Genomic DNA, 60,948 nt, shown 5'->3' on the forward strand with positions numbered 1-60,948 from the left:
AATTGACACATAAAGAGTATGAAAATATCTCTATTCTAAATGAGAGAAATAAGGTTTATATGACATTAATATTTATTAATAATTTATTTTTATTCAATCTGTTTCATCTCCCTTCGTCTTCTCATTATTATCTATCATTAATATGGTAGAAAGTTTCATGAATTTGACTGCAATGTATAAATTTAAGTAATTAAAAGTAAATTAAAATACTAATTAGTTTGATTGAGTTAAGTACACTATTAATGATCATTTTAAACTAACATGAAAAACGACATCATGAATGTGACGAATTGTAAAACAAAAAAATGGTAAAATAGTAAGCTCACAAATGAAAGTCATATATTTAATAGATAATACATTATTTAGATATATCTTTTTAGCATCATATATCTAAATTGACTAAATGCTTAAATATTTGCATTGAAATCACTTACATACAAACATTTTCTCTCAATCATGTATCTATGTTGATACATAAGTAGTCTAAAAATATCTATATTTTAAATGAGAAAAAGATGTTTTATATGAGCTTAATATTTATTAACAATTTAATTTTATTCAACCTTACTCATCTTCATTCGTCTTCTCATTATTACCTTAATATTCGGAATATTAACAATTTTTTAATTTATAACATTATTATAGTAATTTTCTATGAATTTGATCTCAATGTATAACTAAAATAATTAAATTTAAATTTAAAAGTTAAATTAAAATAATAAATACCTTAACTAAGTACTCTATTAATAATCCTATTAAACTAACGTAGAAAATAATTTAAAGAACCTCATGAACATAACAAATTGTAAAATAAATGAAATGATAAAATAAATGAAAGGATATAATAGTAAGCTCACAATTCAAACTCATATATTTATAATAGTATTAGACTAATGTAGAAAATAATATAAAGAACCTCATTAACACGACAAATTATAAAACAAATAAAAGGGTAAAATAGTAAATTTACAAATGAAAATAATATATATATATAATTATAATTATATAATAGTAAAAGTTTGTTAAATATGTAACATGTAATTAAAATTTAAAAGTAAAATAAAATTAATAACTATTTGATTTAATAAAGTACACTATTAATGATCATATTAAATACTAACATAGAAAATGACTTAAAGAACCTCATTAACATAACAAATTGTAAAATAAATGAAATGATAAAATAGTAAGCTCACAATTCAAACTTTTGTTAAATATGTAACATGTAATTAAAATTTAAAAGTAAAATAAAATTAATAACTATCTTGATTGAATTAAGTACACTATTAACGATCATATTAAATACTAACATAGAAAATGACTTAAAAAACCTCATGAACATAACAAATTGTAAAATAAATGAAATGATAAAATAAATGAAGCTCACAATTCAAACTCATATATTTATAATAGTATTAGATAATAGATTTCATTAAAGATATATATATTTTTTTTTAAAAAAATAGAGTGTAAATTTCATTCCAAAAAATAGTGACTAAATTATATTTTTTTCAATTTATTTTATAATACATTAATCGCTGATAACAAAAAAACAAAAAACATGTATATTTTAACAAACTCTAATTTTTAGTAGGTTTTAAATTCTATAGATTAATAGATGAAAAAAAACAGCAGGTTTCAAATTCCTGATTAATAGATGAAAAGCAAACAAAAAAATAAACATGTATATTTTAAATTCTATTAATAATAGATGAAAAGCAAACAAAAAAATAAAAATATATTAATGACTATTATTAAATGAATAAATGAAAAACAAACAAAAAATAAACATGTATTAATGAATATTATCGAATGAAGATAAGGACATTTATATAAATTCACAATTCAAATCCATATATTTATATTTGTATTAGTATAGAGTAGATAGATAGATAAAAAGTCATAATTAATAAATGTGTCAAAGTAAATTCATAATTGAATTGACATATTTATTGAAGTGACATATTTATATATAATAAAATTATAATTAATAAGAATGTCAAAGTAAATTCACAATTGAAGTGACATATTTGTATTTCAATTTATTTTAAAATATATAAAATAATAGATGGAAAAAACAAACAAGGGATGAGAAATATATTAATTATTATTATTTACGTATTCATATATATTAATTTATTTAAGTTAAAAATAAAATTGACACAGAAACTCCTATGAGATTGTTTCACGAGTGAATTTTGTGAAACATGTCTAATATCCGACTTGAATCATTAAAAAAATTATTTTTTTACTCCGAAAATGACTGGGTCAGCCCGTCTCAGGACTATATAAAATGAAACTGTTTCACATAAAACCTACTAAAAATTGGAAAACTATAAAATTTTGAACAATAGTGTAAATTTCATTTTTATTCGATATAATTTTTTTTAAAAATGATGTGTAAATTTCATTCCAAAAACTGAAGGCTTAATTTAAATTTCATTCTAAAACTGATGGCTAAATTTTATTTTTCTTCAATTTATTTTAAAATATATTAAATAATAGATGAAAAAAACAAACAAGCTAAGAGAAATATATTAATTATTATTATTTACGTTATTCATATATGTTAATTTATTTAATTTAAAAATAAAATTGACACAGAAATTCTTATGAGATTGTTTCATTCACTCCGAAAATGACTGGGTCAGCCCCTCTCATGACTATATAACAATGAAACCATTTCACTTAAAACCTACTAAATATTGGATAACTATAAAATTTTGAACAATAGTATAAACTTCATTTTTATTCAATATATTTTAAAATTCATTAATTAATAAAAAATAGAAATAAAAAAATGCAAATTTCATTATTTTTTTATTTAATTTAAATTTCATTAAAGATATATATATATTAAAAAAAATAGAGTGTAAATTTCATTACAAAAAATGATGACTAAATTATATTTTCTTCAATTTATTTTATAATACATTAATCGCTGATAGCAAACAAACAAAAAAACATGTATATTTTAACAAACTCCCATTTTTAGTAGGTTTTAAATTCTATCGATTAATATATGAAAGCAAACAGTAGGTTTTAAATTCTATATATTAATAAATAAAAAGCAAACAAAAAATAAACATGTATATTTTAAATTCCATTAATAATTAATAGATGAAAAGAAAACAAAAAATAAAAATGTATTAATGATTATTATTAAATGAATAGATGAAAAACAATTATTAAATTAATAGATGAAAAATAAAGAAAAAATAAACACGTATTAATGATTATTATTGAATAAAGATAATGAAATTTATATAATTCACAATTCAAATCCATATATTTATATTAGTAATGGTATAGAGTTGATAGATATATAAATAGATAAAAAGTCATAATTAATAAATGTGTCAAATTAAATTCACAATTAAAGTGACATATTTATTGATGTGACATAGTGACATATTTATATTTAATAAAGTCATAATTAATAAGGGTGTCAAAGTAAATTCACAATTGAAGTGACATATTTATATATAATAATAGATAATAGATATGTAGAATAATTATAAATAATAATCAGTTTCATTTCATTTTTTCTGATGTCAATAATGGAAATTGAATAGATATATCATTCTATTTCTATTTTCATTTCATTCTAAAATTCATTTTATTTATATTTTATTTCATTCAATCATACCAAACATAACTTAAAGTTACCAACGTTTCATTAACACAACCAACTTAATCTCACCAGCTTACCCACACCATTGTGTGTATCTCCCCATACAAACACGGTTTATTTCATCCTACCCATGTGGGTATTGCCCCATGATAGGATGAATGACCAAGATTTGCCCATGTATATATAGGACCCACTTTTTTTTTGAAATTGTATGTGTGACAAGATTTTACCCGTTGAAATTGAAGTGAGGGTAATGCCCACATAGGTAGGATCTCATTAACCTACAAACACTACCAAATAAATATTGAGTAGGTCTCTTGTGAGACAGTCTCACGAATCTTTATTTGTGAGACGGGTCAACTCTACCGATATTCACAATAAAAAGTAATACCCTTAACATAAAAAGTAATATTTTTTAATGGATGACCCAAATAAGATATCCGTCTCACAAAATACGAACCGTATAACCGTGTCACACAAGTTTTTACTATAAATATTAGTAAACCACTTTAATAGGAAAAAAATTTGATTCCTCCAACAAATAATTTTTCAAGTGAATATATTATACAGAGTTTCCCCAACGTATGACTAATGTGATTTGCATACTTTTGGAAAAGTTTGCTAAATATTTAGTGCATAATAAGAATCTGTCTGCACTGAATTTGAATAGATTAACCCTTAAAGCCATTTTAAGAAAATAGAAAGCAAAACTAGGATAATCTTTCTTATCACAGTGGAAAAACTAAAGCTATATAACGCAAAACTTGGACCAATCCCAATCTTGAAATGATTTGATTTGTAAAATATATTAATTATCCAAGAAATGGACCAGCACTAAAACCTGTAAACGTTTTGCATTGCATGGTTTACAATTCAAGATTTGGATGTATCCGACGCAGAAAGGGTGGAAAAGGTGAAAAGGCCAAAGTACATTTTCCAGCCGCTTTTCCACCCCAGTTGCTTCCCTTGCCCTCGTCTGTTTATTCGTTTTCCATCGCATCCTTTTTTCTCTCTCTCCCTGCTGGCTTGCACTATCTATATATGTGTCTACTAGAAAAATTTGTGATTCGGGTTTGAAAAGCCCACGTTGAAGGCTCGTTTCGTCATGGATCTCTCGCTTCTCGGTAAATGTGATCTTCCCTATTCTTCAGACATGTGGGTTTCTTGCCTGGAGTTTGTTTATGTGGGGTTGAAGAATTTGCTTTTCAGGTTCAGGAAAAATGGGCTTTTCTTATTGAAGCGACGCCAGTTATGGATGCGTTGTCTTTGGAGGGTAAAGATTTTAGTTTTTATATGACTTTTTATGCGTTTATTTTTCTGGGTTTGTTGTGTTCTTACTTTTTTTTTTTCCTTTTTTGATGTTTATGTGGTTTATTTCGACGATTCTGATGGGAAAAAGGTCTATTTTGTTTTTCAAGAGTTTGGGAAGAATCGGTTGTTAAGTTCAGTCGATCCGTTTGTAGGCTTCATTCTGCTCCTGATTTAGTGTGTGAGAATTGATTACTTTTTTGGCGCTCTTTTTTTTCCCTGTGAAAATTGATACTCACGCATGCTTATGGTGAAATTTTGCTTATAATATTGTATCGATTATGTGGTTGAGCAGTCCTCAACGTGGTGTTTTTGTGAAAGTCAAACATGAAGGCGAGTTACTTCAATGCATTTTCTAATGAATAGTTTAGGAAATTCTACTCTTTCTGTAATTGAATAATGCATCAGAGTCAATATCTTCAATCAAGTAATTCATCAGTCATATGTTAATTTCTTGAATTTGCGTATGAAACCATGTAAGTAGTCTACTGACTTCATATCGGTGTGGGTGCATTGATAGTGAGTTCATTATTTTTTTCATGAATTCATAATTTGGGTTAACTTGGTTTTCGTCTATGTGAATTCAAATACTCAACAATGCCGCAAAGAATACAACCAATTCGATCTAAAGATAGCAAAGCCAAAAAGTGTTTTGCACATGGTTCTTCATGAGACTGCAAGGATAAACACTTGCAACTTGATTAGATTGTTTTCGCGTTTCATTGAGTGGATTAATTTTGTGTTCCTTTGATTTTACAACTGTGTATATCGTAAAAGGTGTCCACTACATAAAAACTATAGTTAATAGTAAATGAACAGTTAAGTGCTTGCAGTTGGATTATGTTGCCACATATATCGCTACAGAGGACAAAAAAATAATTGGTGCTCCTCAGCAATTTCCCCATCTATTGTCGGACATCTCCGAGGCCCTTGTGAAACCGATTCCTTACAGGGTATTGTCTTCCCTCGGCTGCGGGTTGTCTGAAAGCCCTTGTCCCATACGTAATGATCGTAATGGCTATTTGGAAGATTTATTTATTTTTCTGCCGTCGACATCTCCGAGGCCCTTGTGAAACCGTTTCCTTACAGGGTATTGTCTTCCCTCGGCTGCGGGTTGTCTGAAAGCCCTTGTCCCATGCGTAATGATCGTAATGGCCATTTGGAAGATTTATTTATTTTTCTGCCATCATTGTAATTGTGTCTCATATGATACTTAATTGTTCAAGTCCCTTTTGTTTTTGTCCAGCATTGATGTATGACTCATCAAAGTGCCGTCAGTTGAGTATGGATCAAAAGAGAGAGCTTGTCTACGAGTTGTCAAAATGGTCTGAAGTGGCCCCGGAAATGCTGCAGGCTTGGAGTCGTCAAGAGATACTGCAGGTCCTTTGCGCTGAGCTTGGAAAGGAAAGGAAGTACACTGGCTTAACTAAATCGAAAATAATTGAACTTCTTCTGAAAATCGTACATGACAAAAAGGCTCTGGAGCTTGGAACTGCGAATGTTTTGGAAACAGATAAATCTGAAGAAAATGGTGAAAGAACTCTTAAAAGGCAAAGGAAATCCGACCGTCCTAATTGCCTTCTTGGTACGTCTGATACCTGTTTGGAAAGTACAATATACTGCAAAAACTCAGCTTGCAAGGCTAAACTGAATAGTCATGACGGGTTTTGCAAACGGTGTTCGTGCTGCATTTGTCTCCAGTATGATGATAATAAGGACCCAAGCCTTTGGTTGATTTGCAACTCAGATCCTCCATTTCTTGGTATGGCTTGTAGCATGTCGTGCCATCTTGAATGTGCCTTACGACATGAAAAATCAGGCATTTCAAAGGATAGGCAGGGTAAGGGACTTGATGGGAGCTTCCGTTGTGTATCTTGTGGTAAAGTGAACGACTTGCTCGGGTAAACGTCTAAACCTGCTTCCTATTTCTCTGTTCTCTTGTTCTTTCACTAGGAAACTGCACTTAAGTAGGACTCTTGACATCTATATTTTGGTTGGAATTTGTTTATAGAATTACATAATACCTATTTAAGGAGCACTATAAGATATACAATAGTTAAATGTGTAAGATATTACGCAGTTCTTGGAGAAAACAACTGGTAGTGGCGAGTGATACGAGGCGGGTGGACATATTGTGCTATAGGCTCTCCTTAGGCCAAAAAATGCTTGATGGTACTAAAATCTACCAGAACCTGTATGAAATTGTTGATGGAGTGGTGAAAAAGCTCGAAGATGATGTGGGTCCTCTAACTGGTTTACCCGTGAAGAAGGCTAGAGGGATTGTGAATAGGCTCTCGTCTGGCCCAGAAATTCAGCGACTGTGTGCTTTTGCTATTGAGTCTCTTGACTTAATCCTTTCTAACAGAGTGTCTTACACACCTGGTATGCCCTCTCTTCCTAAAAATGGAACAAAAGGGGGAAAAACTTAATCTTTGCTTTAACCATTGAGACTGTTCAGGGGATTCTATATAACTATGATGCCAATACTTTTTGCAGAAAAGCTAGTTAAATTTGAAGATTTACATGCATCATCAGTGACAGTGATTCTTGATTCTGATGATTCGAATCTCAGAAACGCCTCAAGTTACACCCTATGGCATCGGAAAGTTGATGATGCAGAGTACCCTTTGGAACCAACTTGCAGATTGTTTGAACCGAAGATCAAGTTTCTTATATCCGGTCTTACTCCCGCAACACATTATTTCCTCAAAGTTGTCCCCCTCGTCACAGGTAGAGAAACTGGATTCTGCGAACTCCTGTTTCAAACCAGAAATTCTCAAGACGAGGTTCTAAATTTGAACTCTACGAGCTCGGAAGTAGAAAGAAGCCAAAGTCCAGCAACCAACTGTAGCAGTCTCTCAAATCCTTCTTCAATCGAAGATGAGACTAATAATGAGAATAGAAGGGATAATTATCCTCAGTTTTGTAGTAATAATGATAAAACCGCTACTACAAACTTACTACACGAGGAGACCACAGAAGATGTTATCTCTTTCTTGGATGAAGGTCCTATGGGAAATGACGAGGCTTTGAACGTCAGAAACAAGGAGTTGCCCAGTGGCCAAATGGTTGAGGAAACAAGATGTTGTGATAATGGTTCCAAAACACCTCGTCGTACTAGCTTGGAATATGTTCCATACGTGGATAGTTCAGAAACTGGATTGCCTATCACTCCGTCCAAGATGGAGAGCATGAAAGATGTAAATGGTAGGAGCAATCGAACAAAAATTAATGAGAACGGTGTTGAAATAGTGTTCAAGAGAAGTGGAGAAATGGGAGATGAGCAAAATAACGGCATAGGAGACAAGGAGTTTGAGTACTATGTGAAAGTGATCCGATGGTTGGAGTGTGAGGGTCACATAGATACAGCGTTTAGACAGAAATTCTTGACGTGGTATAGCATGAGAGCGACATCTCGGGAGGTAAGGGTCGTGAAAGTTTTTATAGATACATTTATTGAGGATCCTTCATCTCTGGCTGGACAACTTGCGGACATCTTTAGTGAAGTTGCTTCTAACAAAAGATGCGCTGCAGTCCCCCCTGGATTTTGCATGAAGCTATGGCACTGAGATTCGGTATGGTACTTCGAAATTAAATGCTGTAATTTCTTAATCTTCATTGAACCCATTATATTTCGAATTGGATAGCTAAAAAGTTGCAGATTCTGATGTGTTGGACCGTTCCTTTCTGCTTTAGAAGTTCCTGGTTTATTTATAGTATTCTTTCAACTCCTGCTATTAGGATTTAAGTATTAGAGGGTGACTGAGGCTATAAGATGAGTTGAGTCGGCTTTTAAGTCTTCGTCTCAAGCTCGATTACAGGTGAAAATGAAAAGAAATTTTTACATGATCGTCTGGAAGCTCAACTCCCAGCTCAAGAGCTTGTTATCACTATGTTTACTTGTATGCATAATAGTTGGATATAGATAACTCTGCCTCCCATTTGATGCATTAATAGTTATCATGCAATCACCAAGAAAACAAGGGGTGGGGATTATTTGAGGAAAACAGTTGATTGGAAATAAATTTTTGGAGAAAATTGCTTTCCAAAAGGACTACACATTATCATGTGCAACTGCATTTTCTCACCCTCGGATCCGCCCCCGTTTTGACATGATTCTGACTCCGTGGATTGTTGTGGATAGTTCGACTCTAGGCTAACTCATGTTGGCTCACTTGAAAAAAACATATATTATCCCTTTACACTCGGAATTCGGGATATTACCTCAAAAGTAAAGTTGAATAAATCGATTGTTGTTAAGTGCTATTATTTGGTTAATCTACACTATTTGAACCATATTTATAGAATCAAATTAATGCTTGTTTGTAGTCGGATCTAATTTAATATTCATAATGAGTAAATATTATTTTTATTTTGCAAGGTCGAGAAATCTCATAGTGAAATTTTTCGTTATTTAGATCTATCATCCAAAAGATTGGAGACATTAGAGATGAGATAAACCATATGATTAAAGAAGAGTAGATGGAATAGAAGATGATATCAGGAGTCTTATACGGTGGAATGATGTCTACGAGATTGAAATGACACTGTTATAAGACTATTATTCGACCAACTATGCTTTATGACTCGAAGTGTGGGGCCACCACATGATTACATATACATAAGATTGCGGTAACAGATATGTGTATGTGAACATGGATGTGTGACAAAATGCGCAATGATAGAATTAAGAATGAAATGATTATGTGATATTTAGTTGTAACCCCAGAGATAATAAGATTAAGGAGAGACGTCTAATATGGTTTGATAACGTGAAAAGGAGACCAAACACGATTTCAGTCCGATATATCTTAGATTAATAGGCTAACGGAAGAAGTAAAGGAGAAGCATGTAATTGAAAACTTGGATAAAAGTGGTTAATGATGATATCTTATATTTTGTTTTAAGAGATGATATATAAGAAAATTGCTTAGTTTAGAAGACTAAAATCTATGTAACCGACCTCATAACTAATGAGAATGTATTCTAATGATGATTCTTGTCGAATTTGAGAGAAATATGAAGGAGTATTTTTGTAAGTAATATTATTATAATATATGCATATGGTCGTATTTGGTTTAGATTTCATGCTATGATTACACGAAGTAGTTGGTGATACCCCAGGGATGAACCCATCAAGATCCGGCCCAAACTCCCGGCCCATATCTAAGGCCCGCAGGTGAATGACCCATGACAAGCCCAGGTATTCTCCTATAAATATCAGGTTTGAGCGTATGATTATGCATTCAATATATTGTTTTCAGCAGCACCCTTAGCTGCTCCCCCATATATCCTCAGTCACTGACTTGAGTGTCGGAGGGGCTACGCCAGGACACTCATCCGGCCCAAACTCCCGGCCCATATCTAAGGCCCGCAGGTGAATGGCCCATGACAAGCCCAGGTATTCTCCTATAAGCCCCCTTCTAACGGTCTTCCTCGTGATTTCAGGCCCAGGACACTTTCAAAACCCTGCGTCTGTACTAGTGACGCTTGCAAGAATCCGACCCTAAATTTTTCGTGAGTATCACTTAGAAAAACAAAAAGTATATTAAAACACCTCAACGCTAATAAAATATTATAGAGAAGTGTTAATTCAGAAAGAATACATATATACTGGTGCTCGTTGAAATTTTTAGCATTTCATTCTGTTAGGCAAAATTATATAAAGGAAATATTTGTATTTGAGAAGATATCTCAATATTAATTGATTTGTATGCAAAAAAAAATATTAATTCTCAATTTTCATTTTATGTCCAAATAAATTTTTATTTTATGTCCAAATAAAAATTTCAAATTGTTTGTTTTGAGAGAAGGATCTAGAGAAAATATTTTGGGAAAATAAAATATGCATTTGAGCTTTAATTTCTTTGAGAAAGTAAAATGATTATTCGAGATGTAAAATTATTTTAAATTTTAAAAGTATATTTTTTTGGTTAGAATATGACATAATAACATAATATGTTTAGAAAAATGGATAAAAATTGAGTCAAAAGTAATAATACGTGGGCGAGAAAGATGGAAAAATATATTTTACAGGACGAAGATAAAAAAATAATACTACTTATTTTATAGAAAAAATAAAACAAGTAAGACCTTTATCTTTTTAATACGTGTAAAATAACATTTACAATTCCAAATCACTATAAATCATTGTTTGGAGATTCTATAAATAATTAATTTTTTTTGTAAAATGAGATATTTATATTATTAAATAAAATTAAACTCTTATAACCAAAAATGGATAAATTTAATTTGAATTTAAAAAAAAATAATTTTTTTTTACAGACCACACATATCGCTTATATGGTTGTACTCACAATTAATGGGTTCGTGTTGGATTTGACTCTTTTTGTGCGTTAATTCAACCACTCCAATCATTTCCTGCTGATTAATTAGGACACTATTTCCTCAATAATTATGCTCCCCGTTTTTCCTCAATAATTATGCTCCCTGTTTAATGAAACGCCAATCATTTCAATCAAGGGAGAGTATGGGTGAGAAAAAATACCGAAATATCGAAATATCGAAAAATCGTACCGAAAAAATATCGAACTTATCGAAAAAATCGGTATACCGAAAATTTGATACCGTACCGAAATTTTCGGTATCAATATCGGTACAGAATATTTATTTTTCGGTATTTCGGTATATAACGAAATACCGAAAATAATTTTTTATTATTATTAATTTAAATTTAAGTTCGGTATACCGACAAAATTTTCGGTGTCGGTACGGTATCGGTATGAACTTTTTTCATACCGAATGTGCGGTATACCGAATTTCCGATTTCGGTATCGATATAGAAAAATTTCATACCGATATTTTCGGTATGGTATACGATACCGTAGTTCGATACGGTATACCGTACTGTACCCACCCTAGGGGAGAGGCTTACAAACAACGGGTTAGTCCGAATTTTAATTCTACTCTGCCTCTCATTCTAATAATTTGAGCTGCACTCGTTGTATTTTTAAAATCGGACCACCACATCATTGACAAATTGCACTAAATTATATATATAATTGATCTCATGAGTATGTACTGTAAACTCCGTCGATGAAATATCTATTTATTGGATGTATAATATCATCACATTTAATCAGCGATGGTTACATATATGTCACAGTATGTCAGTGAGATCAAACACACAGATATAAAATTTTGATATTATGGACGTATGATGGTGTATATCTCATAGACATCTCAAAATATTCATGTGTTCATGTGAACATCTTATGATGCTCGTCAACTGATGCACATAATATAAAAATGTCAAATAATAGCCAATTATTAATATCTTTTTTCTATATATCAAAACAAATTTAGATAGATGGAATATTTTAGAACTCCAAAACAAAATTGTTATACTAAAACTAATCGAAATAACTTTAATTGATCAAGAGATTATATTAAAAAAATTGAATTTTCTACTGAAATAAGTCAAATACGTCGTTTTCTCTTATACCATGCGTCTAAAAAAAATAAAATAATTTAATATAACAAATTTCGTTTTTTTTTTTAATTTAAAAAGTCCTCTTATTTAGAATAAACGACTCCCTAAAAACAAAAAAACTTGCCAAAAAAGATATTAATATAATTAATTACAGAGCAGTACTGTATCACCTGCTTGCCACTCTGTCTCGTTTAAGTGTATCTCCAGTGTACTTTGATCTTGGAGTCCTCTGCACAGTCTCACACACCGCCTGTGATCCTCTCAAAGTACAAGTCATGAAATACATACGTACTGCCAACCTGAAGCGCCTCTTCTCCTACAAGGAATCGTCCAAAGATTCCACTTTTGCCGCTCAAGGAAACCAACCCACCGTCTCACAGCCATTTCAAAAACCCACTTGGAAATGCTTTTCCTATGAAGAAATCTTTGCTGCCACCGATGGGTTCTCCCCAGGTTCACTCTTGTCTTGCTGCTTCAGATTCTGATGTTTTTATTTTGAGTAAAGTAAGGATTATGAAGGTTGTAAGCTAATGAAACCATGTTTTTCATCCTTAAAATGTGTAAATGGATAGGAAGGAAGCTAAGAAAATAACCAAATCTTGTTTTTTGCAGATAATATGGCAGGGAGAGGGGGATATGCTGAGGTTTACAGGGGAGTTTTAGAAGATGGGGAAGCGATTGCAGTGAAAAGGTTGTCGAAAACGTCGAATGATGAGAGAAAAGAGAAGGAGTTCTTGAGTGAGATTGGGACATTGGGGCATGTCTCGCATCCCAATGTTACTTCGCTTCTTGGTTGCTGTCTTGATAATGGCCTCTACCTTGTTTTCCAGTTCTCTTCAAAGGGCTCTGTTTCTTCTCTTCTTCATGGTACGACAATCGGGTTGAGTAGAAACTCCATGGAGATCGTTTGTGGGTTTTTGGTCGAATTTATTTATTTTTGTTTTTTGTTTTTTTGTTTTTTGTTTTTTGGGTGAAATCATGCATAAATATCTGCAGTCAGGCCTTGAACAAGTGGATTTAAGCTGGGCTCGTGATTTGATGAAGAAAAAATTAAAATTTTCTCTATATAAATACTTTTTAAAAAATATTAAGTACAGTGTCATAAAATCATCAAGTCCATGATTGTGAAAATTTATTGGATTTTTTAAAATTATTTATTATTGGTTTCTGGTGCAGATGAGAAATTGCCAGTGATGGACTGGAAAACAAGGCATAAAATTGCAGCTGGAACAGCTAGGGGGCTACATTACTTGCATAAGAGGTGTCCCAGAAGAATAATCCATAGGGATATCAAGGCATCAAATGTTTTATTGACTGCAGATTTTGAACCGCAGGCAATTTTTCAATATTTACTTGTTTCAGGCTACTGATTTTCATGGAAGAGTTTTTAATCTGTGGTTTTGTATTTACATGTTTACAGATATCTGATTTTGGGTTGGCAAAATGGCTCCCTTCTCAATGGAGTCATCATTCGATAGTTCCGATAGAAGGAACATTTGGGTACACATTAATCTTTCTTCACTGAATTCATGTCTAAAAAACTCGGTTTTACATATCATGTTATTATACTGAGTGGATGTTTTGTCATGAGTTTCATCAATGTTGGGGAATAAGGATTGCCATTTTTTTTTAAACGATCAAAACATGACGATTCGACCATTGAATGGTTGATTTAAAAGATTTGATTTGCTAAACTACAAATGGTTATATATTATGACTTAGAGAAAATTGATCGGTCACGCAATGATGCAATGGCTTGAAAAATTCTGATATCAATGTGGCTTGTATCGTGAGAAACGTGATGCATATCCTATTCGTGTAGTTGAAAATCTAACTCCCAGTGTCGCAGAAGATGACATTTGGTCCTTGCATATGGCAGACACTTAGCGCCGGAGTATTTTATGCACGGGGTCGTAGATGAGAAGACCGATGTATTTGCATTTGGAGTGTTTGTACTAGAGCTTATTTCTGGAAAGAAACCTGTGGATAACTCTCACCAGAGTTTGCATAGTTGGGTAATTCCAAAATACGTAATCAAGCTTCCCCCCACCCCCCTCCTCCTCAAACTATGTTTCAATTATCACTTAATGTCCTGCTGCTAATCCGATAGGCTAAACCGATATTAAATCAAGGAAATACGAAAGACGTGATTGATCCGAGGCTTGTAGATGATTACAACGAAATGCAGCTTAATAGGCTGGCATATGCAGCATCTCTATGCATTCGAGCCTCTTCTGTCTGGCGCCCGACGATGAGTGAGGTGATCTCGTTCTTTCTGATTTTCCCTTTTTCTGTACTTAAATATCATGCATTATGCATAAAATCAATGCCTACTTATGCTAATGTTTATGGAATTCTTGTTGGCTTGTCGTTATGCCGAATATATATCTATACATTTTTCTTGCTTCGATTTGGGATTTGATTGAGAGGTTAACATGAGAGATCGATCTGTCATGATAGAAGAAGCTTTTCTTGAATGCCCGTTATTCTACATCATCCTCTTCTCAATAGTTATTCAATATAAGCATTCTTATTGACAGAGTGATACGATTTTTTTAAAGAATAATTACATATACTTGTTCGTTGAAATCTCGAGATTGTTGAAAATCCCACATGAAAAAAAAATCTATTAACTTCCCGTGTTTTCAAAACGTGTATCCTGATGAAAACACGTGCAAGAAACCGTAATATCAAACTTATACGTTTAATTTAATCTGATGGATAGCCTTGTTGTCTCCATATCATGTGATTTTTAAGCATATTTTATATGGGAGGTGTTTGATTTCTTTTCTTTTTTCTTCACCTAACCATTAACTTTATTCTTTTGGGATATTAGGCAATATATCTGGTTCATACATGTGATTAGGAAGATTTGAGTGATAATGACAGGCTAGGAGGCATATGGAGAAAAGTCTCCTAGCATTCGATTGGTTAAAAATTATAAACGTGTTGCTTAAGTTAATAGTCTGTTGGAAAAACTGCACATTTGGTACTATATGTTGAAATTGCCAAAAAATCGAAAGATACGTGATTTAAACTAAAGTTTGTCAATACAGATGACCAAAATCGAAAAAAAAACATACAAAATTAAAATTGTAACTTTCCTTAGTGTGTTTTCAGCTTTCGAATGATAGTTTAGTCATTCTAAAAATCTTGTACATGTTAGAGATTCTAAAAAGAAACGAAAGATGAAACATAAATTATGGATTATTTAAGTCCTCTCGAAGATTTGCTTAACGACGAACCTCGTGTAAATACTATGAAGGATTCCTCAAAAAATTAAGGATTAGTAATCTTATTTAAAAATCGAATGGATTCGGCCTAACCGAACCTGAAACATGCCATTGAGAAGTGATTCAGTAATTAAACCTTCATGAATCTATTTTTGTTGACCTTTGAGCTCGAACAAATTACAAATCGATGCTCATACAAGTAAAGGTTGATAAGAAATTAGACAAAAACTTGTGTGAGACGGTCTCACGGGTCATATTTTGTGAGACAGATTTCTTATTTGGATCACATATGAAAAAGTGTAACTTTTTATGCTAAGAGTATTACTCTTTATTGTTAATATCATTAGGGTTGACCCGTCTCACAGATAAAGATTCGTGAGACCGTCTCACAAAAAACCTACTCTAGAAATTAACTCCTAAAACTAAATTTGGGTAAATTACATTTAGCACCATATGAAATATCAAATAGGCTCAAAAACCCCATATGAAATTATCTTTTCAAATCCTGTTTTTTAAAAATAAGAGATTTTTTTTTAAAAAACCACAAAGTTTTAAATGACTAATTATTCCATATTAGTGGATTTATGTATATATTTTTAGATTTTCAAGGGTTGAAATTAGCAATGATGCTGCTAGTTCTCCAGCTGTGCACCTAAGTTCCTTGAACATAAATCTCTTCTAATTTTCACATGCTCATATTATTGTCTTATTTTTGCAAGTCTATTGATAAAATCTACAATTATATTAAATCCTATGGGAAATTTTTGATTAAATGGACAATTAAATATGATTATTTTTTTATATAATTTTTTTTTGATAGGTGTTGGAAATAATTATATCCGAGGAAGAAATCGAAAAGCAAAAATGGAGAATGTCCACGGAAGAGGAAGAACACGAAGAATTTTGGGGTTTTGAGGATCTTGAATGTGAATGCGATAGTTCATTCTCAACCTCACCACAAGACTCCGTCTCAATTGGAAGTTCCAATTACAATCAAAAAACAAATCCGACATGTAAATACAAAATATAAACATAAGGGTTAACTTTGAGGGTAAATATTATATCTATAAATAATGTGTGAGTTTTAATATGTTAAACACTCGTCATGTACACTTATGTGAGCACCAAAAATGTGTCATTCACATATTGGACGTACAATTTTGATATATTTCATTACATCCAATAGATGAGTGTCAGCTTATTGGTGCTCAATTAAGTGTGCACGATGAACGTTCAACATATCAAAACTATATATATATATATACATATATATATAGGTATAGTGATTGATATATGTGAATGTATAGTGATGCTATTTGTAGCTCTACGCCATTTTTGGTTAAATTCTATGTGATATTTTGTGGGGTTCATGTATATAGGTTAGTAGATAAAAGGCAAACTCCACTAAACAAGCGACTCTATGAAGTGTTTGCTAATTTTTTTTTAATAATTTTACTCTATGAAGTGTTTGCTAATTTTTTTACCTATGATATCATAATAAATATATGGGTCCGTTTTAATTATCATTAATGAAAGAATTTTGATAAATTTTCATTTAAGCGATTTTTTTTTCTCACCCAATGTTTTCATAACTGGACATGTGACTGAACTTATCTATCTTAAAATAACGGTTCAACCGATCGGAATGGAAAACTATTATATTAAATAAAATAATAATATAATATATCAGATAATTAATATAGTATATGATTATTTATGATTATTAATATAATATATGATTATTTAGATTTTAAACTATGTTAAAAATATTAGAGCTATATATGATTATTCAGATTTTAAACTATGTTAAAAATATTAGAGCTTATTTTATTAGTAATTTTTTGTTTGTATATATCTAATTACAATACACACACATATCAAAAAATAAAATATAAGATTTAAACATAAGAGAAAAATAAATTTTAATTTTTTTAAAAAAATAATGAACGTTGTAATGTCCCGAATATTTGAAGGTCCACATGAACCACATACATGCAAGATTATCAACTTTTTATGTATTTTAATTGCTTTAATTTTATAAATTAATTATGATGTACATATTTATATGTTTAAATATAATTTTCTGCATGAATGCATTAAAATGTATTTTAAAGATCATTCGAGTTGCGATCGAGGAACGAAGACCGATGACTGAAAAATGGAAAATGTTTTTATTTAATAATTGTTTTTAATTATTTAAAATAAGGTTGATGTTTTTTCTTATTTTTGAAAATAAGGAGTTTTGAGGTGATTTTATACCCCGGGACGTAATTTTTATCGTTATACGATTTTCAGCAAAAATTCAAATGTTTCGACAACCCGACTAATAAATTCACAAACTTTATTAAACAAAATAATTTTATAAAGCACTAATGGGCTTTTGGGCCTAACTAATCTTGTTAATGTGTCTTAGCTATGATTAGTGTTTTACTTGGTATTTAAAGTGCAAAACCTATCCCATAACCCCATTATACTCTTGCCTCCCCTACCCCAAAGCATCTCAAGAACTATTTTCTCTCAAAATCACACGGCACCCACAAACATTGAAGAAGAAAGCATCGAATTTTCTTAGGAAATTCAGCCAACTTCCCCTTGTCATCGTTCTTCGATTCGTCAACGATAATTCGTGTGTTATAATTGCAAAGGCATGTCATATTCTTTCTTTTACTCATCCATCACACCATAATATGTATTTGAATATGTTTTGTATGAAAAATAAGTTAACTTCTTATTATTTTCATAATTATGCATATACATGTGATAAACTCATGATTTTTGTTCCAAAGCATGCTTAATATGTTCACAAAGCGGCTGCCATGATTAGGGAAGGATCAAGGGTTGTTTTTTCACAGGTTAGGGAGAACTAGAACACAGGAAACACGCTGCACACGTTGAAGAACAAAAGCTGGAACCGGAAACCTATATTTGAGTCATGGGCGATCGGGTTCAAGGGAAAGCTTAGCATGGCTTGGCAAGGCTGGACCAGGGCTGGGCTAGGGTCGTGCTTGAGTCAGGGAAGGAGTCCTAGCCATGCTAGGACTCGAGAGTCACGGCTGGGGAGGAGTCCTAGCTTTCTAGGACTCCACACGAGAAGCATCACGCGTGTGCACAAGGTTGCAGCCGCACAGGGAAGGAAGGGCTCGGCCAGGGGGCTTAGGGCTGGGCTAGATTAGTTCTTTAGAGTCCTAAAAGGGTGCACAAGGGTCTGGTTCAGGGGTTGGTCCAGTGGTTAGGGTCTTAGCATCGCAAACAAAGAGTCCTAGTCTATGAGTGGTTCTCGACCGATGGCATGTTCTGAGTTGTAGCTTCGGTTTTAGGGCTAGGGTCAAGTCCTAAGGGTTCAGAGGGTCTAGGAGGGTTCCTATAGGGGCTTGTTAGGATCGGCTCAGGGTGGTTCGGGCTTGGCTCGGTGAAAATCGAACATGGCTCAAAGGGTCTTAGCTTGGTTCGAGAATTAGGGTTTCCTTTGGTTTAGAAGTTGAAACATGGCTCAAAGGGAGTCGAGTCGTGGTTCCCGGGGGCTAAATAATTATTGAAAGTCTAGGTTTTTAATTTGATCCGAGATTAAAACACATTAATATGTTATAATTCAAGAATAAATTAAAGCCATCTATTTAAGCTAAATTAAAATACGATAAAATTAATTTAAGTTTAAATAATTATTTGGGATGGTCTAGAGTCAACGGAATTAAGAAAATGTCAAAATGTGAAATTTTACGTCTAGGGGTAAAACAATAATTTTACACCTGAAAATTAGTAAATGTAATGGCAGTGTCCTGAATGTTGTTTTATATGTTAATATGATTAATTTGCATGTTTATGAAATTTTATGATGAAACGTTAACGTTAAAAGACATGTTGCATGATTGGTTTAAAAGAAAAACGTTAAATGCATGTTTAATTTTTATAAGTGGTGAAAATACGAAATGTTGAAGGAAGTGAAGTAATTGTGACTAATACACTGATATGATGATACAATGATATGTTAATACGTAGGAAAATGCTCAGTTGACGGATGAGAGTGCCGCTGATGTCCCCGCCGCCCAGTAATGTGGTTATATGTAGATGGATCAATCGCCCCAATACGAATACGAATACGAAAGTCACAATTAACGATCTGAATTCAACGAAAATGAATACGTATATGAATATGATGAATATGAATATGTTTATGATGAATATGCATAAGTTTACCGTGATATGAAAATGTTTATGAAAAATATTTATGCATCATTATGAAAATGTTATTTTACGTAAAAGTATTTTCACTGTTGCATGCGATCTGTATATGTATTAATTGTTATCAAGATTATGGTTTGTTGAGTCTTTAGACTCACTAGGTGTGATTGATGCAGGTGATTATGATAATAATAATAATGAAGGTCGTGATGGTTGACTTTGCTGGACTGAATGTGCACATAACCCGAAGACCAGCGCTAGTTTTCCGCACTAGTGATTTTATGATTATGTTAAAAGATTTTTTACGACTTTTATTTATGCTTTGAGAGGTTTTTGAGAGGATGATAAAATTGACTTTATTTTCAAATATTGTTTATTTAGGTATCGTTGGAAGATTTTATGTTTTGACTATTTCTTTTGATTTTTAAATATTAGTTGGTTGTTTTATTTTTAAAATGACCAAAAATAATTTATAAATAGCTATGAGTATTTCGACCGATTTATTAAGGAAGGAAAAAAAAATTTCTAGCATTTTTTAAGAAAACGAGTAGTGGACGTTTCAAACGGGTTCTTGACCGATTTGACGATTGAAAATAGCTTTAGTTATGGTCCAAACAAATAAATTCTAAACAAAAATTTCTAAAATAAATAGTGAACATGTTTTTGACTAGTTTGACCGTTAAAAATGGTTTTAATTATGTTCAGACCGGTTCTCGGTTGAACTATTCTAGTTTTGAAAACATGGATCCTATCATCTAATTAACTCAAACTATCAAAATTACTCATCTCATCTGTCATTATATTATTTCATATCAAGTATTATTTGAACTTTATATATTAAAATAAATTATTTACTAAATGATTTATAAAAGCATATTTATAATTTGCATTTATATTAAGCCAAATTGAAATAGCCACATTCATAGTTCTTGAAGTGAGAAGAAATATTTTCAAGAATTTTTTTATAAAAATTAGAATAAATAGAATAATAACAAAATCAAATGTAAAAGTTTTAAATAGTTATTACTAATACTAACTAAAAGTGTATTGTCCTACATTCGAGATGATGCAATATTATCTCAAATATTATATTATAAAAAATATTAAGTACTATCAAAAGATACGAATTAAAATATTATTTTTAAAAAAATTCAACGAATATTACAATATATTTTAATCATAAAATATTTAAACAAAGAAAATTAAATCAATAACATAAAAATAATATTTTTCAACTATCATTATCATTTAATTTTATTATATAAAATATAATTATCAAAGATGTAAATTAGGAATCATAATTTAATTTTAATATCAATCCTAATCATAATAAATCAATGTAAACATATTGTTATTTATATATCATTATTTCAAATCCTATTTAATTACTTTAATAATCACGGTATAATTTATCTACACAACCCATCATTTAAAGTAAACGCAGCCTTACAATATTCTTTAAAATGACTGAGTAATTGGATCTGGATACATGCGATGATCGCCTTACAAGCTAGAAATAAGCTTGAATTTATTGATGGAAGTTGTAAGAAACTGGATCCTGGATCTGATAAAGTACTCCAATGGGAGAGATGCAATGCAATCCTGTTGTCCTGGATCATGATTGTTATTTCAAGGGAAATATTTGGTGGAATCGTGTATTCCACTGATACTGTTGTGGTGTGGAATGATCTGCATGAACGTTTTGATGAGGTGAACGGTTCGAGGATCTTTGCATTGTACCGAGAAATAGGCTGGCATGTACAAGGTAACAACTCGATTTTAGCATATTTTTCTAAGCTCGGACAACCATGGGATGAGTATGCTTCTTCTCTTGTGACATTTCCTATATGCTCATGTTAATCTTCGAATAAATTCTGTTGGAATATTTCATGTTTGCAATCTTAATTTTGATGTTAACAAAACTTGTTATTATATTTCAAACATATTTACTCACGTGTGAAGTTGCAAAAACAAGAAGGAAACTAAAACTGAATTTAGTCCAACTGAATTTCTGACGATCTTTGGTTTTTTGATGATATCTCTCAGATGGATAATTCAAATGACAATCCGCCAACTGTACTGATCAGAAAATTCAATTTGGAACAAGTCGTATTTCACACAAGTTAGGCAAAATCGGATGTTATCTAGGTCAAAATGATTGCTGAATGACCAAACTGATTGCACAGAAACAACAATCAGTTGGCTATGAGCAGTTGCGGTATTTTGGTCATATCTCTCAGCTTGGTTATTGGAATGAAGCGATTCAGTATGCGTAGAAGTATAAGATGATGATCTAAAAATCATCTTCAAAAGTCAAAGTCTGAATCCAAGCTTAAAATGCTGATAAATGACGATAAAACTAATGGTTCTGCACAAACTGAAATCAGCCTTGATGATTTCAGCACACCAGCTGAAACTGAACTTGACTAGTTGAGCATAGCAGAACTGAACTGAACTGGACCAGCTGAAACTAAACCAGTTGGAAGCTGACCAGTTAAACTGAACCAATTGACCAGCTGACCAGTTCAAGATCGGGAAAATGTCCAGCAAGACGAATTTGACCGTTGCAATTTCAGAAACAGTACAAAAACTTTCCAAACGATCATATTCTTGTGTCTAACGTATATATCAGTGTTGATGCCTATAAATACAATATCTTGAAGATCAGACAAGAGCTTTTGAAGGGAATTTAAAGCATGGATAGTTAGCATGAAGAAATCTGCTAGTTGAGAGCACAAGCCTTTGTGTGAGGATACATTTGAGATGTACAATATAAAGGATTAATTTTTCTCACACATATATAAGAGAGTTGAACTTGAAAGATTAGTTGAGCGAGTCTTCATACGAAGACATTAAAGATTGTGTTCGCAGTCTTTGCACAAAGACGTTAAACAAGTGCTGGCTGAGAGCTGCTGCCTTCAGTCTAGTTGAGTGCTAGGAGTTCAGTTAGGCAGTAGTGTAAGTCCTAAGTTCAGTGGGTTTGTACAAAGTATTGTATAAATCAAAGTCTTCTAGTGAATCCTTCCCAAGGGGAAGAAGGGATGGCATAGGATCATTTAAAGTCTCCGAACATCTATAAACAAATTTGTATCTATTTATTTATTGCATTTACTTATCATTTCCATTGTTTTAAAGATGCATTGTTGAAGCATTTTATGTGTTCCTCAAATACCAAAATATTTCATACCAAGTTTTTGATAAAATGTTTTAACCAAAATATTTTTAATCATTCAACTTTAATATATTTTAAATACTTTACAAAATATCTAATCGGTTTCTACGAAGGATTATTTCGAGTGTCTTCCACTTGGTTTGAAAATCAAACTCGATTCAATTCATCGATGTTCAATATTTCAAGAACCGAGCTATTGTAGTTCAACGATGATCCCCATAATCGATCATGTCAAATTCATTGAGTTTGATCAACAACGCAAACTCCTTCAGTTCCTTATCAACAATTGATCATGAGAATGTCAGAAATCATATTTTTGATTAAACCCATCGAATCATGGTAAGAACGTCTAGTAGCATCGCCCAATGATTCCCCAGGTATCACTGATAGTGCTTGCAAGAACCAGTCGGTTATGATTAACGTACAGTAAGGTCCTTTCATCTCATATATCTCGATCGAAACTGCAACCATTTGTTCATCGAGAGTTGCATAAAAATTCGATAACTGTGTGACACATCTTTGATAATAAATAGTGGCATCGTATGTACAATTGGAGAACTTCTTCCCTAATGTACATATCTTACTCTGGCCAGAGATTCCATGAACTATTATTTCATCAGATCACACAGGATATCCACACCCGTAGGTGAGAGGTGAATTCTTGACTACAATACACTGGCTCCTACATGCGTCGTTACTGTACCCAATCTCGCCACCTGATGACCCTCCCGGAGTCGGTAAACGAGTCAAAGCACAGCCCTAGCATATAGAGCCTCAGAATTGTCTCGGGTCGTAACGACTAATGATGTACAATCATAACCACAGACTTATCCTCTCGATGAATGATAACCACTTGGAAAGTCCGAGGGAGGGTAGTTCGGTATAATCATCATATGACTACCCATCTCCATGTTTGGACATCTCCATGCCCTTACCAAGAAACGTGGTACACAACATCACATATGCTAGTCTCGAGCTCAAGCGGCCTTTATCCATGTTTTAGGCGGCTGAATCGACTAGGAACGAATTTAGACTATACAGTGTTTACAAATGAGTTTCAATATTGAATTACGATTCATTTGTATTACAGTATAATCAAGGTCTTTATCTATGTTGATCAAATGTGTACACAGATAAAGAATTAACAAACCATAAAATAATGAATTATATTAAAATAAAGATTATTTATTACAACCGAGCCAATAAATTACCTAGCCAACAGCTGGCTTACATGACATCTACTCTAACAGAACTAACACTCAGTATTGGACTGTGCAGAAAAGATCATAAGAGATCGAGAGACAACGTGCATCTGTGTAACACATTGCATGATGATCACCTCGATCAGTCTAGCCAAGGTATTGGATCAACATCGAATATGAGAAGCAGTAGTTATCGAAGATATTGGCTATATTTCAAGATTTAGGATGGAATAGAACATGCATGATGATTCTTTACCAAATCGTTATGTACTTAAAAGATATTTTCTTGTATTTACTGATGGATTGAAACATACATAAGCGAATTTTTTTTGCTTTACAAGTACTTAGGACCATAGCCTAATCATCCAATCATTAGTCAACTAATTATACAGTCAACTGTTATATCAAAAATTATATCTAATGGGAGCGGTGCAATTGTAATTTTTTCGAATATTCGAGCTGTTGCGATATGATGTTTCAATTGTCGTGCTTGATTAGAAAACGAACATGACAATAGAGATAAGTATCAATATTCAACAAATTAATTAGGCTTGCTGCAATCAATTCTAATTTCACCCTTTTTCCCTGTCAAGACTCCTATTCTTCCCAGCTTGATCATGGCCTGCGCAAATGCATCACCAAAAGCAGCACTATTTGATGCAAACAGATTAACAGTCGCCCTTGAACGAGCATCGGTGAAAAGTTCTTGATCAGATGTAAACAATCCCTTCCCTTCAATAAGGTTCTTGTAATAAGCATTGTCAAAGGTATTAAAAGTTGTGGGATCCATGTTGATAGCGATTCTTGGATCGACATTTTTTGGGCACGTTTGCCTTAGTTGCATTGCATAGGCCATGTTGAGGGTCGGGTCAATGCTGCTGCTACGGCTGAAGTTGTATATCCGGTGGGAAAACCGACCACAGTGAGAGAATCCGATGGTGTGTGCACCTATTATATATAAAGGGCATTTCTTAATTTAGGGAATATAGTATATGTTCAAAACTTGAATGGCAAGTTATGAAAATACAGGAATCGTCATAGTACTGACGTAGCAGCGTAGACACATCAACAATATATGTTGTCATGTTATCAATTTTCGGTGTCATATAAGTGACATACTAATATCCAATGTCACGCCAATAATTTTCAGCGTCGATCATGTTAACACCCCGGTGATACAGGAGTAAAAAAAAAATCTTGCAATAAGACCAAATCTTGACTACTTACGAGACCAAAACTCAAAATAACCAAACTTGCAAAAACAATTTTCCAATACATTTAACAATGAATGGTTCATGAGAAAATGGTCAAATTATAATGAGATCAATTGTCACACCTGATAATGCAATCAAATCAGTGAGGTGGAGCTTATGTCTGGAAAACATCGATATGAGGTGGTTTAAACTAAAGCCTGGACCTGGAATCTTTCTCTGTACGCCGGCTATTGTAGAAATTCGTCCATCTCTTCTCCCTAATTCCACTGGATAAAATGGTCCTCCAGCCTGCATATATACTCATAAACTACCTAATAATTAATAGCTAACAATGTAGTCAAGAAATATAAATGCATATATATACCAAATTTACGGCATCCCTTGCGGCCAATGCTAATATATCTGCGCAGGAAACTTTATTTCTGCACTGAGCAATACTATCCACGGCTGATTTAGCTTTGATGACAGTATCGAATCCATCTCCGGCCAACGAAAGGTTATCGGGGTGATCCTTCTCCGCCTTGCCGTTCGGTGATGCCAAAAGAATGGAGGCATCACAACCCTGACGTATTCAAAATTAGAAGGCGGCACAAATTTTGTCATTGTGCCAAAATACATTGGTTTCACTCGCTAAATATACCAAAGTTTATGACTATATATATAATGTTATGAAGTGGATCAAGATTTTTATGATGCACAAACCCGGACAAAGCAATCATGAAAAAAGAGGCGGAGGGTGGCGGGAGCAGTCACGAACGTCTGCCTGAACTTTGTCTCGACTGCGGCTCGGACCAGAGATTCAACATTCGGGCATATGTTTCTGTAAAAATTAGTGCTAAGACGGTTTGGTTGAGCATTGGAAGCCACACCAAATATTTGGAGTAACAGAAGAAAAGGCAAAAGGGGATGGAAAATTAACGTTTTTTGTTTCTTCATTTTGCTATTTTACTTTTGCCAATGTTTATCACATGCATATTGCAAAGCTTCCTGTTGAATTTATAGGTGGTTTACATGACTTAAAAATCTTTGTTTCAGATCTGCAGGTACTATACTTTTTTTATTTTTTTTTACTGTAAATATATAATTTTTACGAGGAAAAATTACAATTTTGATCTTCTATATTTACTTACTTCTTTATGATTTTGATATTCTACATTATCAAAATTTATCTTTAGCATTCTATCTACGTATTTTTTTAAATTTTGGTATTTTCTCTGATGTGACATCGATACGTCTCTGACATGACGTTCATCTGGCGCTATAAAATGTATTTCATCACTCTCAATAAAAAAAATTGTCTAAAATTATCAAAAAATTGAAAAATAAAAAACTAAAAACTAGATTTTAATGATATTAAAATACAAAATTATAAACAAACAAAAGGAAAACAGACATACATGACAACAATAAAAATTTTGCCGAGATATGTGACAAATACATGAACTGCGTGATGCACTTAGTCATGCTTGATTACCTTTTTAAATGTTAAATATATTCTGATTATTTGGTTATGGTAGCCTGAGTACATCCATTTGAATACTTAATTTTTCTTTCAGACTATTGGAATGAATTATGATATACAACGAATATCAATTGAGAAAACATGCATGGATAATCTTTTTTTTTTGGTATTAATTAAAAATCTTCAAATTTGATAATGGTTTTAGGTGGGAATGGTTACACAAGAAACATAGAACCAGATCCAAAACCCGAACCAGAACTAGAACATGATCTAGTATTAAAAAAAATGGAAATATGAGAGGGTATGGGCAATATAATTTACTAATCAACGGGAACCATATAAATTACCATAGGCATTAATTTAATTGAACTGAAGTCACCCATACATATTTTATAAGAAGGAAAATTTGCTTACTTCTTGGCTTCTTCTGCAACAAGGAATAAGCAACCACTTCCAGAATTTGATCATATTTTTCAGAGATTATATATATATATAATTCTTTCGAATAAAGTTTGCATTTAGGGCTTTCTTATCTTGTTTGATCGTAATAATATATATTCCTTTTTCGTTTGCTTGCAATTTGAAATTTGATCAACTATTAAATTTCACTAATTTATATACCAAAGATTCGGATAAGTTAAAATTCAGGATACCTTTGGGTTAAAAAATATAATTTTGATCAACTTGATAATAAACGATTAATGTATAAAAAACATTGATATATATATATATATATTAAAGCTATATATTTCTAAAAAGAAACGAAAGTGAATATTTGAAATATAATAAAATTAAAAATTTTAAAATATTCTTTTTTCTTGAATATATAAATACACACATGAACATTAGAATCACGACCCTTTTTTTTTAATAATCTCTAGGAAAAGATGTTCTGGTTCGCCCTAATACTCAGGATAAAAACTTGTGTGAGACGGTCTCACGGGTCATATTTTGTGATACGGATCTCTTATTTGGGTCATTAATGAAAAATTATTACTTTTTATTGTGAATATCGGTAGGGTTGACTCATCTCACAGATGAAGATTCGTGAGATAATTTCACATGAGGCCTACTCAAAACTCAGAACAAGAATAATGACCAACTTAAAAATATGCATCATAGATTCCTTCATATTTTTAGAATAAAAAGAATCCGATCATACGTTAAAATCTTACCTAAAATTTAGCTGAACAATGCTGTCAACCATAATCCAACAATAGTTAAATTTAATTCTTGAGCGTTTTTACATGGCGGAAAGCGTCATAAAGCATATCCATTCGCTGTCACCCCTCTGTGTCTGTGTGGATCGATTATTAAATTTTTTATTTTCTTAATTAAGAATTTACACTATTATCAAATATATATATTCACTATCATATATATAATACTATAATAGTAACTTCAAACTTCGAAATACTGTAATTTATCAAAAACATTTACCTTTTGTACAGTTATCGAAGACGGGTATGTTTTTAATATAATATCTGATATATATTTTAAATTATATTACATTTTATATATATATATATAAAAGAAAATTGAGTTGAATGGTGTATATTCCATATCGATTATCGTCCATGTCTTAAATTTTTGTTTGATTTACTAAATTATTACTATTGATAATTTGTGAAAATTTGTGAGTTGAATTATGCATATTCCATATTGGAATTGTCTTATTTAATTTGTTATTATTTTTAAAAATTATTGTTTTCACTGTTTGTGTTTGACTTCTTGTTATTATTATCATTGTGATCATTAATTGTAGCCTTAAAAGAATGAGTGAAAATGTCACACCTGAGCCCGGGCCCGCGGCTGCGTGACTGCACAATAAGTCCCTATAGCAACTACTTCGTATTCGTCTTCGCTTTACGAAAATGATTAATCCAAGTTGCTATAGAAGTCCATTGTAAGTCATTATAAACTCATTTTAAATCTTTCATTTTTAAGATGTTGGACAAGGGTATCACAGAAAACTATAATATTATTGATGTTATTAATATTAGATTATGAATTCGTATATTGTCCTATTTTATTATTTCACTTATTGTGAATCCCATGTCTTTCCATTGTCACAAGTCCTGTTTTTTATTTCATGATGTTGTATTTAGGGTGTTTGGCTCTTCTTTTTTAATCGTTGTTGTGTTACATTCTGTTATTTGTCATTGTTTATTATATATGGGGTCGGAAGCGATCTTCGTTATCATGTATTGAACTGACCATGATGATGTGTTGCAAGGTTTTGAAATGGAGCTCATGGGCTAATCTAGGTTGTGTTGTTTAAACGAGTTACCCCTTTTTTTTGGGAATGTTTCTTCGAACTTCTCTCTGTTGCTTTCCTGTGTCAGTCATCTTCTCGAGTTTTTTTCCCTTTTAAAAAACTAAAATTTTTTCTATTAAAATTTAACTCTCAAAATCAGTTTCTCCCATGAAACATTTATCTATTCAGTTTACATCTTTGTCCCGACATTAATAGTTTCTCGGGGAAAAAATGTGGGGACCCAGACGCTAATCAGTTCTTAATCGTCATCAGGATCAATTTACTAATCAAGTAATTAGGGTCATAAAATTTTTTTCTTTTTAATGCGGAATGTAGTGAAATCAAACTAATATACAACTCAATATAAAATAAAGTACAAGTCCTGTACCGTCTACAAACCAGTAAAAACTAAGGTTCAACATCTAATTATCAAGTGCCAAAACCCTATATACATCAAAGTCCGAAGTCTCCACTCTATCACGATCTCTCCTCATCTCTTGGACCCTGATCATGTCCCACCTGTTGTCATGTACACATACAAACAAGACAACAGCCGGATAATTTCGGTGAGAATATAATCCCAGTATAAATCAACGAAACATGCAATCATATAAACCAATATAAAGCATGTAACAGATAACAGCAATATGTATCAAAATCTGAAACATAATCAATATCAAACTGTCGACAATACTCGTAGCTACACAATTCAAACTAGACTCAATCCTAGTCTGGGATCCCGGTTCCCAGAAGTTGGCATTCTTATATCGACCAACAGTAATAGAAAAGACTCCAGTTCTATCCACGTCAATAAGGTATCGATCACCAGAAATAGAAAAAGGTCCGATTCTATCCACACCAATATGGTATCGATCACCAGTAATAGAAGGAACTCTCATTCTATCCACACCGATATAATATCGATCACCAGTAATAGAAGAAGCTCCAATTATATCCACACCGATACGACATCGATCAACAGTAATAGAAGAAACCCAAATTCTATCCACATCGATAGCCAATCATCCGGTGACAGACTTTGGCACTATCGCCAATACACTATCTTGTGACATCGTGCAATGTGCCCGTGGCGATCCCGCCACTATCAGGCACTTCTGTCACAAGATTACTCGTCTAATACCTGTTATCTATTAATCAAGAAAACAAGTACATCAATCAAATCAATGCAAATATCAATGCAATAAAGTAAAGTATGTGATTTGGGGAAACTCAAGTCTAAATCGACTTAAGTCGATCTCCCGATACCACATTGACTTATACATTTCGTTTGTAGTTACTGTCTGAAGCAATCTCAGTTCTGAACTCAAGACTGTCTTTGTAAATCTGAAACGACATATTGAGAATCATAATATCAATATTACATTCTCAATTCAACATTGAATCTGATTAATCCGGATTTAATTCAAATCACAGCATAACGGCACAATCTCAGTATCTCCGTCAATACCATATCAACAGACATCAATTAAAAATCATAACTCATATCCGATACAATCTATACTCCATCCCTAATCCAAATCTGTCCGATTTCAGATCAATATAATCAGAAAATCATAACAATTTCATAATCAGTCCGTTTCTTAATCTGACTTCGATTCTATGATGTCTAACATGTCAAGAACATCATATATGAATTCCATTCAATTCTGACAACATCATAATTTCAAATCATATCAAAACGTAGTAAAACTTACGTCCAGTTGTAGTCTGCGTTGATATGAACACAGTACTGCAGTCAGATTCAAAATCAGACGGACGGATTTTTCACAACTTTCCCCTGACCCTTTCTCGGTTTTCTTCTGAAGGAATGAAGGGAATTGCATTGTGTATATATATATACATCAACGTACATGCAGCAAGGAAAATGGCTCACTCTCCGTGCAACACGTCTCGCGCATATGCGCGACCTAAATCGGCGCATATGCGCGAGACCTTCTGGTCTTCGCACATTTCTTCTCGGCAGCTCGCGCATATGCGCGACACCTTCCGCGCATATGCGCGAGACTCTCTGGAGTTGTGATTGAACTTTCACACAGCTCGCGCATATGCGCGAGACCTTTTGTCCAATTCGCGCATGTGCGCGTCTCATGTCGCGCATGTGCGCCGATGGTACTGTCCTCGCACATACATTTTCACACGTTACTTCAAATCGTGTCTCGGTTAATCCTTTCATAATCATATCAAATTATAAATCAATAATTACAGATTACTATGATTAAATTTCCGGGCATTACAAAAAATAATTTTTTTCTAATGAGAATCTTGAAATATAATAAATTACATATTCATGCATTACTCTACCACAAACTATATATATAAACAAGTTCAAAATAAGCCAAGAAACAAGTGTCCGTTTTTTAGAAAAAAAAATTTCCTTTGATGGATCATTGACCCAAAGGAAAATAAGGAGTCTATATAAAGAAAATAAATCAGTAGTTGTAAAAGGCTTTGCACGACGAGAGATAGAGAGAGAATAGTCAAGTCACAGAGCGTCGACGTCTGAAGATCGTTGTTGCTACAACATGTTGCCGTGATTGCTGGAGACATCTAAAGACAACACTTGTAGAAGTGTTGATTGAATATCATGTTTTTGTTGCTCCGTTTTTCGGTACATTGTTTGTGTTCATTGAATACGTTTTTAATCTGATTATTTATTTTAAGAAGAAATTTATTTTCTCAATTTTTTGAGAAATTAGTTTTTCGTAGGATTATTAGTATTGGTTTTGTACACTCAAACTTTTGTTTTTCTAGTGAATATTTTACCATGAGGATCACGCAAGTATTTATATTTGTGCATAATTATCTCTGAGTTATTTTTGTTTATGTTATTTCTTTGTAAGGACCATGTATCGTATTATCGTAAATCCTATGGTGATTTTCGATAATTCATAAAATTGTCATGTGATTATGTATATGATGTATATCATGACAATGAAAGTGAGAAAATAAGTGGTGATAATGAAATATTGTATTAGAAATTGATTTGTGTTTGAAAAGTATGCTGAACCGCAATAGAAAAGTGACACATATTACGGTTTTTAGCATAATTAAATGAGTATTAGTCCAAATGACATGAGACTAATTGCATTGGAAATCTAATACATAGTACTAAAACTTTCATTTTTTGAGTTTTGTCCAAATCCATTTGAAAATAGGGGCAAAATCATCCCGAAATGTATCGTGTGCGTTGCAATTTCTGCACTAACACAATTTGGGAGAATGCGCATAACTCTCGCATCCGATATCCAAATTGAGTGAGGTTGAACTGAAAGCCAAGACATAGGTCTACAACTTTCATGTGGACCATTTTTTCTAACTCGAAACTTAAAATAGAGTTTCGGGCCGAATAAATCGCGATAGGGCGCAGTGACAGGCCTTCGGTTGTTGTACCAGGCGCGCCCGGGCGCGAATTGTGGTCCGCCTGGGCGAGTCTCCCTCGAATTTCACAATATTTAGGCTGATAAGAATGAGTTTTCTTCTCAATTTCTTTCATTCCTTGCCATAGCTTCGAGATACAAAGTTGGAAATTGATCCTACCGTACGAAATCACCTCGAAACGTTGTCTAAACTTGGAACAAATTATATATTTGGAATCCTCGCGTCGAGAGCTTCCTTTTGAGATAAGTTTCTTCTAGTTTCAGCACCTTTAATTATTGAAGTGCTGTAATAGAATGTATTTGAAGTCGAGATCCATATATGCGATAGAATAACCGACAAGAAACTTGTATACGAAGTCGTAATTGAATTATGTTATGATTTCGATTTGATATGAATTTTCAAAGTTTCAAAAGATATTTGAAACTTATATTATTGAATTTGAATGAAATTATTGATTGAATAAATATGTTATTGATGTAGATAGATATTTATACTGAAATCTAAAGCAACATCAACTGGAAAAGAAGAATGGAGGTATGTTGCGACCGAGTAACATACGATAGGTATCTGTATCATATGATATATGTTTGATTGATTTGATTGAGAATATATGTCTATATGCCTTATTTGTTGAGTTGATGTGTCATGCATGGCATACACGTTGAGCTATGATCCTTGGATACCTATTATGATTGGATTTGATTCTGGGTTTGTGAACACGATGCTATGTTTGGCATTATGTGGCCCTTAAAACATAGTCATTAGTAGCCCCACTGATTGATTGAGATTTGGGATTTGATAAACATAGTATTTAGTGGCCCCGCTGATTGATTGAGATTTGGGATTTGATAGTGCTTTGTCGACGTTATCATACGAGTATCCCTGATTGAGGTCGGTGTGCCAGCTCGAGCATTGATTTGATAGCGATTCGATTGATTCTGATATATGCTCAGTGGATGGGCATTTGACCTGATACCTCCACGACATACATGCATTGCATATCATATATCATTGTTTATATACTTGTGATATATATTGTGATTGTTCCAAACTGAGCTTTGCTCACCCCAGAGGGGGCTGTTGTTGTCTTTGTACGTGGACAATGACAGGTACTCCAGGATAGCAGGAGGCCGGAGAGGGTGCTTCTGGAGGTAGTCAAAGTTTGAGCTGAGATTTTATGTTTTTCCCAGTGTATATATGTATCTATATACCGGGACATGTCCCGAGTATATGAGTTGTTTGTATGTGGTTGGCTTTGATTACGTGTGGGCATGTTTTATGATATGAGATGAAATACTATTTTTAGTATTCAAATAAGATATTTTGAGCTCATTGTAAAGAAAATTTAAACTCGTTTTCCGCTGTAATTAATTAACCATAATCAAATTGCATTGTAATAACGATTAGGAGACAAGGACCCTACATTATTTGTGTGATATATTATTCCATTGTGTGTTGTTACTAGGTGTTACAACATCTGAGACAACATTGATATCTGATACACATATTTTTTTTACCGTTTACGTTAAACAGAAATCACATTCAAGTGGTATCAGAGCCTACTCTTGATATGCCAAGTGGTGATTCTGGTTATTTTTGTTTAACAATCTAATTAATTTAACCGCTACTCGATCATATATTATGTTTGCAGTTTCTCTTTGTGCTAGATGCCGTGCTGCTTCCAAAAAATCCCATTATATTGCTGCTAAGCATTTCTTTAGATATCTTAAAGACACTATCAATGTGAATTTTTTGTATCCCAAAGACTAAAATTTTAACCTTATTAGATATTCTAATGCATATAATGAATGCCGCAAATTCGGTTTTCTGGCCACCATCGTCGCCAAAGCCCTACTGGCCAAAGCATGGGCTTTTGACAAGATCACACAAGATAAGTTCCAATACATAGCACATCCTGTTTCGGATTCTCTGCAAAATGACCAAGGGAAAAGATCAATCTGAAAGGTTTTCTCTGCAAATCTATTATATGCTTGGAATATTGAAGGGAAATTTCGATATCACTGAACCGCTGCATCCCAAGAAATGTTTCGATGATGCGATCATTGTAGAATTTTTGAAGAGGAATACTGTCACACCCCGAACCTTGTCACGCCCTGAACCTGGAGTGGCATCGGTGTTGCTTTCAAATAAAATTCGAAAACAAAAAGCCTCATGGTATAAAATTTAACCAAAAACCATTATATTATTTAATGAAGAAATTTGTTCTTACATCCCAAAGTAAAAATCATAATCAAATATATCAGTAGAAGCTAAAACTTATCGTCGTAGGGACAACATAAATAAAAAAATAGCAACACTTCTAAATGTCTCCTTTTTCATCAGCTCAAGATTATGTATGCTCTTTCTCTTCGAGTTCATTTTCATTCTTATATAGGTAGGGAAATAATGGGGTGAGTGTTTGGGGAAACACTCAGCATCATGTGGGGATCAACCGTACACCAGAATATCAAAATATACATATAATATGAGTTCAAAGGTGAAATGTCGCAGAACATATCGCAACATGAATTAAGACATGAGACAAATAGAAACAAGACATCAAAACCTATCAAAACAAGGTACTGTTATTCATCTTTTTATTCATGGTATACTGATCAGTCCCTAATTATTACTTTTATACAAGGACGAAGTCATATATCGGATATTATAACCCACCGCATCAGGGCCTTATCTTATTTTCGAAATTTCCTTACCACTTTTAATTCGAATAATAACAATGAATTTTCAAAATTTCATAGAATAATAGAGGAATCATGCGGAACGAACATATATAGAATCAAAAGACATGAAACGAGTAATGTACGACTGAGTTTTCAAAAGAAGAAACATCATTATTTTATAACACATATATAAGCCCACTTACCTCGATCTCAGCTTCATACAGTGGAAACAATTATTGATCATCTTCTATCATCAACTTCATGGCATAGCTTAAAAATTATATTTTATAAAAGAAATTCTTAAATATCTACAAGTACACAATACCCAATGTATCCACATAAAAGATGATTATTTTCAGTGCAGTTTAATCTTTATGTCACCACTCTAATTCAATAAAAAGAATGAGTAGATATTAGTATGGAAGGAATAAGTTGGCGTGGCAATTTGACAAAATGAAATGAATTGGAATAGTATTTAGTAAATTTGATGGTGATAAAATATAAGGTTTATGGCTTGTCTCTCCACTCTCTTTGTAAGAAAAATGAAAATGGGTTGGGAGGATTTATATAATACACAAAAGTGACATGAAAGGTTGACAATTTAATTAAGAGAAATTATTATCATGTTGAAAGGAATTTATAAAAATGAGTTGCAACTTTTAAATAATAATAATTTCACATTAGTATTGAAATTAATACAAATCATTAATTGAAAATTAAAATATTGAATTAACACAATAATATTATGTTGTCTTTGAAGGTAAAATTTATTATAAAAATAAATCATTACTCTATGTACCATGAGTGAAATAAAATTCAGCCCAAAAATGAAAATAGAACCCCAATTTTTGTTTCACTATTAGATAAAAGGAAATTTTTAAATACATTTTATTTATTATATCGCAAACTTGGTCATTGAATATCACAAATATTACCACCACAACTGATTTACTCGAGGACCTGCATTGATAGGGAACATTTTTTCTATCTAATGTGCTGTGAAGATCAAGGTGTTGAAAGATGCTGAGTAAGAGGCTCAAAAGCAAAAGAAGGCACCGGCTAAGGCACCGATGAAGAGAAAAATGGTCTACTATTAGAACGATGAAGAGGATAATCAAGAGAATGTACCTCTAAAACAAGTCTTAACCAAGATCAAAACTCCGACCCTTGCATCCCAACGGTCGGATGCTGCTGACCCAAAGAGGTTGAAGGGAAATAAGGAGCCTGAGAAGAAGCTCAAGCTGGTATCCAAGCTGACTCAATCGGAACCGGTCCCACAACTATAGCCCACTCAACCGGTGACTGGCATTCATATCTTTTAAGGAGATGCTCCTTCAACTACCTCTGTTGTTTCCCAATGGACCCCAAGGATAAGGGCAGGTGCAACCTCCATCCAAGTCTCCTACAATCATTCAGTCATATGTTGCTCTGATTCTATCAAATGTTGAAGGTTGTGGCCAAGAAAAATGAAGATGTTTGATAGATGGTTTGAACATCGCACCTTAGTCATGTTCAAGACTATACTGGAGGAGGATCTACTATAGAAGTTGGCCACTCTTGAAGGCCAGATGTTGGACTGGGCAGAGGCTGATGAAATTGAGGTAGCTCTTGGCCCGCCGTCCTTCATTGATTTCCAATTGAGGTAGAGTCTCATGCGGCTGATAAATATTAAAAGGCAGACAAACTTTGATGCCACCAGCCGCACAGCTCCCGATGATGTTGTCAGTCATCTCATTTTTGGAGTTTGATACTATGGAGTTTGATGTTTTTCAATCAGCTCCAAGATTAAGACTAAACGAAGGGAGATTGATATGCCTAAGCAACCGCCTGCCAAGACAATTGAAGTATGCGCTAGCGAAGCTCTTGTCATGCTCAATGAAATGGCGTGGAAGAAGAAGAAGAGGCTGGGAAAGAAGGGAAAGCAAAAGAGGATGAAACGCTGTCCCAGACATCAATTGATCACATACCAATAGTTGCCCTTCCACTATATCTAAAGCTGAGTAAGCGACATTTGATTCGCTTCACTCATTTCTCCGCCCTTCTTGCATATGAACCACATGTTGCTATCATGATCAGTCTAAGCTTCACGTTTAATAGAAGGTTCCACCGAACAATCCATAAATTAGTTATGTCCGGATCGCCATCTACTTATGTTGAAGCAGTTGAGAAGGCGAAAAAGATATAGACAAGTTTGCTCTTAGGAGGATCGCAGTCAATTCCACATTCACTTTCTCAAGGATTCATGAGTAATATAGTTTGATTCTAGTGGGTATACCACCTTAACAGCTTCCACGATCATAACAACAGCAAAGACAACATAAGTTTTAAGGCAAAAGGAAAATAATTATTAAAAAAAACGTCTCAGTCCAGCTCTGGGACTTGCCATGTTCGTAGAAGGGCTGGATTGCATATTAAATAAAACAAACATAACCAAAACATAATAGCGTAAATAAATACGATAAAAGTGATTAAAATCATGCATTTAATATTTGGCAAAAACTTGTGTGAAACAGTCTCACGAGTTGTATTTTGTGAGACGGATCTTTTATTTGGGTTATCTATGAAAAAATATTACTTTTTATGCTAAGAGTATTACTTTTTATTGTGAATATCGATAGGATTGATCTTTCTCATAGATAAAGATTCGTGAGACCGTCTCACAAAATATCTACTCTTAATATTTTACATTAAAGTTCATAGCCTTTTTCATAGGTAAATATTACACTCTTAATTATTTTAACACATTGTATAATATTATATATAAATAATAAAATGGTTGATTTGATTTTTATGAGTTATAATTTTAAAACTAAATACCAAACCGAAAACATACAAAAAAAATAAAAACCGAAACCGATCCAAAAAAAACCGTTTAAACTGATCAAATAAATCAAAATTTACGTTCCGATCGGTTTAAATGGTTGTTTAACGAACACCCCTAATTATAACTCAATTCTAAATGCTCTACATTTTCATCCATTCTTTCGTAATTCATGATAAATAAATATGGGTTGAAATTTTTTCGTTTCTTAATCCTTCAAACTTCTCAATTATCAACTCTGTCCAAAAAAATTTTAAAAAAAAATTAAAAATGCCAATTATCCACTATGATGCCTCCACGTGCCACCTTGCATAACCACCAATTAAACCGTCTCCAACAAAAGATTTAATACATATATCATATTCTTGGACCCCCAAGCCGGCTCCTCACCGAGTGGACGACCAAAATTGAAGTTCCCAGAAGAAATTCACGGAAATCATGCCACTCACTTTGCTTGAGAGTAGTTTCTTCCCCATCTCTCCCACAACTACTTTCACACCCAATGGAAAATCCCTTTTTCCAAATGTAAAACTTTTTCGTATATCCTGCAGGTGTAGACCGGACGAAAAGGATGATTCCTCGAGGTATATTTCATCGTGTAAAATACATATTTACTCTCCTCTGCAGTTGGTTGTGTTTCCTTGCCCCATTTTCGTGGATTGGTGCTTGTCAGCAAGATTCTTGATTGTTTGGAGCTGATATTTGGCAGGAAAATTGAAAATCACTTGGCGAAATTGGCGCTTGTTGCAATGACAGCTGGTGTTTTGACACTCGGATCAGTTGACCCGGCAGCCGCAGCCAAGACTGGTGGTCGGATTGGTGGCCAGGCTTTCAAGTCTGCGCCTCCGCCACGCTCTGCTGGCCCAAGAATCAATAATTCGAGGTAGTTAGTTATATGGGATTTTAACTCATATTTGAGACATGTATATTGTTAACGTTGAATGGTTAATGAATGCCGCCAACTGAAGTTTCAGACCATTTTGACTGTTAATTGTTGAATACTCTGTCGTGAACATGTAATCTAACGCAAATTTAATATATTTATCACTTTTACATGTGATTGGAGGTTAAAAAAGCTTATGAGTTCATGAGATAGTGTCGTAATATGTGTTCTAGCTCGATATTCGACTTAGATATCACAAACCGAACTGGATCAGACTTCATAAATTCAAGTTCCGTTGCACCTCTGTAAAATTTGTTTTCTTACTCATCAGTCACCAAGATTGTAGGCCGGACCAAATGGGTTACTAGAATTTTGATGTGTGGGCTGAAAGTTGGATTTTCATACAAATTTTCCCTCTTCCATACAACTATACAAGCTCAATGCTACTTGTCTTTGCAGGACCAATGTGTTTATCAACCCACCAGTGGCTCCTCCTCTAGTAGGAGGATACGGCTACGGGCTTGGTGTTCCTTTTTACGGTGGCTGGGGCTGGTCTCCTTTCTCGTTTTTCGCCCCAGGTCCAAGCGTGGCTGTTGGTGTTGGAGGTGGATTCGATCTCTTTGTTTTATTTATTGTTCTTGGTGCAGTTTCTGCTGTGCTCAGGCGATTTTTCCGATCCAAAGGCTATGATGAAGACGATGAATACTAGGATCGATTTGAAATTGTGGGAAGATCGTTGTAGTGTATACTTTTTTGTGCTCAACTGTTGACAGTATGGTGCATAATTTTACAGTAATAAAAGGGTGTTGAGTTCATATTGAACTGAGACATACTAGGATGGCTTATGATTCATATTCACAGTAATCTTGTGAATAACGATCACTCATAGTTGATGGTAAATCTATTATGCCGTCATAAGAAATTGTGTAGTCAGTGATACTTGAGGTTATATCGATACGCAGGGTCGAGGACTCGACAACGATCCAACATCAAATCGCTCACACAACTATATTTCCAGTGGCATACCCAGTCGAAAGTCCAACCATCCAATACAAAATCGATTGATTCATTTTAATTTCTTCTCGATTAGAATAAGATTTTCCTCCCATTCAGATAAATTTTCAAAATATCAGTCACATAGTTATGGTTTGATTACTGTTTCAGTATTTGCACAAGACGGGAGTGATGACCAAATGTCCAGTTATAGGTATTTGTACTAAACATTGGGACGCACGACACTACCACCATGGCAAGAAACTGCAAATATGTGTCTCAATTAGTTTCACTCGTGTTTACAGTCAAAAACCCAGGGTGAATGAATGATTGCTATTGAAGGGAAATAATTTTCATATTAAATTGATTTTCTTAATATTATCTGTTTCGTGATTATTTGATTGAATATAATATTTAATTATGGTTTTGCCTTTCTAGATAATTATGTTAAGATTTTATTGTGATATAATATCTTCCTTAAGTCTAATTTCATTCTTGATAAGATTATGTGAAATATTAGATTTGACTTTTCTAGATATTATATTTATGATAAAGATCTTGAAGATATTATATTATTGATTTAACTCTTGATTTCTTTATTTTGTAGATTTTATTGTGAGATGAAGTGAATTATAAATAAGAGAGATTGAGATTAAAAAGAAGGGGGAGAGTTTTAGTGGAGGAGTTCACGTGTAGGATTTTCGTGGAGGTGATTTTCTTGGGAGCTTAAAAGAAAGAATTTTCGTGGGAAAAATTCAGAGAGTTTGTGTGTAGGATTTTCATGGAGTCGGAGTGTTTTTTCGTGGGAAGTTTTCGTGAAGAGTTTTCACGTGAGAAGATTTTCGTGGAGAGTTTTTAGTGAGAGTTTTTCTTGCGGCTTCTTCCTCTCGGTCAATATTCACTCATGTGTGCACGTTCAGAATTTCAGAGAAAACCTTATTCAAGAGACGTGCTGTGATTTAAAGAGTTGTGATAGGGTGTTGCTGTGAATGTTGAGAACATCTGCGAACAACATTTGGGAAGAAGTTGGCCGAAGATTGCTTTCTCGTGGATCTGTTTTTTTCTACCAACACGTTTTGCTTTCTTATTTTGTTTTACCCTGGTTATTTGTTTTAGAAAGCTTTATTTTTCTCAAAGGGTTGAGAAAATTGATTTTCGTGAAAATCACTAGTGATAGATTTTTGTAAACGATTTGGTTTTCTAGTGATTAATTTTTGCCATGAGGCATACTTGTGCAAATTTAATCTAGTCCATCTATTTATTTAAACTGAATTTGTGTTACAAAATATGATATTCCGCTGCATGTTGTCCGAGATGTTGTAACATCTGGCACAATATTTAATTCTAATTAAACACGAATTTACTATTTTACATCCTATACTGATATTCTTATTATTTTTAGCATCTGTCGGACAAAATAATCCTAACAAGTGGTATCAGAGCATACTCTTGATATACTAAGTGCTGATTCTGGTTATATTTTGTTTTGACAGAAATATTTAATGGACACGTCACTTGCAAACGGAGCACTTCGACCACCAGCTCCTAAACCTCCTGTCCAACAACAGTTTCGACCAAGGAATGAAGAAAAACGCTGGTTGCAAGTGAATCCTTTAGGTGTTGCCCTAGGTGTTGCCACACTTGGTCGCAACATCTGCAAAAATTCAGTGTGTTTGAAATCCACAACTTCTGGAAATTCGAGTGGAGATGATGAATCAGAAGCTGATGATGAAGAGATGACTCTTGAGAGTGTTCAAAAGCTTTATGAAGAATTGTTTGAGGATTGGACCAAAAGAAACAAGCACAACTCCACTCTTGTAAAGGAAAATACTGATCTAAGAGCCGTGGTTGCCAAACTTGAAATAATTCTGTGCAAAAAGGACTTAGAACTGGGAAAGACCAAAGAAGAACTTCAAAAGGCAACTGAAACATTGTCCAAGTTTAATTCGAGCACATCAAAGCTTGAATCCATACTCTCGATGGGAAGAGATGACAAGAAGAGCTTAGATTTCAAAGACGGTGTGTTTGAAATTGGTGAATGTTCCTAATCAACAGTCTTTGTGAAAGGAAAAACTGATATATCTACACATTCACAACCCGAGCCATCAATCAAAAGTTCTCCACCAAGAAAACAATATGCTGCACCCGTTCCTAGGAAAAGAAAACGCAGGTATGTATGTCATTACTGTTTTAAGCCTGGACATATCAGGCCATACTGTTTTAAACTCAGGGATGACTGCATGAATCGAAAGTCGAGCAGGATGTTGCCCCGAATGTTGTCCAACACTTTCCGCAACACCTCCCACCATCGACCTACAGTAAGACAAATTTGGGTCCCAAAGGTAAAAACTCACTGTAAAGTTGTCTATACTTCGTTGAAAACTAATACTGCAGGTCATTGGTACTTTGATAGTGGAATCTCACGCCACATGACGGAGTCACGAGAATATCTCACCGATTATGTTGAGCAAAAATGTGGTAGAGTGACATATGGAGGGGGAGCTAAAGGAAAAATTGTTGGAAAGGGTACTTTGAGTGTTGAAGGACTGCCAAAGCTCCAAAATGTGCTTCATGTCGAAGGATTAAATTCAAATTTGATAAGCATAAGCCAATTGTGTGATGATAATTTGCATGTAAAGTTTGATAAACATACTTGTGAAGTTTTTGATGAAACTAATTTGTGTATTATGACAGGTACAAGTTCTTCGGACAATTTCTACCAAATAGGTGAAGAACTTTCATGCAAACATGCAGAAGTTAGTGAACTCGACCTATGGCATCAAAAACTTGGACATGCTAGTTTCAAAACCCTGAAGAATTTGAGTAAGTACGATGTTGTACGAGGTATGCCTAACCTATCATCTAGTACACCATATATTTGTGGAGACTATCAAAAGGGTAAGCAAATTCGCGTGTCACATCACATGTTGCCCCACTTTGGGACAACACGTTGCCTTGAATTGCTACACATAGATCTTATAGGTCCTGTGGAAGTGGAAAGTTTTGGAGGTAAGAAGTATTCATTTATTTGTGTTGATGATTTCTCACGGTTTTCATGGATAAGTTTCATTAGGGAGAAATCAGACACTTTCAATGTGTTTAAAAAATTGGTCACAAGGATTACAAACTTTCATAATTTGAAGGTGAAAAGGATAAGAACTGACCATGGTAAGGAATTTGAAAACTCCTCATTCTCATCTTTTTGTGACAGGAAATGTATTTCACATGAATTTTCTGCTCCAAAGAAACCACACCAAAATGGGATAGCCGAACGTAAGAATAGAACACTTCAAGAAATGGCAAGGGTGATGTTGACTTCAAAGTGCATTTCAAAGCGTTTTTGGGCAGAAGCCCTTAACACCGCATGTCATATTTCAAATAGGGTGTATTTGAGAAGTGGTTCGACTATGACATCGTATGAGATAATTATGGGAAAGAAGCCTAACCTTAAATATTTTCATGTTTTTGGTTGTGTGTGCTATGTTTTGAATGACAGGGATCAACTTGCAAAATTTGATTCAAAGAGTGATAAGTGTTTGTTTTTGGGATATGCCACTAATAGTCGAGCCTATCGCATGTTTAATTTAAGAACTAGGACTATTATGGAATCCATTAATGTTGTTTTTGATGACCTTGCAGATCTCAAAAAGAAAACAGTTGAAGATGATGTGGATGAGTTTCTGGAAATTCCAATATCACTAGAAAATGCAGATGTTGCCCCAGATGTTGCAACATCTGACACAACACCTGACACCGAAGTCACTGAAGCTGCGGACGAAACGAATAACGATGATGACGCAGTAGATGATGGACAGAATATTCCAGGCAAAATTCAGAAAAACCATCCATCATCTCAAATAATTGGAAGTATGCATGAAGGTGTCCAAACTCGAAAGAAAGAAAAAGTGGATTACCGAAAGATGGCTGGACTTATTTGCATGAGCTCTTTATACTCACAGATTAAGTGAATATCTACAGGAAATTGGCTTCAAACGAGGTGAGGTAAAACTCTTTTTATTAAGAAATCTAAAGGTGAGAGTCTTATTTGTCAAGTTTATGTTTATGATTTCTCACAATTTTCGTAGGGTTAGTTTCATTAGAGAGAAATCGGATACTGTGATAATTCTAATACAATTGATATTTCAAAAAAAAAATCCAGTAAAACACTCTCGAACAAAACACATTGGCATTAGACATCACTTTATTCGAGATTTAGTAGAAAAAAGATTGATTCGAATTGAATTTGTTGGTACAAATAACCAAATGGCTGACATATTCACAAAAGCATTAGTTTTTGAGAGATTCTCCAACCTTAGGAAATCTCTCAGCATGTGTTCTGCCTAATCATACATAGATGTTGTCTCAGATGTTACAAGATCTCGGACAACACCTAACATGCATGTGCATTTCTAGGACATAGACATATTGCATCTGCATGCATACTGTTATATGATGTGTTATCACTATGTTGCATAAATCTTCTGGTCCACTTACAATTTCTTGTTCTATCTAAACTTAACACACTTGGATATGCTTAACAATCTGATTAAATCACAAAATAGTTGAAAGATGATCATGTACTCCATGACATTGTCTCATACGAAAAGTGACTTGAAAAGATTGAGTACAAAGAAAAATCAATTATGCATATGCTCTGTATCAGAAGAAAAGATGGGAAAAAGCTACCTAAAAGAGTCCAATGAAGACTGTGCTTTTAGTGTGGGAGCTACCTCTTCTGAATTTAATACAGAAGGCAAAAATAAAAGAAAATGGAAAAAGCTACCTAGAGGAGTCCTAAAGAAGACCGTTCTTCTAGTGTGGGAGCTACCACTTCTATGATCAGAAAGTTGATAAGTCTCTAAGTGTGCTGAAAAAAATCGAAATATATTTTGGAATTGGACGTGTTGTCAGAAGATGCTGCCAACATTTGTGACAACATTTCATTTGTGAACATATCTCATATTTGTTTTCATGTTTCTATTTTTGTTACATTCTGTTATTAGGCATAAATAGGTCATGCATAAACATAACATTGTGAATATTGTTGGTCAAGAGGGTATGCGTATTTCAACAGAGAAAATTCGATGAAAATCCGGTTTTTGCTAGAAATCAAATATTTGTGATTTTTGATAGTTCAATGGTGTTAAATTGATGTGGGTTTCAATTCTGGAATTTTTTTTTAATTATTTTTGACGCAATTATCTCAGTAATTTTGGATAGTGATTACGAGCTAAAGCTGATCTTGTCTCGTAGATGTCCATTCTGGACAAAAAGAGGGAGAAGATGCGACTCAAACTCAAGGGACTGTGAATTGAAAAGATCACATGATACCATCTATCTGATACTTTTGCTTGATTTCTTTTTTATTTCTTTTTAATGTTCTTCTCAGTTAAAGGTTCTGCTTCCCTGATGTGTTTCTGTTTTAATGAACTGTTAATGATTTTTGCAGGTATTGTCTCAGGTGTTGCCAACACAACGAACAACACTCGTACTAACTTGATTTTATTCAGGGGGAGAAAAATTCTCATATTAAGGGGGAGTTAACTAGAGTTTAACTGAGAAATTGAGTTTGATTTGATTTTGTCCAGAAAGGCAAAAAGGGGGAGATTGAAGGGAAATAATTTCCATATTAAATTGATTTCCCCAATATTATCTATTCCTTAATGATTTGATTGAATATAATATTTAATTATGGTTTTGCCTTTCTAGATAATTATGTTAAGATTTTATTGTAATATAATATCTTCCTTAAGTCTAATTTCATTCTTGATAAGATTATGTGAAATATTGGATTTGACTTTTCTAGATATTATATTTATGATAAAGATCTTGAAGATATTATATTATTGATTTAACTCTTGATTTCTTTATTTTGTAGATTTTTTTGTGAGATGAAGTGAAGTATAAATAAGAGAGATTGAGATTAAAAAGAAGGGAGAGAGTTTTAGTGGAGGAGTTCACGTGTAGGATTTTCGTGGAGGTGATTTTCTTGGGAGCTTAAAAGAAAGAATTTTCGTGGGAAAAATTCAGAGAGTTTGTGTGTAGAATTTTCGTGGAGTCGGAGTGTTTTTCGTGGGAAGTTTTCGTGAAGAGTTTTCACGTGAGAAGATTTTCGTGGAGAGTTTTTAGTGAGAGTTTTTCTTGCGGCTTCTTCCTCTCGGTCAATATTCACTCATGTGTGCACGTTCAGAATTTCAGAGAAAACCTTATTCAAGAGACGTGCTGTGATTTAAAGAGTTGTGATAGGGTGTTGCTGTGAATGTTGAGAACATCTGCGAACAACATCTGGGAAGAAGTTGGCCGAAGATTGCTTTCTCGTGGATCTGTTTTTTTCTACCAACACGTTTTGCTTTCTTATTTTGTTTTACCCTGGTTATTTGTTTTAGAAAGCTTTATTTTTTGATTTTCGTGAAAATCACTAGTGATAGGTTTTTGTAAACGATTTGGTTTTCTAGTGATTAATTTTTGCCATAAGGCATACTTGTGCAAATTTAATCTAGTTCATCTATTTATTTAAACTGAATTTGTGTTACAAAATATGATATTCCGCTGCATGTTGTCCGAGATGTTGTAACATCTGGCACAACATTTAATTCTAATTAAACACGAATTTACTATTTTACATCCTATACTGATATTCTTATTATTTTTAGCATCTGTCGGACAAAATAATCCTAACAGTTATCATCAGTTTTAGCTCAGTTTTCGATTTTTTAGTTTTACTAGACTCTTATTTCAATCAAATCAACACAAGCAAATAAAAATAGACCATTGAATGAGGTCACTTTACCAGAAAGGCGAAGGCAAAGAAACCAGAGAAAAATCAAGATTTTGTTTCTTTTTTTAGGTAGAAAAACGAAATATTTGAGATGGGAGAAATGTGTGACAAGATCATTCCATTATGCTCACAATAGAGTCAAAGATCAGACAGAAAATCCTTCTGCCAGCTCTTTAAGATACACATCCGAGAACAAAATAAATACATCAGAAACAACTATGGCACAAAACACGACCTCTTTGGGCGGGGAGGTATGTGTGTTCCCTAAACCACAAATTTGATCTTCTGAGACATTACAAGGTTATCCAGCTTCTTCACACGGTGTAGTGCTGCTGGATCGTTTCAATGTCGAGCCCTTTAAGTTTCACGACTGACTCAACATGACCCTTGAGCGTATGCAACTCACGAAGCCTATAATAAACATGGGAAAACATGTTATGTTCGGTTTCATTTTCAATGTTCTTCCGAGGAAAATAGACTGAGAAAACGTTATATTACCTAGCAATCTCGGCTCTCCTCTTGGCTTGTTCGGCAATTTCAGAAAGTTCCCTGTAATTGCTCTTCTCGCTGAAGATATTCGAAACTTCTGGCTTCTGAAGGCCATGTAAAGTTCTTTGAGCAAGAGCCCATTGAGCTTCCCTCTCCTCTTTGCCATAATCTTTCTTGTTGCTAAAAGCAATCTGTTTCAAAGTGGATTCAACATTTTTAAATTCCACTCCAGTCCAAGCTCTGATGCTTCAACTATTTTGTCATATATGCTACCCAACATGGAGAGGAGAAGACATTTCAGTAATTCATTACATAACAACATTCATTACCTTGTTGTCGTACAAATTCTGCCAGGCCTTTCCACTCAAGATGTAACGAGTAGCGAATTTCATCAAGTCAAGCGGGATGTAAAAAACAGCACTGTAAAGCCAGATGACACCGGCCCATCCCCAGCCACATCCTTTAATTCTAGCAAAACCCCAGTTGGCGTACACAGCTATAAGAGTTGCAACCTACACAAGCATATCAGTTTCCGCACCACGGAGTTTAGACCATGAGAACTATGAAAAGAGTGTGTATTTTCTGAGGAACAATAGAGGGATATAACCATTACCAGTTGTGCGATAAGAAAAGCAATCATCAAAAGAGCCCCGGGTCGTTCAAAATATGACCAGCTGCGTGACCGAGTCACGAAAATGAGGGCCTGGCTAACTATACTCACTTGCAAGTATAGAGCAGCCATCATTTCATATTCACTCCCTCTAATCTTCCTAACACCAAATTTGTCCTGCATTGGCCACAAATGATAGGACATAAACCATTAGACAATGGTTGAAATACTTTTCGTACGTCAAACAGTGGTAGAGCTAGAAGGAAGTTGGCAAGGGTAGGCAATCCCTCACTCTTAAATTGTCCTTGAGGCTTATAAATTTTTATGTTTGATAAATATACAAAGATCGGAATTCTCCCTAAATATTAGGGGTATTAGTTTTGGCCACTAGGCAAAAAATCTACTTCGCCAATGGTAAGAAGAGACATTGATTTTCCTTACAGGGAAGAAGTCAGTTTTATGCATCAGCCAGAAGAATATAACTGTCATCAATGCAAGATAACCTCCGAGTACTACGCCGGTGGCAAAAATCTCCCTCAACTTCCAGCTATCTGGCAATGGAGATGGCTTGACTCTATCCTTCGAAATGGTCATAATTGTACCTAAGTAGACCAGATTTGTCGATTAGATGTCATGTTTTTTTTCCAAAAAATGAAAAAAAACAGGAAACATTCATACAATCCGGTAACTCACCATCATTAAGAATGGCGATTATCAAAACCATGAAGGGAGAGAAATCGAACTTCCAAATCAAAGCAATAAGCATGAAACCAACCTGCAAACAAGAAGTGGATAATATAATCGATCAAAACTGTCAATTAAAAGTAAAATTACCAAAAACAAAAAACTGAGTGTTGTGCTTTAGTCGATCGACTTACCACAATACGGATTGTAATGGAGACTGCATAAATCTGCAAAAATATAGTTACAAAAAGCATTTAAGTTAGCTTCGACCAAAAGTTCATCTGTAAAAATGGAAGAGAGGAGGAAATTACTAACGGTATAATTCTTCATTCTTTGGAAAATAGCTCTGCTGGTCAAAACTGCACTGATAATAACACTAAGCCCTGGCTCGGTCAGCACAATATCAGAAGCACTTCTTGCAGCATCGGTACAATCAGCAACAGCAATACCAATATCTGCCTTCTTTAGAGCAGGGGCGTCGTTCACACCATCTCCGGTCATTCCGACAAGGTGTTTCCTCTCTTGCAATTTCTTCACAATTTCATATTTGTGCTCTGTATGGAAAGACAAAAAAATAAGGAAATTTCCATTTGTTAATTTAAGAAACAAAGAGGGTGTAAAGACAGAGAGAGAGAGAGAGAGAGAGAGAGAGAGGAAAAACGGACCTGGAAAGACCCCAGCAAAACCATCAGCCTTCTCGATCAATTCTTCAACAGGCAGGCCAGCTATGGACTCATCCTTGTGGTCGCCAAGTAAAGAAGCAGAAGGGTACATATTTACTCCCATCCCAAGCCTGCGCCCCGTCTCCTTGGCAATGGCAAGTTGATCACCTAATTTCAAAGAAAAAGGAAATGAATATGAGGTTTTCAAAGAAAAAAGAAATGAATCGGAGGTTGGTTCAGGAGAAATGTATCTTTCTTCTGGGACTGGATATCCAGGGAAAGTTCATTTACCAGTAATCATTTTGACGTTTACACCAAGATTTAGGGCCCTGCGGATTGTTTCTGCACTATCGTGTCTTGGAGGATCAAAAAGGGACAAGAGCCCAACAAATTGCCATGGACCTCCAGGGCTGTCCTTCGATTTCTCTGGCACTTCCTGAAAACAGAAAACATTTGTCTCAAAAATCTGCATCTCTAATAGAATAACAGTACAAAATGAAATGCAAAAAAAAAAAGGAAATGCTGAGAAACAAGCAAACATGCTACAAGAAAGTGTTAATAAACCTGTCGACCAACAGCCAGTGAACGAAGCCCACGCTCTGCAAATTTATCAATGACACTATGGACTTTTTTCTTCAAGTCTTCCTTGCAGTTGCAGAGAGTTAGGATCTGATTCGAGAAAAGAGGATATTTGAATAAATATTCGATGTGTTAGAAAACTATTTGTGCATAATATTCATGAAGCAGTAGACCAAGAAAATGGAAATCAGAAGCACCTGTTCAGGGGCTCCCTTGCTTGCCCGATGCCAGTTTCCGTCTGAATCTATGTAAGTTAATGCAGTTCTCTTGTCCACAGGGTTAAACGGGAGGAAGTGCACTTCCCGAATACCAGCTCTTGCCTGAAAAATCAAATATATTTCGTCTAAACACAATCCACTCCAAGTCTATCTAAAATATAAGACAAGAAAAGTAGTCATGCGCTACCTCCTTCGGATCAGCTAGTGTACCAACAATGGCACCATCAATAGCATCTTGATTTTCAGTTCTTGACGCCCTTGCGGCAAGAAGCAAAACGTGATCTGGGTCCACACCCTTCGCAAAGACCTCGATCAAGCTTTTATCAACGCTAAGCTTGTTAAGAGTTAAAGTTCCAGTCTTGTCACTGCACAAGACGTCCATGCCAGCCATTTCCTCAATTGCAGTCATTCTTTTCGTGATGGCACCCTGCTGAGACAATCTGTGGGATCCGATAGCCATTGTGACAGACAAGACGGTGGGCATAGCAATTGGAATACCTCCGATCAAAAGAACAAGGAGATTGTCGATTCCCTTCCTATAAGGCCTGTGCTGAATCGGATACATCACGATTATCTCAGCCAACATACCAATCGCGATCGAACAAATACAGAAGTTACCAATGGCGGTGAGCACTTTCTGGAAGTGTCCCACTTGGTTGGTGCTGTCCACAAGATGTGCTGCTTTCCCGAAAAACGTATGGACTCCAGTGGCAATCACTATCGCCTCGATTTCACCTTGTTTGCAAGTTGAACCTGAGAAAACTTCATCATAGGGATTCTTGGTGACGGGAAGGGATTCTCCAGTGAGGGCAGATTGGTCGATCTTTAATGGGTCGCCTTCAAGAAGACGAGCATCAGCTGGAACGATGTCTCCGAGCTTGATGCTTATGATATCTCCAGGAACTAGAATGGATGCTTCCTGCTCACTCCAACGACCATCTCTAAGTACCTGTGATCAAGAAATCATCCAATATGAGAAACAATATATCATTAAATCTATGCTTTTGCCCGTTTAACAACTGAAAATAGATTAAAATTCCGGTTTAAATCATATACCTTTGTTTTAGGAGCAAGACCAGCCATAAGAGCAGCTGCTGCATTTCCAGCGTTGTTTTCTTCTATGAAACTGATAGTTGAGTTGATAACGAGCAAGCAAACGATACCAACAAAATCTTGCCAATCTGGGGGCTTGCCACCTCCATTAGCTAGCGCAATGGCCATGATTGCTGCAGCTTCCATGACCCATGAGAGTGGATTCCACATAAAACCAAGGAACTTGAGAATTTTACTTTCCTGAATCACAATTGACAAAGATAATCAAATACCTTGCAATCCAATCCAGCAAGACGCTGATCATAAAATGATACTAACATTTTATGTGTTTCCTCTTCCCAAAAATCATTCAGAAACATCTCATCTCACATTCCTCATCCCATTTCACCCTTCTCCCTAGTGCATGAATCCGTCCTCTGCCCCTCGCCAATAACCATGCATTGTAAAAAAAGATCAAACAAAACAGTTATAGAAAGCATTTTCATTACCTTCTTCTCCTCCAACTTGTTGGGGCCAAAAATATTAAGCCTTGTGTTTCCCTCATCGGAACTCAACCCTTCACGGCTACACTTCAACTGCTCAAAGACTTCCTCAATGGGGACTTTTTCCTATTATTATTTGCAAAAAATCACGAACATGAGAATCCATACAATCAGTCATGCATCCAAATATTTTCTTTGGTCACAAAACCAAATCAAAACAATATTAACAGCCACACTCAAAGCTTCACATCTAGACACTGCATCAGATGTTGTAAAATGTAAGTTAAAGTTACATGCATTAAAAATCATACGTCATTGAAGCAGTGTCCTAGGAAGAACCACATAAATCGGCTCGTTTCGTTTACATCATTTTTCGCACCGAATGTGAATTTATGAGCCTTAAACTACGTTCAGATAATCTTCCAATTTCGTCTCCATTAAAAATCGAATGTGTAAGCAAATTACACAACAGTAGTTGAATAATTAACATCATGATCAGTCTTTCTTAATGGCCTACTCAATCACATCGTTAGGTAGTTGACAAAGTCAACCGAGCACAATTGTAAATAATACTTTCCAAGATCAACTATAGAATTAATTGTCAAAATTTTCAGCTACCTAAAATTTAGGCTCTTCAGCCTGACAAAAAGACCCAATAACCATTTCGAACAAAAAAATATTATTAAAAAAATCTAAGCATAATTTAAATTTGTCCCCAAAGCAATCCTAATCCATTTATCACATCAAACTCTTTCGTCTCCGATTGCGCTGACTTTAAATTACTTGTTTCATCTCAAATATATAGGCTGTATTTTATTTTTCGATTTTCTCGAATATATATTTATTTGTTGGCAAAAACTTGTGTGAGACGGTTTCACATATCGTATTTTGTAATACAGATCTCTTATTTGTGTCATCCATGAAAAAGTATTACTTTTTTTGCTAAGCTTATTACTTTGTACCGTGAATATCGGTAAGATTCGTGAGACCGTTTGTTTTTCTAAAACGTGTTTGAAAAACAATCAAACTAGTATAGTGGGAAGAAGATAGTAACATGCAACATGTTGTTCCTTTAGGACGATTTAATGTCCGTAAAATGAGTTGATTTAATTTATATTTAATTAAAAAAATTATTAATCAAATCAAATAAAATATACATCTCACAAATTTAAATAATGAAATTATGCAAAAAAAAATTATTAGATTTTATTAAATTGTAGATGATTTTTGTATACTTGTGGCCACTCCCTCGATTAGATCTCCACGAGGTTTAAAAAATTGGTAAATTTTCGAAAACTCCATCAAGTTGACTGGCGAATGAAGATGGGTTAAGTCAAAATTTCGTTATTTAAATTTGGTGTGCATTTTCTTGATAATTACTCCATTTGCAATTTTTTTTTACAAAAAAATTTGACCAAAGTAGCAGTCTTCGTATATCACCTGAATTACTGGGCCAGAAACACTATTTTATCCACAATTCATTCATAGTTTTTTATTTTTTAACTAATTAACTTAATAAAATATTATTTATAAAATGAAGGCAAATATTTAATATTTTTTATTTTATACAAATTCAGATTTAGGGACTGATATTATTTTAAAATGAGATGCCTATGGATGGATGGATGCATCTTGCTTACTAGTCAAATCAAAATATCTTCTCTTAAATTAAATTTTCTTCTGCTACCTTTGTAAATTCAAAGTATTTAATTCTCTTATTAGCTAATAAATTATCACATAAATTTTGCAAATCAATTTTACAAGATGGATCTCTGACCTGATTACCTAATTCGATTAATAAAAAATATTATTTTTTTAAGTTAAAAATATTATTTTTCATTTGAACGATGCTGTCTGACCTAATCATTAATTATACATCCCATTAACTGTAATTGGTCTTCAAATTAATTAAATTATATGCAAAAAAGTCAAGCTTATTGATGAGCAATCAAAAATCAGATTCATGGAGATTAGTGATGATTAGAAAAAAGGATAACAGATTGTTATCAAATTATTAACACAAAAAGGGGTGGTGGTCAATCAAAAAAATGAAATAAATTTTAAATTTTTGTTTATTTATTTTATTCATACGGTGTGTGTATATATATGCATATATACATACACACTGGTCCCAATAATTTCTGTGCAAGTTGGCAGTTCTTTGTATGTATGTATAACAGAAATTAAAAAGAGAGAAGCAAAAAGCTTTTGGAGAGTTGAACGCAAAGCATCTAATGATATGAAAAGAAACCTTTCCGGTTTCCACTAAAAGTCAATCCCCAAAGTGCAAACAGAAGGAATCTCGGGAAACGCGATAATGAAATAACAACAAAAACTCATCTGATTTTCATGACAGATTCAAGTCAAAACAGAAACAAAACAGAAACAAAAAATCATAAATCCCACTTCAAGATTTCGTTCAATAATCAAGAATCAAACTGGGAAAACAATTGTACCAGATCAACTGTTTCATTCTTGATTTCTTCAAGACTTGTGCCTTTGTCATTTCCCATGTTCGCTTCCCCCACTTCTGTTAGATCACTTCTTCTTCTTTTTGTTTTGTTTTTTTTTTTTTTCCAATAATCTTTTTGTGAAAAATAACAAAAAGGGATTGGAGAAGAGACGGGGAAATATTTGATTCGTGGCTTTTTAGGGAGAAGGGGAAATGGGATCGATCGCTCGATCGCCTCAAGTAAGAGTAGTGGTTCGCCCGTGGCCTCTTTATATACTTGTTTTCGCGACCCGATTAGCCGTTTGTCCCCACCCCCCAAGTGCCTCAGACTTCCAACTTTGACTTCCAACTTGTTTGAGACGAAAGGTTATAATATACTATTAATATAAAAAAATAATATTTTTCAATAAATCAAATTACATCAAATTTATCACATAAAATTAACTCGTAAATTGTGTTAATTAAAATTATCTTCAAATATATATATATATTAGTAAAATTTACTACATGACACGCACTTTTATGGGTCAATAGTTATACTAGTATGTTTAAGTGCAAGATTTATTAAATTAAAATAATATATAAGGAGGTTCTATGTATTAAAAGATAATACAAATGAGATTATAAAAATTTATGTATAACTTCTTGTTTTGTATGGAAAATTGTGGAAAAAAAATCTTCTTTGAATCACTTTTAAATAATGTTTAACGTGAAATTTATAAATCTGATGTGTCGTACAATTTCTGTAATTCTGATATGCACACAATTATTTGTTGACTATGAGGTCTCTTGTGAGACGGTCTCAAGAAATTTTATCTATGAGACGAGTCAACCCTACCAATATTCACAATAAAAATTAATACTCTTGGCATAAAAAGTAATACTTTTTCATGGACGACCCAAATAAGATATCTGTCTCACAAAATACGACTCGTGAGACCGTCTCACACAAGTTTTCGCCTTATTTGTTAGTCATTAAATGAAAACAGGATCCAAAGATGTGAACAATAAAGAGCCGAGATACATGTTTACATTTGCTACACAATATTTTTCTTGTATTTTGTGAGACGGTGTCACGAATTGTTATTCATGAGAAGAGTCAACTATAGTCATATTTAAAATAAAAAGTAATATTTTTTATATAAAAAGTAATATTTTTATGAATGACTTAAATAGAATATTTGTCTCACAAAATTAACACATGAGACCGTCTCACAAAAGTTTTTGTATTTTCTTATTCGATTCACTTAATCTCTGATTTTGATGAGCATTACCTTGCATTCAATAACGCTACAGTAGAATCGAAGTTTTTTAGAGTGCTGTAACGGCGTAAGTTGTAGTTTAGATAATATTACAATTTTCTTTTTATAAACAAATTTTTTTTAATTGTTTTCTAATAGTACATAATTTTGTTAGGTAGCACATATTTTTTTAGAAACATCATATAGAAAAGGAACAAAATTACAAAACCAAAAAACAAGATTCCCCATATTTTGTTTCTTTTTATTGTCTATACATGCTTAAAATGCCTTTGTATCCTTCATATTATATATATACTAATTAAGCTTTTGCAATTTTCACACTCTTTAATAGTTTTAAATATGTTATTATTATTTCAAACAAATTCTAATTACTAAAACAAATTTTTAATAATTTTAACAATTAAATATTTTTTTACATGTCGTCCCAAACAAATATGTGCATCATATTTTTTTTAATCGAAGTTACACTCTCTTAACGAGCTAGTGTTTGCAAATGCTTAAAAAATTAAAAAAATGACAGAAATAAAATTAAATATTTACTGAAATTTTAAGCAAATGTAAAGGGTTAAGAATAAGCCTTCTTTAGGAGAAAAAAATTAATTCGTAAAATAATAATAATAATAATAATCACCCCTATTAGTCAAAAAAAATAATATGAGTAGGTCTTTTGTGAGACAGTATCACGAATATTTTATGTGAGATGAGTCAACCCAACCGATATCCACAATAAAAGTAATACTCTATAAAAAAAATAATATTTTTCATGGATGACCCAAATAAGATATCTATCTCACAAAATACGAGCCGTGAGACCGTCTCACACAAGTTTTTGGAAAAAAAAATTTTGAAATTAGATTTGAAGATTCTTTTCTTAAAAAAATTAGGGACTCAACGCAATCAACGACAAAAAATTTAAGATGATGTTTAATTTATTGGTTGTCATAGGTAAATAAATTAAATAAATAAACAGCAAGGATCCTCTCTGTCTTAACATTTAAATGAAATTCTATACTATTGTTTCTTTATTATATACATGTGAATCGGTGGATCTAAGTGCTCCGGCCGAAACAAGTTGGAGCTTTTTCCTATATCTTACTTAATTCAAAAGAGAGTATATATATAAATCTTTTGCGTATTTCTTCTTCTTTATATAAAGTTTCCGCTATTTATCATTTCAAAATAACAAAAATTTAATGATACGATCTCACGAGTTAATTGTGTAAGACAGATCTCTTATTTTGATCTCCCATGAAAAAGCATTATTTTTTATGTCAAAAATATTACTTATTAGTATAAATATAGAAAGTTTTGATCCTTCTCACGTATAAATATGTGTGAGACCGTCTCACAAAAAATCTACTATATCATTTAGAATACTCGAAAGGATATTTGACAATATTCAATTTGTCAAGATGTTTATACACGATAAGATAACGGTCGAGATGGAGAAGGTTATGTAACGGTCGATATGGAGAAGGTTATGTAGATATCTCAATTGGTATGAGTCATTTTTGGTAAAGTCGAACAGCAAATCCTTGACAACTAATGCTCTAAGGTATAGTTTGGTACCTGGGATAAGAGAGAGATTGATAAATAATCCTCCTTATTTCACGTTTGGTACCTTTTTAGAAAGTCCATGATAATGTCATAGACCCGTGATAAATAATTTTATATAGGGATAAAATATCTCTTTTATGAGATGTGATAATTTTGACATAATGATAAAAACACCACAAATGACTTAATTGCTCTCAATATATAAAAACCATAAATCATATTGTTCTCTCATTTCACTTGTAGGTAGAAATTAAAATCAAATAAATATTTCTATTTATATTTATATATTATATAATATGATAATTATATAAATGAGCTCGAGATAATTATATAAATGATTTGTATAAATCTCAATAAAATTATTAGTATCACTCGATTAACTTTAAAAATTTATATTTGACTTGACTCACAAAATTAAGAGATCAATTATCATATTATATAATATATAAAATTAGGTATAAAAAAAATCGTGCAAGCACTGTCGGCGCATGAACAGATAAAAAATATGAACTCAAGTAACAACTTTGAAATTATAAAATTTATTATGATAAAGTTAATTTTGTCATTACAATCTAATATATAAATTTAATCACTCTTATTAAAATCATACCAAACATTAAATGTAATATCATATATCTTATTTATCATTAACTTATATTATATATCACATATTTATCCTATCATGTGTACCAAACTATGCCTTAGACAATATCAAACTATCACGAAGATATATAAATTTCATTGTGCTAACACTCAATATATTTGGATATCGTAATGGTAGAACTTTTGTGTCTATATTCGATATATATTAATCTAAACTGACCAATTACGATGAGATTTTGGTTATATTAATAATTAATATATGCTTATAATTATCTCATAATTTTAGAAGAAAACAATTCAATGGTACAACCCACTAACTCTCGAATTCTTTTATTTTTAATTTCTATAAAATTTAAAGTTGCGTTGCAAGAAAAATAACCAGTATATTTTATTAAAAACAAAAACTCTGATGCGATAATCTCACATGTCAATTTTTTAGATGGATATCTAACTCAATCCGATTCATGAAAAATATTTTTGTATGCTAAAAATATTACTTTTCACTTGAAGTATGGATCAGATTGACTTATTTCAAAAAAAATGTAAGATCCGAGACGAATCTATGCAGGGGCTATGGTGAGCTGTTGCACACCCTAACCCCTGGGCTTTCGTGTGATATATATGGTCTAACCCATCTTAATTTTTGGTTTTTGTGTGAATATATATATATATATATATATATATATATATATATATATATATATTTATTGGAGTTTCGTATAAATGGTAGTGAATATATTATATAATTATGTATATATGTTGGCGTCGAACGATGTGACGCGTTTTAAAATCGTGAGGCCTCGAGCCAAAGGAGACAATATCACAAGTGAGCTGGGCCGTGATATTTGGTATCAGAGCCAGTGTGAGTGGACGCCGCACATTGTGACGCGTTTTAAAGCCGTGAAGTGTCGGGCCAAAGCGGACAATATCACAAGTGGGCTGGGCCGTGACATTTGGTATCAGAGTCAGTGTGAGTGGATGCCGCACGTTGTGACGCATTTTAAAACTGTGAGGCCTCAGGTCAAAGCAGACAATATCACAAGTGAGCTTGGGTTAGATTGAATTTGAATATATATGACTGGGCTTAATATGAATATACATAGTTAAACTTGAAATATATATAAATGATAATGAATTTATTACTTGACCATGTATATATGACTATATTTTCTAAAATAATATATCAATACTAATTGACCCAAACCCAAATTGAGTTAATTTTTTGTAATAATAGTTTGAGTAAAATATTAATAAAACTATAAATTTGTATTATATTATTGTTAAAAACCTATTAAAAATCTCTCAAAAAAGGGGGAAAACAACTAAATTTTTTTAAAACAATTTTTTGCATTTAATTAAATATAAACATCACGATATATTTGATTTATTATTAATCCTAATACATTAAATTTTAAAAAATTATTTCCACTAAAAATTTATAATTTATATCTAATTCAACTCACTCAGATATAAAATCATAGATCCCTCCTTGCTTAAGTTCGTCTTAAAAAAATATCTAAGATCTCTTCGTTAAGGCAATTGGCGATGCTTTTTTTTTTCTCCGGCGGGCGCCCTTTGGCGTGGACCATTCGTTCATCGAAAACTCCTTCCCACGGTAAAAGTCAACGTTTGACTGCTTGATTCCGCCAAAAGGTACAGACAAATATCTTAAATAACAAAGGAAAACGTATAGAGAAAATTCAATAACGGAGAAGTAATATAATACCATTGATATAAAATATTGAAATGTAGGTGAGAACATAATTTTATCCTTGTTAGAAAATATGTTTTCAGAATGTAATTTTGTTTCGATCGCGATTTTGCTTTTTTAAAAGAAGAGTAGGTCTCTTATGAGTTTGTCAAATTGGGTCCGGCCCGTCGGGATGGCCGCCTCGCTATAAAAAGTGAGCGGGTTGGGTTGATAAAATAGCAGACTGTTTGGAGGCGGGCCAAACGGATTGAGCCTGTTTGGGTTGCGGGCCTAAACGGAGTGGGCTGACCCACCAAATTAGGGTAGAATTTTATATTTTAAAGTTTTATTTAAAAATTGAAATAAGTCTCATGCGTCTCCATCACTCTCTTATCTTATTTTTTCCTTATTTTTCCCATGCGCATCGTCTCCATCACTCACTCTGGTAAAATCTGAATCTCTGTGCTAATGTAAAAGATCAAGATTGAATGAAATTTAATGAGAATTGATTTTTTAGTATTTGTTTAATTTCTTCATGTTTGGTTTAAGCACTTTACCTTTTATGGATTATGTTGTATACTTTCTTAATTTCTTATTTCAATGTTTTTAAATATTTTATGAAACTATTTGACTGAAATATATATTTATTCTTTATTTATTGTGATACTGCGTAGAATTTTTTCTTAAAAAAATAAGTAGGTCGGTCCGCCTAACCCGCGGCTCAAGGTGGTTTGGATTGGTTGGCCATTTAGAGGCCCGTCCGCCCAATGGCGGGTTGTGACGGCCCGGCCCGGCCCGTCATCCTCTTTTGACATTTTTACTTGTGAGACGGTCTCACGAATCTTTATCTGTGAGATGGGTCAACCCTACCGATATTCAAAATAAAAAGTAATACTCTTAACATAAAAAATAATATTTTTTCATTGATGACTCAAATAAGAGATCCGTCTCACAAAATACGACCAACAAGATCGTCTCACACAAATTTTTGTCCTTGAAGAAATATTGATCACATCATATTGCCGTTGGGAGAATAATGACAAATTCCTTCCGAAGAATTCGAAACAAAGAACAAAATTTATAGACAACAATATCTATAAGTTTTTCAAGTACAAATTAAAGTAAATGAAATCTTATTTCGTATATCACAATTCAGAAGGTAAGTTATATTTATAATGTAGAAATAACTTTTTTGGAAAATATGTGACTTATCGAATAGGCATACATTTTACGATCAAACACCTCTTGGTTCAAATCCTTTACGAATGGACACTGATTTAATTCGAAAAGTTGCACTTATTCAACTTCAAATGTTGCACTAATTCATTTCAATTTATTTTGGCACAATTTATTATTTTAATGGCTAAAATAATAATTCTGATTTAGTTTCTTAGAGACCCAAGAGTTTATCTTCGACTATTAATAATAATAATTATTAAATATTAAATATAACAATGGCGATTTTCGTTCAAACTAGTCAGCTCTCAAATACAAATTATTTGATCTGTTTTCACTCATAATCATTCTACTATCTTCGTTTATTTTCAACGCGAGACTTGTTTTATATAGTTATCATAAATATTTTCAATAATCGTGGACATCCCGTCAAAAGAACTACTTATAAATTCAAAAAAACGTTATTATTCATTTTTCGCTTTACCGAAATTGAAATTCTAATAACGAATGTAACATTCGAATGCGGAAAACAAAATAAAGCTTAGCAAATTTACAAATTACTTTCTTTATATTGTCATATATAGTTTCATGACGTATTGAAAAGAACAAAAATTTGTGTAATTTTACAACCAATTGATCGAAATATTTGCAAAAGAGTCAGAATGAAAACGAATGCTTTCCTGTTTTACTTGTTAAACCTAACCTACCTTCAACCTTTCTGGACATGTCATTATCTATTAACTGAGTGTAACTCAAGCTCCC

General features: G+C 33.3%; 5 protein-coding genes across 8 annotated transcripts; 3 read left to right on the forward strand and 2 right to left on the reverse strand.

Annotated features, from left to right (window-relative positions):
- Window positions 1–4,522: 4,522 nt before the first annotated feature.
- On the forward strand, window positions 4,523–8,866 carry LOC142528949 (VIN3-like protein 2). Of its 3 annotated transcripts, XM_075634249.1 has the most exons (5): window positions 4,524–4,758; window positions 4,844–4,907; window positions 6,189–6,843; window positions 7,023–7,324; window positions 7,439–8,866. In XM_075634249.1, exons 2-5 carry the CDS (start codon window positions 4,886–4,888, stop codon window positions 8,509–8,511), a joined length of 2,052 nt encoding a protein of 683 aa, XP_075490364.1. In that variant the 5' UTR covers window positions 4,524–4,758; window positions 4,844–4,885; the 3' UTR covers window positions 8,512–8,866. The 3 variants fall into 3 exon arrangements, with proteins under 3 accessions (XP_075490366.1, XP_075490364.1, XP_075490367.1); XM_075634251.1 differs by having other exon boundaries at window positions 4,523–4,907; XM_075634252.1 differs by lacking the exons at window positions 4,524–4,758; window positions 4,844–4,907 and adding an exon at window positions 4,920–5,589.
- Window positions 8,867–12,545: 3,679 nt separating this feature from the next.
- Window positions 12,546–16,968, forward strand: LOC142530121 (putative receptor-like serine/threonine-protein kinase At5g57670). The gene is made up of 7 exons (XM_075635901.1): window positions 12,546–12,848; window positions 13,008–13,262; window positions 13,572–13,729; window positions 13,816–13,895; window positions 14,275–14,410; window positions 14,506–14,655; window positions 16,449–16,968. The coding sequence occupies exons 1-7, from the start codon at window positions 12,671–12,673 to the stop codon at window positions 16,656–16,658; spliced, it is 1,167 nt and encodes a 388-aa protein (XP_075492016.1). The 5' UTR covers window positions 12,546–12,670; the 3' UTR covers window positions 16,659–16,968.
- Window positions 16,969–24,651: 7,683 nt separating this feature from the next.
- On the reverse strand, window positions 24,652–26,352 carry LOC142529244 (peroxidase 16-like). The gene is made up of 4 exons (XM_075634718.1): window positions 26,098–26,352; window positions 25,760–25,957; window positions 25,518–25,683; window positions 24,652–25,129 (listed from the first exon to the last, which is right to left on the reverse strand). The coding sequence occupies exons 1-4, from the start codon at window positions 26,329–26,331 to the stop codon at window positions 24,723–24,725; spliced, it is 1,005 nt and encodes a 334-aa protein (XP_075490833.1). The 5' UTR covers window positions 26,332–26,352; the 3' UTR covers window positions 24,652–24,722.
- A 12,020-nt stretch (window positions 26,353–38,372) lies between these two features.
- On the forward strand, window positions 38,373–39,720 carry LOC142529890 (uncharacterized). Its single transcript, XM_075635581.1, has 3 exons — window positions 38,373–38,599; window positions 38,725–38,898; window positions 39,358–39,720. The coding sequence occupies exons 1-3, from the start codon at window positions 38,454–38,456 to the stop codon at window positions 39,605–39,607; spliced, it is 570 nt and encodes a 189-aa protein (XP_075491696.1). The 5' UTR covers window positions 38,373–38,453; the 3' UTR covers window positions 39,608–39,720.
- A 7,187-nt stretch (window positions 39,721–46,907) lies between these two features.
- On the reverse strand, window positions 46,908–54,156 carry LOC142529356 (plasma membrane ATPase 4-like). 2 transcript variants are annotated; one of them, XM_075634868.1, is made up of 16 exons: window positions 53,903–54,155; window positions 51,453–51,572; window positions 50,968–51,204; window positions 50,099–50,860; window positions 49,891–50,013; window positions 49,679–49,783; window positions 49,406–49,550; window positions 49,118–49,282; window positions 48,768–49,006; window positions 48,647–48,679; window positions 48,462–48,543; window positions 48,210–48,370; window positions 47,772–47,945; window positions 47,488–47,670; window positions 47,168–47,349; window positions 46,908–47,080 (listed from the first exon to the last, which is right to left on the reverse strand). In XM_075634868.1, the coding sequence occupies exons 1-16, from the start codon at window positions 53,957–53,959 to the stop codon at window positions 46,984–46,986; spliced, it is 2,865 nt and encodes a 954-aa protein (XP_075490983.1). In that variant the 5' UTR covers window positions 53,960–54,155; the 3' UTR covers window positions 46,908–46,983. The 2 variants fall into 2 exon arrangements, with proteins under 2 accessions (XP_075490983.1, XP_075490982.1); XM_075634867.1 differs by having other exon boundaries at window positions 48,768–49,282; window positions 53,903–54,156.
- Between the last annotated feature and the right edge of the window lie 6,792 nt (window positions 54,157–60,948).

The sequence above is a fragment of the Primulina tabacum genome, chromosome 16 (assembly GCF_025594145.1).
Source record: "Primulina tabacum isolate GXHZ01 chromosome 16, ASM2559414v2, whole genome shotgun sequence".
In the NCBI taxonomy this organism is placed as follows: domain Eukaryota; kingdom Viridiplantae; phylum Streptophyta; class Magnoliopsida; order Lamiales; family Gesneriaceae; genus Primulina; species Primulina tabacum.

Excerpts from the sequence above, each read along its gene's own strand:
- LOC142529356 (XM_075634867.1), bottom strand. The coding sequence starts at position 53,959 with ATGGGAAATGACAAAGGCACAAGTCTTGAAGAAATCAAGAATGAAACA. Across the intron at positions 50,861-50,967 it reads GTCTTGCTCCTAAAACAAAG|GTACTTAGAGATGGTCGTTG; the intron begins GTATATGATTTA and ends TCTTGATCACAG. Across the intron at positions 49,784-49,890 it reads GCAAGGGAGCCCCTGAACAG|ATCCTAACTCTCTGCAACTG; the intron begins GTGCTTCTGATT and ends TTCTCGAATCAG.
- LOC142528949 (XM_075634251.1), top strand. The coding sequence starts at position 4,886 with ATGGATGCGTTGTCTTTGGAGG. Across the intron at positions 4,908-6,188 it reads GGATGCGTTGTCTTTGGAGG|CATTGATGTATGACTCATCA; the intron begins GTAAAGATTTTA and ends GTTTTTGTCCAG. Across the intron at positions 7,325-7,438 it reads CAGAGTGTCTTACACACCTG|AAAAGCTAGTTAAATTTGAA; the intron begins GTATGCCCTCTC and ends TACTTTTTGCAG.
- LOC142529890 (XM_075635581.1), top strand. The coding sequence starts at position 38,454 with ATGCCACTCACTTTGCTTGAGAGTAGTTTCTTCCCCATCTCTCCCACA. Across the intron at positions 38,600-38,724 it reads GAAAAGGATGATTCCTCGAG|GAAAATTGAAAATCACTTGG; the intron begins GTATATTTCATC and ends GATATTTGGCAG. Across the intron at positions 38,899-39,357 it reads CCAAGAATCAATAATTCGAG|GACCAATGTGTTTATCAACC; the intron begins GTAGTTAGTTAT and ends TTGTCTTTGCAG.
- LOC142529244 (XM_075634718.1), bottom strand. The coding sequence starts at position 26,331 with ATGAAGAAACAAAAAACGTTAATTTTCCATCCCCTTTTGCCTTTTCTT. Across the intron at positions 25,958-26,097 it reads TTCATGATTGCTTTGTCCGG|GGTTGTGATGCCTCCATTCT; the intron begins GTTTGTGCATCA and ends TGAATACGTCAG. Across the intron at positions 25,684-25,759 it reads CAAGGGATGCCGTAAATTTG|GCTGGAGGACCATTTTATCC; the intron begins GTATATATATGC and ends GTATATATGCAG.
- LOC142530121 (XM_075635901.1), top strand. The coding sequence starts at position 12,671 with ATGAAATACATACGTACTGCCAACCTGAAGCGCCTCTTCTCCTACAAG. Across the intron at positions 12,849-13,007 it reads CACCGATGGGTTCTCCCCAG|ATAATATGGCAGGGAGAGGG; the intron begins GTTCACTCTTGT and ends TGTTTTTTGCAG. Across the intron at positions 13,896-14,274 it reads CCGATAGAAGGAACATTTGG|ACACTTAGCGCCGGAGTATT; the intron begins GTACACATTAAT and ends TGCATATGGCAG.